The sequence below is a fragment of the Canis lupus genome, chromosome 3 (assembly GCF_048164855.1).
Source record: "Canis lupus baileyi chromosome 3, mCanLup2.hap1, whole genome shotgun sequence".
In the NCBI taxonomy this organism is placed as follows: domain Eukaryota; kingdom Metazoa; phylum Chordata; class Mammalia; order Carnivora; family Canidae; genus Canis; species Canis lupus.
Genome location: NC_132840.1, coordinates 5556203 through 5627768, shown reverse-complemented (window position 1 = coordinate 5627768; position 71566 = coordinate 5556203). Strand labels below are relative to the sequence as shown.

The 71566-nt window shown below is 49.2% G+C and overlaps 1 long non-coding RNA gene across 4 annotated transcripts; it reads right to left on the bottom strand.

Moving 5' to 3' along the window:
- Nucleotides 1–45168: 45168 nt before the first annotated feature.
- LOC140626309 (uncharacterized) lies at nt 45169–58510 on the bottom strand. Of its 4 annotated transcripts, none has more exons than XR_012025509.1 (4): nt 58440–58510; nt 54760–55000; nt 46811–47029; nt 45169–45401 (listed from the first exon to the last, which is right to left on the bottom strand). It is a non-coding gene; the product is annotated as an uncharacterized lncRNA (long non-coding RNA). The 4 variants fall into 4 exon arrangements; XR_012025505.1 differs by having other exon boundaries at nt 54786–55000; XR_012025507.1 differs by having other exon boundaries at nt 54786–55000; nt 58319–58492.
- Nucleotides 58511–71566: the final 13056 nt, after the last annotated feature.

Here is a 71566-nt window from a genome sequence, read left to right as displayed (position 1 = left end):
GCCACCCCCAAGCTTGTTGCTGGGGAACCAGCCACGTGATGAGACAGTTGGACGTTCAGTCCCAAGCCCCTGGAGATTGAGTTCAAGTACCTATAGCCAATGATTTAGTCAATCATGTCTGTGAAACGAAGCCTCTGTAAAAATCCCCGGAGGACAGGATTCAGAGAGCTTCTGGGTTGGTGAACAAGTGGAGATTTGGGGGAGAAGGCCTGCTAGCGTGGGTGAGGAAGCTCTGTGTCCCTTCCCACACAGCTGCTCACGTACCTATGTTTCTCTTCTATCTAGCTGTCCCTAGGTTATATATCTTTTTATAATAAACCAGTAATCTGGTAAGTAAAATATTTCTCTGAGTTCTGTTGACCACTGTAGCACGTTACTCAAACCCTAGGAGGGCATCATCGGAACATCTCATCTACAGCTGCTAGGTCAGGAGCAGGTGACAAACTGGACTTGTGGCTGGCATCTCCAGGGGGCAAGGAGGAGTCCTCTAGGACTGGGCCCTTAGCCTGGGGGATCTGAAACTATCTCTAGGTGGATAGTGACAGCATTTAGTTAAATTGCAGGACACCCAGCTGGTGTCAGAGAATTGCTCGGTGTGGGGAAACCACACACATTGAAATTGCTCTCAGAGTCCTACTCGGTCTATCCTGCTATGTATTTTGGTTCTTGGAGGTTTCCCTTGAGATGTACAGCCTTTCTAGATTAAAATTAGGGTCAGGTAATTTAACCACCCAACAGCCCCACAGGACTGGATTAAATGTGCTGCCAATTTGTTTAATCCTATGGAAACCCTGAGAGATGAGGTTGGTGGCCCCATTTTTTAAGCGAAGCAATTAAAGCTTGGGAAGGCAAATCACTGTAGGGAAGTTCCCGTAACTGGGGAGGTGGAAATGTTGAGACCAAACATCAGAGTCATGGGTTCTTTACATTAGATTTTAGCTGCTTCCTCATCCTACCGTGGAGCTTAAAACCCCATCATTTCAAATCACAGATGACAAGTGAGTAACACTAATGATGGCAGTAATATCACATTATCATCTCATGTGCTACCTCTAAGATGCTTTCACATCTTTTGTATTTCAGAAAATCCTCTTATTGAAATAGCAACCTCAGGTGGCTATTATAAGGCCGTCCTCCACTTAAAGGTGGTTGCAGTTTCAAAAATTTCAAAATCTCCCAGAGAAGCAATGCTACACACTCATCCTAGCTAGGTTCTCAGGCTGTCCCATTATGATCCTGCGTAATGCTGAGGAGGAGGCTGGGTCGGTGGCTGCTCAAGACCCCATCAGGGGGAAACAGAAGCTTACAAAGTGACCTAGCAGTTCCATCCTGGATACCTGCCCCCCAAGAAATGGAAACATGCATCCATCCAAAGACTTGTACGCAAAACTTCATATCTGTACTATTCTTTTTTTCTTTTTAAGATTTTATTTATTTATTCATGAAAGACACGGGGGTAGGGGGTGGTCAAAGACACACAGGCAGAGAGAGAAGCAGGCTCCATGCAGGGAGCCCGATTCAGGATTTGATCCCAGGACTCCAGGATCACGCCCTGAGCCAAAGGCAGATGCTAAACCGCTGAGCCCCCCAGAGATCCCATATCCGCATTATTCTATAGCTATAATGTGGAAACAACACAAGTGTCCTTCAGCGGATGAATAGCTAAACAAACTGTGGACTGTCCACACAGTAAAAACACTATTTAGCCTGAACAGAGAATGAAGCACTCGCTGCAGCATGCACAATCTCAAGGAACACTGTGCTAAGTGAAAACAGCCAGGTGCAGAGAACTGCCTATCATTCTATTTATACGAGATGCCCACGAAAGGCCAACTCTGGAGGCTGCACATGGACCAGGGGGCGCTTGGGCTAGGAGGTGGGAATGGGTTAATTACAAATGAGTACAAGGAGGATCTCTGGGAGCTGTTAGTAATGTTCTGAAATGGAATCGTGGTCATGGTCGCAGCTCTACGAACATTTATTAGAAAAGAAATCATTTAATTGTTCACTTAAAATGGGTAAATGTTACGGTATATAAATTTTACCTCACTGACGTGTGTGTGTGTGTGTGTGTGTGTGTGTGTGTGTGTGTTAGGAGCCTGTCGGAAGTAACACAGCAAGGTCATTGGAGTTGAGACTATGACTTCTCCATCACTCACCAAAACTTTCTGGCAGAGCGTCAGACGTCTAGCCCATGGAGAATCCTACCAAAACTAGATTCAAGAGACATACGTAAACCGAATTCCACTCTATAACTTTATATGAAGACACTGGCCTTCCGAGGAACAAGAAGGTTTACGTTGCCCTACCAGGGCTCGCAGCTTCTGCATGGAATATCTGGCAGGTTGTAGGTCATCAGGAGCCCACTCTCTGGGGATGAAATCAGAACATGGAGATGGACGGTGTCAAGAATGTTTCATACCAGCCGCCCAAGAGGCCCACGGACCAAACCAGCCACTTCCTGGAGATGCCCACTAATGGACCAGTTTGCTAGTGTTTCCCAGGTTCAGCGACTCTCAGCCGGGACATTGCAAGTGAATAGTTAGTTGTCAAGTCTCTTTCTTTTTTCTCCCCTTTACCCTGTTCCATTCAGAAAACTCACTTCTGTTCAAGCTGTCTTTCTCCAGCCGGGACACCATGCAATATTTTAGGTTCCTTTATCCATACGTATGATGACATTACAGATTTATCTTCTTGAAACTGTGGTGTGATTATGCTGACCCACATTCTTGACAGAAAGATGTGACTGCAGGTGGCCAGCGCTCCCATTATCTCTCAAAGGCCCTGTTCTCCTACCTTCTGGAGATGCCTGGCCCTCCTGTAGATTGAATGCGGGGTGTAGACATTGGCCTGAACCTCATACACTTCTTATTCTCTTAAATACGCATTGAACCATTGTCTTTTCTCAAAGTGGATTTAATGTTGAAATGGTCCTAGCGTCTCCTCTTCACATGAAACCCCAATCCCTTCAGCTATGTCTGTTCCTTCCTTGTGCAATCGGATACAAAGACTGATAGAATTGGGTCATCCACATGCTCCAGATCATCTCAGTCCCATTGCCTGAGAAAGTGGGCAATTATGGAGTAGACCACCCTGACACATATAGGTCGCATCAGGTCTGCCCCTTCCCCTGGAACTGTCGGGATTCAGGATGCTTGGTGCTGGAGGGACTGTGGGCATATTAGCAGAATAATTGGTGAGCTTTGGCTGCTCCTTGACAAAGGTCCACCAGCTCTGACCCTGGTCTTCCTGGGACCCACAGGTCTAACACTAGTCCTAGCCCTAGACTTAAATGAATCCCACTCTTGAGTGTGATAAAAATACAAGGTACTCAGCATGATGGCTGGCATGTTTTCATTATTAACATCATTTCACCCTCAGAATCATCGGACCCTTCGTCACAACCACAATGTTGTTAATCCCATCTTTGGATTTAGTGAAAACTTCTGTTTGTTGGATGCCTAGAGTGTTCCGTGTCAGAATATTTCTCATCATTCTATTAATTAATCTAATTATAGATTTATAGATGATCTAGAAATCCCTCAAATCAATTTCTCCACTAATTTTTATCTATCTATATCTTATCCAGGGATTTTTAGTATCAGCACTTTTGGCATTTTGGGACGGATAATTCTTGGGGGTCTATCCTGTGCTTGTAGGGTGTATAGCAGAATACTGAGCTTCTGTCCACTAGATTTTAGTGACACTCATTACCAAAGCCATGACAATCAAAAATCTCCCCAGACAATGCCACATGTCCCCTTGGAGGAGGGGGAAACAAAATGGATCTATTTTCTATTTACTTATTTCTACTGCTTCTTTCAAGAAGGTACAGAGTAGACATTATCATTCCCATTTTACAGATGAAAGAATTGAGGCTGAGAGTTTAGATGACTTTTACAAAAGTGCATAAGCAGGAAGGGGTGGAGCTGGGTTACAAAGTAAATTTACCTTATTAGAAAAAGCTATTTTTTTCTACAATAAGAAGCCTTTTATTTTATTTTTTTAAAGATTTTATTTATTTATTCATGAGAGACAGAGAGAAAGAGAGAGAGGCAGAGACACAGGCAGAGTGAGAAGCAGACTCCATACAGGGAGCCTGACGTGGGACTCGATCCCGGACTCCAAGATCACAACCTGGGCCGAAGGCGGCCCTAAACCTCTGAGCCACCCAGGGATCCCCAATGCGAGGCTATTTTAAGTGAAATGTAATGCTACACATCTTGTCCTCAATGCTGTTATTCTTCTTTGTCTCAACCAAAAATCATTTTCAGAGTTAATTCTGACTCTCAAGCCAACATATAGGTCTTCCAGCCAAAACCTATGTGAGTCTATTTATGCCCCAAATCTTCATTCTAATCCTGTCTACAACTCAAGATGTAAACTTATTTCCAACCCCAGTTCTCCATCCGAGTGCTTTCTAAATTCTATTTCCTAGCATCCTACACAGTGAGGGCTGGGTCCCAGACAGGAAGAGAGCCCTCCAGTGCCAGCTGACCCAGCAATGGAAGTGGATAGGCCCATTTACAGTCCGGGACATGCATATTGTCCCATCCCACAGAAGAATGGTTAAAATTCCTTCTCTGGTGACCCACTGAGGAAGTGGGCATATGGCTCTAGGGCTGCCACAAACTCCTGAAGTTGGGATATTTGGAAATTCCAATAATAGAAAGCTGCTCTCTGTGCTTTGTGATGACAGGCTAGAGCTTCTAAACGTGGCTTCTGCAAAACTGAGCAAATGAACGGAAAGGGTTTTTAACTCCTCATTTGACTTCTCAGGACCCGATGTTTTGGCTCAGCTTTTAAACGGTGGTTTTGATTTCTGCCACGATCCTCTGATGCCCATTAGATGGCCGACAGCTTCTGGCCCCCATGTCCGGAATTCAACAGGGAGAGACATTGTTTTATAGCAATTAACAGTGATGCTTGGAAAAGATGGCAACAAGCTGAAAAAAAATTAATTGAAAATTTAACCTTCAAATAAAAATACTTAGACCTCAGGCTTCCATTTGTAAGCAGCTTATGCTGTCTGTGCACATTCTGTTCTATTATTGAAGTATTTTCTACACCATTTCTGATTAATACAGCAGTGCTATTTTTTCCAGTCCAGTCTCCCTAATAAATATATGTGTCAAATATCTATTTCCTCCCCTGAATGCAAAGACTTTTAATTTCCCTTGTTTGCATGTGCTAACTGGTTGTGTAACGAGATTAACAGCTCTGTCTTTTTTTTTTTTTTTTCCTTCTTCTGCAGATTTTATAAGAAAAGCCAGTGGGCTCCCAGACAAAGTAAAAAAGGTACCTTCTTTAATTTTGCATATTGTTAGCTACAATCCGGTTGCTAATGTTTGTTTTATTTCCATCTGTCAAAAGCAATGCCAAAATACGTTGTGTTTGTCTTGAGTTGGCTCAATTAATCCTCTGCTGGAAACGGTTCTGTCATTTTGTGTTTGGTGAAGGCCCTGATTCACTAGCGCTCAAACCAGGGCCCATCTCTGCCAAAGGCAGCCACTGCATGTTTAATACATCTTTCTGGGAAATGTCAGCTTGACAGAGACAAAAGAGAAAGGTGGGGTAAGACCCTAGCAGAAATGTTGATTTGCAGCCAGCCCCAGCTCTGCGGCGGGTATAAAGAGGGGTGTCTTGGCCTTGATCCCGTAGACCTGTTCCCGGGGGGGCTAGCAGAGCCCATTTAATAGGTCACACTGGGAGAACGGCTTTGCTGGTCTCGGCGTGGGGCAGCCCCCCAGATGTGCAGCCTCCATGTGAGCCCGATGGCGCGTCCCTCTCCTAGGGGGTCATAACACCATACCACGGGCCAGGTGCCTCCAAGAACAGAAACTTCTTTTCTCACGGTTCTGGAGGCTAGGAGTCCAGGATCATGGTGTCGTCTAGCTCAGTTTCTTCTGAGGTCTGTCTCTGTGGCTCGCAGATGCCTGGTGATCATCTTCTCCTTGTGTCTTCCCGAGGTCTTCCCTCTGTGCCTGTATCTTACCTGTCTCAGAATTTCTTCTTTTTTACAAGATTCCTGGTCATATTGGATTGAGGCCCACCATAATGACCTCATCTTAACTTCGTGATCTCTTTAAGACCCCATGTCCAAATACAGTCATGTCCTGGGGTACTTGGGGGAGGGCTTCAGCATATGAATTTTGGTTAAAAGAACATTTTAAAAATAAATATGCTGAGATGGGATGCCTGGGTAGCTCAGCAGTTGAGCATCTGCTTTCAGCTCAGGCTGTGATCCCGGGTCCAGGGATCGAGTCCTGCATCGGACTCCCTGCGAAGAGCCTGCTTCTCCCTCTGCTTATGTCTCTGCCTCTCTTTGTGTCTCTCATGAATAAATAACTAAAATCTTAAAAAATATTATGAGGTAAGAAGATAAGGTGTTAGGCCCCAAACTATAAAAGTGGCCACTCTCTAGCTTTCTATGTCTGTCTTTCTCCTTCCCCTCTTACTCTTCTTGCTTTTCTTCTTTCTCTCTCTGTGAATAAAAGCTCCATCCAGGGAGGCCTGGATGGCTCAGAGGTTTAGCGTCTGCCTTTGGCCCATGGTGCGATCCTGGAGTCCCAGGATCGAGTCCCACATCGGGCTCCCTGCATGGAGCCTGTTTCTCTCTCTGCCTCTCTCTCTCTCTCTCTGACTCATAAATAAATAAATAAAATCTTAAAAAAAAAAAAGCTCCATCTGCCATCTCTATGCAGTCAGCATGTTTTGCAGATTATAAGCTTTTGCATCTGTATGCACAGAGTTCAAATCCTGAGCTGGCCTCTTATTCACCATACAGCTAAGGGCAGGTTGCTTAAGTTCTCTGTGTCTTAGGTTCCTGGTCTTTAAAGTGGAATTAATAATCCCTACCCCACTGATTTTGTTTTATAAAGGAGAGAAGGCATATAAGGAAGAGTCAGTGGCATCCCGGGGCTGACAAATGGGAATGTTCTGTCCTGAGTGCAGGCAATAGAGAGAAAACTAAAAATAAATGAAGTATTTATTTATAAAAAGAAGTAATAACACAACTGACTTTTTAAACAATGTCACTGGCAAAATACTCCTCATTGGGGCAGATGGCTTCCACTGCCAACCCATCCGCCCTTGTATGGAACAGAGGAGCATTATCTTTATTTCTACCTATTGCATATTAAATTTAGTCTCTCTCTCTCTCTCTCTCTCACTCACACACACACACACTCACATTTGTATCTTGAATTCAATCATTCTCAGGAGAGGTTAACCAAAGGTATTTCACATGACTTCACATCTTATTTTGTGTTCATTTTACTCAGAAATTACCAAACCTTACTGCTAAATTATATATGATGGAGAAGAGTCATCATTTGTCATTACTTTAAAAAGAGAAGACCTAGTGGGCTCTGGGTTCAGCCTTCCTCCTCCTTCCCAAATAACCTCAAATCCTTCAGCCAGCTTTCAGGCCTGGGCCCTGCCAAAATACCTCCTGCTGGGAATTAGGAATCGAAATATGCAACAACTGACCCCAGAAGAGGTGTGTGTGGCTTGGCTCATAGTTATTACTATTCCATGCCCCTTTCTGAAGTGGTACCCAATGCCCTAGCATCTTTACATAAAGGAGCTACTTATATAATAGCTGTATTACATAAATAGCTGTTTTCTATAAACAGAGAGTTGGTTAGTTGTGCTGAAAAGAAAACAGAAGCCACAACAAAACACAGAACTCTGAATGGTGCATTTCCTTTTTCAGTGGGAGACATCTGTCTTCATACAATATCAAAAAGTCTAAGCCCATGATGTAAATCATTAAACTTTTCTAGTGAATATTCCACATTGGGAATTTACAAAGCAACTTCTTCGGTCTAGATCTCCAACAATGGAGGACGGAGATGGTGGTGTGGACAGGGTGTGTACTGCCTGGGGTATCATGTAGTTACTAAAATGGTTATGAACGGCCATTTAATAAAATAAAGAGATTCGATTATACCATGTTAGAGCAAAAAAAAAAAAAAAAGAAGCATATATTAAAATGCTTAATGGCAAAAAAGGAAACAATACATCTTTTTTAAAAAAGATTTTATTTATTTGGGAGGGAGAGAAAGAGAGAGCATGTAAGAGCACATGAGCAGGGGGGAGGGCCATAGAGAGAGGGAGAAGCAGACTCCCCACTGAGCAGGAAGTGGATGCAGGGCTCATCCCAGGACCCTGGGATCATGACCTGAGCCCTAGGCAAATGCTTAACTAACTGAGCCACCCAGGTGCCCCAGAAACACACCTGATAATGTCTAATAATGCCTGAAACTTAGCACATCATGCAGGAATGCATTTGGAAAGAGCCCTTTTCTGTGAGGTGGGGGGCAGGTCTTTCATCTGCTCTGTCCACATTGAGTATCAGAATCTGTATCCCATTAGTCTGGGCCTGATTTGTATCTCTGTGATGGACAGAACAGGTCACATGAACTTGGAGGGCGAAGGCTGTCACAAAGGTGGTCAGAGGATGGGTTGGCATAGTTGAAACCAATCTGAAATGGAAACTTCATATGTTTAGACAGTTGGCATGCCCATAATTCATGTAACCTTTGACTATCCAAAGCAGGGCCTTAACAAAAAGCTCTGATTTCCTCTTACTAAGACATGGTAAAATATCTAGCTTGTATTTACTATGAGAACTGTCTGTTCTTGCTCAGATTGTTCGTTTTCACCATCCAAGCTCTCTTTTCCCACGCCATTCTGGACACAGGGAGACTTACCCCAAGATGACATTTCCATTCATCAGGCCCATGGTTATGGGTTGCAGGATTTTTTAGGTTTCTGTAACGAAATAGTTAAATTCATAGAATGTGAATAACAAAAGTTGTTCTAAGTCACTTTTTAAGGGAATTCTGCTTTCCTGAAACAAGCCTCACGGCATCCAGCCACTTCCCTGGTCTATCTATGCAGCTCCCCAATTTCCACACCCTGAGATGGTTCAATTCCTTTGACTGCCGTGGGGTGTCGTGCTGTAGAGGGTTTTTGGTGGCAGCAATTACTGTTCAAAAAGGGAAAATACAAACAATAAAAGGAATGGCTCAGCTGCATGAATATAGATTCTGTGCCTCTTTCTAAATACCACAAATTCCACCCTCCCACTAGCATTTGGCTGGTCATCCCTTCCCACCCACGGCCTCGAGGCTCAACACTGAGAAAGGAGCCTGGGAGGAAACATGTGGAGATGTCATACAGTGATTGCATTTCAATCTTGGGATTTGGGGGCTGTTTTGTTCGCTCATTTTCCAAATATCCTTTAATGACTTTGACCCCCTCCCCCCAAAACAAAGAGTTTTTAAAAAAACTCTATAACAATCATGGTACTTTTTAATGTGCATACCAAACCTCTTGACATTGCATGAGCTAATTCTGTTCATTTCAACACTTCTTACACATGAGAAACTGAAATATTGAAATTTATAAAAAGGACCAACAAGAAATTCCCATAACAATCATTACCAGATGAGGATGCTGGCAGGAATAATTTTCTAACTTAATAACTCGAAAAACATATTTGCAAACCAATATAAATAGAATAAATAGAAAGATATGGAGAAGATCGTCCATAATAAAAAAAAAAATGTGGGTCCATTTCAGTCCATCCCAACCTTCATTTAATCCCCGACTTATTCATTCTATCATATATATGGGCTAGGCCATGGGATTAGCTGGGGAGCTAAGTACATAGTCCCTGTCCCCAGGGAGTTTGTAGTCTAGCTTAATTTCCTATTGGAATAAATATATTCTAAGATTTAACAAATATGAAAGTAAAAGTGAGTGGAGAAGAAGAAAAACAGTAGATTGCAGCACTGTATTTTGCATGCATAAAGTATGGAGGATGAATTCTTCTCCAGTTCACCCAAAACACACGCATACACCCCCCCCACACACACACAATACCCCCCCCCACACACACACTTTCACACTCTCTCTATTGGGCTCAAAGACTCAGGATTTATACGAATCATAAAAATAGTCATTTATTTAAAGCACTTTTCTTGAAAGGTGCAGTGGGCACCCCCACATCTTGCTCTGTTCCAACAATGCGTACTCATAGGAAATTAAGATGAGCAATGAGGGCGAACAGGCCCCCTTACATGTTAGGGGCCATAACTCCTACAGGGAAAGAGCTATGTTGGGGTAGAGACAGGAGAGTCCCTGGCAGCAGCGCTAACGACAAAGATGACTTGTGTGTTTCGTTTAGTCATTGGTGTCAAGTGTCAGAGAACCAACCAGATGCCCTAGGAGAGAGGATCGCACGTTGGTCCCTCAGCACCCGGATGGAAGAACACTGAACAGGCTAGCAAATCCATGTGGTACCTTTCAAGAATGTTCATCACAAAACAAGTCAGTGGTGTGACCGGGAAATACTGTGGTGCAAGGAAGAAATAATATCACCCTGAAAATTATTTGTTGTATAAGTTGGGTGTGGAGGGAGCATAGAGAATTTCAGTAAAATACAGGAAGATGGGATTTTGAAAATAACTACACAAACTGAAAAAAATACGTGAGGTCAGTGACACAAGGAAAGGTTGCAAGGAAGCTACTAGGAGGTAAACAGCTACTTACCCACACTTAGGACAGACATGATCAGAAAGTCAAATCCGAGTTGGTAAGGATAAATTCAAAACATGTCCCCTAAGTCGGTCCCTCCTTCTTTCTTCTTCCTTGCTTTCTTTCTTTCTTACAAATTTGCTGAGCACTCAGTATGTCTCAGAGGAATACAAAGAAAAAGATGAGAAAAGGATAGAGAATGGAAATAATACACATAAATTTTAGATATTTCTGAAGATTAAAAGAGCAATGGAAAGAAAACAATCATCAAGGGTATAATTAGATACAATTTTCTGAAGCTGAAAAGATCTAAATACGGAGATCAAACATCCCCACTGTATTATAAGAAGGGATAATGAAAAGAAGATTTACACCTAGAAGAGCATAGCAAATGCCAGGAAATGGGGCAACATGTATAGTGTTTTCAGAGAAAAGTGTGTGACCCAACAATGTGATCACCTGCCAAATGGCCATTCGTGGGTAAAGGTTAAAAGCAAAACACAAAACAAAAATCTCCAAGAAACCTACACAAATGCAAAACAAGCCAAAAAGTATATTGAAAACCTTGTCAAATAAATTTCTCCTAAAATCTTATTTGAGGGAAAAAGAACGTGAGTGTGAGTTACACACAGTGATGCTGACTTGAAATTAGAGCCTTAAGAAGGAGAAACCATGGCATAAGAAGGATGATTACAAGCAAAGAAAGTAATTAATACAAAATCAAAACCTGTAAATATCCTTCTCATTTGAATGCAAATACGATTCTCCAAAGAGATGGCTCTCAATCTTTCAGTACTAATCTAAAGAAAATGGGTTTATAAAAGGGAGATGAAAAACATGAACTCACTGCATTGCTCATCCTACGAGGGGCGTGAGAGTTGATGTTAAATCTTGTGAATCAGAGAAAAAAAAAGATTCAAATATATCAAAGCAAAGCAAAATTTAAAAAACAGTGTGTTCCTTTCAAACTGCTGAGAAAAAAAATATAGGCACAAACAAAATGTAGACCAAAAAAATAAAAATATGGTCAAGAGAGGAAACGGGCAAGCAGTCTGAAAAGCTGATTTAGAACAAGATGGTCAAGTCAGTAAGACTAGCTAAGTCTTGGCTGTCGCTTACTGTCTGCCAAGAATCTGCTCTCAGGGCTTTACGCGCACGTCATTGCCTCGTTACACCCTCTTGAACAGTAAACTGAGGCACGGGGGTCTGCAGTACCTCCACAGTGCTTTGAGCAGATCTCCCAGCAGATGGTATTGACCCTGACGTCTCCTGGCGTTGCGGGCAGGCGCCGTCCTTAGCTAAGCCTGCAGGACAGGGAGGATGCCATCTGGAAGCTATAAAGTGCTTTTCTCCCTGCAATCTGATGTGGGTGCCAGCAGCACAGTGTGGCCCCGGCTCCCTTGTCCTGTGAGGGTGGAGGGTGGCAGGGGGAGAAGAGTCACACACGAGGGCCCGATGAGGTTGCTGCCTTCAACGCTGAGATTTTACCTTGGAGGCCCGTCTTACCTGGCTCATTGCACCTGTTCTGAGCTCCTGTAGCCTTGAGGCAGCCTTGCCTAACCGGCAGGTTACAGCCGCAGTCAGGGGTGCAGTGATGCCACCGGCTGGCAGGTCACAGCTCGGCCTCCCCGAGGACACCGCACAGGGCTGTCCGGGAGGGGCTGCTGTCGACGTTTCTGAGGTCCTTTTAAAAGAGTCTCTATAACTAATGACATTGCCCCCAAATTGAGAAGACCAAACTTCTCTCATTGTGTTCAACGGCAGATTACATTCCCACTTTTTTAGGTGTTACATACACCTAAATGGCAGAGGAAGTTGAAAAAATTGGATAAAATCCATTATTGAGGAAATGCAAAAACAGTGAGCGGGACTGACAGCATTTGTTTCTAGCAAACTTTATTCCAGGCCGAATAATATTAAAGGAGACAAAGAATGTCACTTTACAATCCACAGGAAAGATAAAATAGTCATGAAAATTTATTTGCTGAATTACAGAGCATCAAAATATATAAAGCTAAAAATGTTAGAAATAAAATGGGAAATTTACAGAAACACGTTTGTTTGGAGAGACTGCGACATACCTCTCTTACTACCCTTGGCAGGTAAGAGATTAAAAATACGTAAGTACATAGACAAACTAAAATAAAAGAATAACATTCATATATTAAAATATAAATGTTTTTTAGTCTTCCGTGGAAGATTGATAACATTTTATCTTCTGCTAAGTCACAAGAATAAGCATGATAAATTCTGGAAAGTGGGTATTTCATAAGATCAGCTCTCCACATCTAATGTCAGATAAATACAAATTAAAAATGAAAGTCATAACAAATGATAACAACTAAATTTCCTCTCTAAATAATTTTTGGTTAAAGAATAATATGATCTAAGTTACTAATTATTTAGAAATAAAAGTAAGAATATTTTGTTGTAAACACATGTTGTATTTATTTCCAAAGCTCTACTCCAAGGCAAATTCATAACAGAAGTCAATTCCTTATTCAATAAGAAGTAATAAAAGTAAACTAATCAGTCTCTTTCAGATATTAGACTGAGAACCCAAAACCCACGTGAGGAAACCAGGCAAATACAAATGATGAAGATAAGAATAATAATTAGAAAATAATTAGAAAATAAAAGAGCTAAATTATTCCAATGTCTGTCTACCTTTCTCTTTCTCTCCCCTCTATCAAAAATAAACAAATTGATCAACTGGATCAATTTCATAGAATCTTGTTAAAAAATGGATTCACCATTATTCTTAAGGAAAATTAAAGAGAGACTAGAACATTCCAAATATAGAGAAGATTCAAAAATAAGAGGATACAAGGAAAATGTACAACTCCAGGTCAATACATCGATGAAATTATTAATAAAATGTATTATTTAGGGAAGAAATAGAAATAACCGAAATTGGCTAAAAAACCCACAACCCACTAATTAATTGAGTTGACCAATTGCCGTGGAAGAAAATGAAAGCACACTGTCTAACGTGGCAGGCAATTCCGTTGATGGGTTCTGTTCTACTATTGAAGATTGGATCATTTCTGTGAGTCATAAATTACTCTAGAGCATTAGGCAAATATGAATATGTGCTTCCAAGTTAGTAATGTCACAGACTGTGTATATTTAATATACCTTTCTATCAAAATACAAAAAGACAAACTAGCAAAACAGCATAAAATTAAGAGTATAGGACCATATGTTGCTGGTTTTATGGAATAGATTGAAAAGCACATTCTTTTTTTTTTTTTTTTTTTTGAAAAGCACATTCTTAAAACCAGACAGGCTCTATTGCTCAAAGAATCTATGGGAAAAACATCTCCGAATCTATTATCTATCAATTCAATCTATCAATCTCTCTCTCTTGCTCTTTTCCACATATACATCCCTATGCACACACCGTATATACATGTACTTGCTCTCACATAAACACACACACAACTTTGAGACTGACCCTCAATGTCTAAGTCCCGGGAGTTTCATGATGAGAATGACAGGGGGCCATCCACAAACATGAGAAAGCCGTGATTAATCTGATCATTCTAGAACTTTGCTCCTTGCTTGGGCTTCAAGTAACTATTACTGCTTGCTTTAAAAAAATGTGCAAATAATAACCCAAAGAGATGCAGAAAAAATAGGGGTGGCAAGTGAAGTGTCTCATTCTAGATTACTTATTTGCAAGAGAAAAAGTTGCATAAATAATGGCAAAGAACTCAGTCATTGGAGCAAGAGAAAATTAAATCTAAGCCCAATGAGTGAATGCATGAATGTGGCCAGTATTCCAGGGAAGCTGGATGGTGACTTTGGACCTGTTTATCCTAGCTCTTAGAAAACACAGGGCTTGGTTTTGCCCAAATTGGGATGAGCAAAATAAACAATTCAAAAAATATACCAAAGTGAAAACCATGCCTAAGAGAAAAGAAGCATTGCCCTAGGGACTCAAAGAAAAAGTACATATCTGAAAATAATATTCTCCAAGATAAGTTAAAAATCTAAGAAGTCTAAGGCATGTCCTGGAAACAATGAGCCTCTCTGAAACAGAATCAGAGTGGTGCAAGCGCTTCACTTGAAGGCAGAGACACAGAGCTAGTAGGAATAAGACGAGGAGATAAATCTCAAAACATCGTGGTGGAATTCAAAAATCTGCATTGGAGGCAACCAAGAACAGAACTGACATCACAGAAAGTGGACTCAGTCATGTGGAGAGCAAGCGTGAGAGAGACATTATAATCTCCCATGCCTTCTTACGGGAGGATTTGAAGCATGCTTCTATTTTATTGGTTAATAATCTAGAATTTTCCTTTTAACATCCCAGGTGTTCAGTCGGCTCTAATATAATGATTATTCCAGAAATTCCTGGGTATATGTGGCTTTCTGCTTCTGTGCAAAGCTGCCCCAGACTGCCGCACGGTGCTTGAGTCCTTAGAGCGTGCCTTCTTCAGCATCCCCTGAGCAGGTGCTCCAGCCCCTGTCATTTATTTCTGAGCTACGTATTCATTTCTTTCTTCCATTCCCTCCAAACATTACTTTGTAAGTGGACGTCTTCTAGGCCGCTATGCACCAGAAGAGCAACCGATTTTATTACAAGCATGTGAAAAATAATCACCCGTAGACATCAACATTTTTAAATGGTGCTGCATTAGACCGTGAAGAATTTTTTGCGAGTCTGTTAAGAGATGTTAATGATCATTATTTTAAGCCATCATATTTCTTTCCTGGTCCCTCTATCATTATTTACTCTCATTATGCATAGTAGATCGATTTAGTTACTTAAGTGTGTAGTTATCCTGACGAGTGTTGACTGAAGTGCACATTTACACAACAGGCTTGGAGGTATCTGCAGAATGCAGGTGTGCTAAGGTCACTGGTTTTCTCCTGGATTAGTTCACAAAGATGGGGTCACTGTTTTCGTAACAGGCCTAGTGACTCTTGTCTCAGTTGTAGGAATAGATGGAAGGACTAGAGATGAGGATCAACATGGAACATTTCTTCTGAGATTCCTAGGACCTGGGATGACCCCTCCACCCCCACCCGTAGTTGTTCTTGAATTCAGTGAACACCTGGGCTTGTACTTTCTTTGAAGCTTCCTTCCTGGAGCCAAACATAGCTTCAGGGATGCTGATGGCATGAAGTCTCTCTTCAGTTGTTTCCATGTCTTGAAATTTAATTCGTACAGTCATGGCGCAAGGAGAGACAGACTGTTTCTGCATAGGTGGTGTGGGTTAGTGCAGGGGCACCCCCTCCTCCAGCCAGGTGCTGGACTCTGTTGGCTTGAGGGGCGGGGGCGGTTCCTAATTGTACATTCCAACCATCCCATGCTCTAAAACTCCGCAGACGGGCTGGGAATCTGCTTGTAGGACAATCAGTTATTTGTTCTCTGAGCACCCAAAAGACAAGAAGATACCCTTATGGATGGTTTTTATAGTTTTTTTAAAAGATTTTATTTATTTATTCATGAGAGACACACAGAGAGAGAGGCTGAGACACAGCCAGAGGGAGAAGGCTCCCCGTGGGGAGACTGATGCAGGACTCGATCTCAGGATCCCAGGATCATGACCTGAGCTGAAGGCAGACACTCAACCACTGAGCCACCCAGGTGCCCCAATGGGGTTTTTTTGTTTTTTGAGATATATAAACATCATAGTACTAGAAGTCCTAGCCTCAGCAATCAGACAACAAAAGAAATAAAAGCCATTCAAATTGGCAAAGAAGAAGTCATACTCTTCCTCTTCGCCGATGACATGATACTCTACATAGAAAATCCAAAAGACTCCACCCCAAGATTGCTAGAACTCATACAGCAATTTGGCAGTGCAGCGGGATACAAAAGCAATGCCCAGAAGTCAGTGGCATTTCTATACATTAACAATGAGACTGAAGAAAGAGAAATTAAGGAGTCAATCCCATTTACAATTACACCCAAAAGCATAAGATACCTAGGAATAAACCTAACCAAAGAGGTAAAGGATCTATACCCTCAAAACTATAGAACACTTCTGAAAGGAATTGAGGAAGACACAAAGAGATGGAAAAATATTCCATGCTCATGGATTGGCAGAATTAATATTGTGAAAATGTCAATGTTACCCAGGGCAATGTACACGTTTAATGCAATCCCTATCAAAATGCCATGGACTTTCTTCAGAGAATTGGAACAAATTATTTTAAGATTTGTGTGGAATCAGAAAAGACCCCGAATAGCCAGGGGAATTTTAAAAAAGAAAACCATATCTGGGGGCATCACAATGCCAGATTTCAGGTTGTACTACAAAGCTGTGGTCATCAAGACAGTGTGGTACTGGCACAAAAACAGACACATAGATCAATGGAACAGAATAGAGAATCCAGAAGTGGACCCTGAACTTTATGGGCAACTAATATTTGACAAAGCAGGAAAGACTATCCACTGGAAGAAAGACAGTCTCTTCAATAAAGGTGCTGGGAAATTGGACAACCACGTTCAGAAGAATGAAACTAGACCACTCTCTTGCACCAGACACAAAGATAAACTCAAAATGGATGAAAGATCTAAATGTGAGACAAGATTCCATCAAACTCCTAGAGGAGAACACAGGCAACACCCTTTTTGAACTCGGCTACAGCAACTTCTTGCAAGATACATCTAGAAAGGCAAAGGAAACAAACAAAAGCAAAAATGAACTATTGAGACTTCATCAAGATAAGAAGCTTTTGCACAGCAAAGGATACAGTCAACAAAACTCAAAGACAACCTACAGAATGGGAGAAGATATTTGCAAATGACGTATCAAATAAAGGGCTAGTTTCCAAGATCTATAAAGAACTTATTAAACTCAGCAGCAAAGAAACAAACAATTCAATCAGGAAATGGGCAAAAGACATGAAGAGAAATCTCACAGAGGAAGACATAGACATGGCCAACATGCACATGAGAAAATGCTCTGCATCACTTGCCATCAGGGAAATACAAATCAAAACCACGATGAGATCCCACCTCACACCAGTGAGAATGGGGAAAATTAACAAGGCAGGAAACCACAAATGTTGGAGAGGATGTGGAGAAGGGGGAACCCTCCTGCACTGTTGGTGGGAATGTGAACTGGTGCAGCCACTCTGGAAAACTGTGTGGAGGTTCCTCAAAGAGTTAAAAATAGACCTGCCCTACGACCCAGCAATAGCACTGCTGGGGATTTACCCCAAAGATACAGATGCAGTGAAACGCCGGGACACCTGCACCCCGATGTTTCTAGCAGCAATGGCCACAATAGCCAAACTAGAAGGAGCCTCGGTGTCCATCGACAAATGATGGATAAAGAAGATGTGGTTTATGTATCAGTGGAATGTTCCTCAGCCATTAGAGATGACAAATACCCACCATTTGCTTCAACGTGGTTGGAACTGGAGGGTATTATGCTGAGTGAAGTAAGTCATTCGGAGAAGGACAAACATTGTATGGTCTCATTCATTTGAGGAATATAAATAATAGTAAAAGAGAATAGAAGGGAAGGGAGAAGAAATGGGTAGAAAATATCAGAAAGGGAGACAGAACATAAAGACTCCTAACTCTGGGAAACGAACTAGGGGTGGTGGAAGGGGAGGAGGGCGGGGGGTGGGGGTGAATGGGTGACAGGCACTGAGGGGGGCACTTGACGGGATGAGCACTGGGTGTTATGCTGTATGTTGGCAAATTGAACTCCAATAAAAAATAAATTTATAAAAAAATGAACATCCTAAGTTTTGAATAAAATAGCCTGACCTGATGGATGTCAGAAGGGCTCAATCTGTTCTAGGAGCCATGTGTCTTAGCTCTTCCGTTTAGGGGTGTACTGGGTGTCATCATTGGGGTGGTATTATTGACTTTCTTTGCCAAATGAAGAAAAAAAGAAAAGGAAGAAGAAGTAAGGGTGGGGGATCAGGAGAAGGACCAGGACCAAAATATGTGCATTTCTTTTCCCTTGAGGGAAGTTTGGATAAAAGAATCCACCTCAATTCTGCATCCAGCCTGAGTAAGAGCGAAGGAACTTTTGTTTTCATGCTCCAGCCAAAGACTGAAGAGAAAATAGAACAGAAGAGCCAGGCAAACCAATTGAACTAGTTCATCTCTCTCCCTCAGGACTGTGAGGGGTGGAAAGTCAACCGAAGCCCCCGCTGCGCATCCTGGCTCAAGGGATATGATGCATGAAGAGAGGGTTTTGGAAAACTTCGAGTTCAACTCTCCACTTGAGAGAAAGACACATCGGAACCGTCCATCGGCAGCTCTGGCTCCCCCGCCCCGAGTCGGCACCCACTGCCTTCCTGTGACCCTGGGGGCTTCTCTACCCTCCACCCCGAGATGAGCAGAGCGGTTGTGTTCTAGCTTCGGGTTCTCCGGCCTCCTGGCCCGGGGGCCTGTGACGGACTTCACGAGAGCAGCTGGGGTGGGAAGGCCCATGAAGGGAAGTTGCCTGCAAGGCACTAGAAGATTATGGCGAAGCAAATGCCCCAGGTCAGGATAAGCGACCCGAGATCAGCCCAGCGGAGCAGGAGCGGAGGACAAACCCGGATCGCACCCCTGGAGGAGAGTGGAACGGGGTGCAGGGAAACCCCGACGGGTAGTGGTTGTCCGGGGCCTAGTAGGACAGTGGTTGTCCTGGGGTGGACCCTGAGCCTATGGGGGTGAGCGAGGGAAGGTGGGCAGCACCTGCAAGGACAGGCCGGCAAGGCCTGGGGCCCCGCCAGGAGCCCAGGGCCAGCCTCAGGGAGCGCTGGGGGGGTTGGGGGGAGCAGCAGAAGCCCTGACCTCGCTGGCCTCCCTCTGCCCGGCCTCCCCAGCAGGCTCCCCGCTGGCCACATCCGAAAGAGATTGCCAGAAGGGAGTGAGCCCCGCAGGCGGTCCCAAGGGGCCCTCCCGGAGGGCGGTGGTGCCCGGCTCAGGAGCAGGCGCGTGCGATGACCTGCACAAGGCGTGGACGGCGCCCCCGCTGCCCTGCGACCCCCAGTGCGACAGGGAAGGGGTTCCTGGTTCTGCTGCGCACGGTAGACAGATGAGGACAGACAGCCGCGGCCCCGGCACCTGCTGCCGCCCGGGGACCAGACCCAGTTTCCACGAGCGAGTCCCCTGGGACACAGCAGTCCAGGGGCTGACAGGTCCATCGCTGGGCCCGAAGCATCACAGAGCTCGCGGGAGGCCCTGTGCTGAGGTGCACGTTCCCGAAACCGTGGCGATCTCTTCCATCATTTGGTTTTAGTGGAGACTCTTCTCAAAGGGACGCGATCCGTCTTCCTCATGTCTGGGCAGCGCGGTCACTAACTAGCAGGAAACCGTCTCCAACAGCAGGTCAATTAGTGACTGCATTTTAAAGCTGCTTTGTGAAAAACAGCAATTAATTTCCCTGCGTTTCTGGGTTGTTCTTCTGCAAACCCGATCCATTTGAAACCACTGTTATCAGGGGTGGATGCGGAGACCTGATTATTTCTGAGAGCTTTACAGGGGATCATATTCTGGGTTGTACTTTTGTTTTTCTAAGGAACGCGGGGATGGAATTAGGTTTTAATTATCACTGGCACCTTTTTCACAATTGGAAACAGACTTAAAAAGAAAATGGGAAGGATTTTCACCCAACGGAGAGTTGATGAAAACTCTGAAGGACTATTTATCCGAACACATCTTCAAGTCGAAATGCTATCTGATAAGAAGAAAAGAATCTAAACACAAAATGGGACATTTCTGTTTACTTATTAATATTCTTTGCACTTTTGCGGTCCACTGGGTCAGGACTTCCATAAGCTTTTTTTTTTTTTTTTTTTTTTTTTTTTTCTGGGTGAGAAATATCAAAGGGACTATTTTCACCTGTTCCTTGACCTTTTACCTCAACTTCAGCTGCATTATCTTTAACTGGGCCGGACCCTGCTGCCCTCCCATTTGGTCTCGCAAGAAGCTACGGAGAACTTGGCCGGCTTTTGTCCAAAGGGCAGTGAGCAATAGTTTTTCATTGCCGTGTATTATCTGGCTGTGGAAACTGGCCAAATCTGGGTTTAGGGACTAAATAGACCTTGCCAGACCTTTCTGAGGGTTTCTGATTTCAAGCAGTTCTTATAGGTAGAGACCGGGGTTTGCACATCTGGGGCTGGGTGATTCTTTATGGTGAGGCCTGTCTTGCACGTTGTACGATGTCTAACGGCGTCCCGGGCCTCTACCCACTAGATGCCAGTAGCAGCCCTCTCCCCTCAGTTGGTGATGATCAAAGATGTCTCCAGATATTGCTAAATGTCCCCTGAGGGGCAAAAAGCCTCCTTGATTGAGAACTACTGGTACAGATACAACTATTTACGGTCATAGAGATGCAGTGATAGACTATAGGTGAGGGTACACGGACAGACCTATACACGGCTCTGCAGTAAGGTCATGGCTTTTGGGAAGACTGCGTATTACTGTTCTCCTGGGGAACAGAACCAGCAGGAGCCACACACACACACACACACACACACACACGCAGTTGCCCTCTGAACAACACAGGAGTTAGGAGCCCTGTCCCCCCTGCCCAGTTGAAAATCCTCATATACTTTTGCCCCCCCCCCAAAAAAAAAAAAAACTGAGCCGGCAATGCCTACTGTCGAGTAGAAGCCTTACTGTTGACATGAACAGTCGAGTAACACATAGTTTGCATGTTGTATGTCTTGATGATAAAGTGAGAATAAAGTGAGTCTGGAGGCCTGAGAACCATGGGCGCCAGAGTCGAGGGCAGGAGAAGAGGGACGTCCCAGCTCCAGCCCAGAGAGCACATTCACCCTTCCTCCACTTTTTTCGGTTTATTCAAACCCTTAGCAGGTGAAATGAAATCCGCCTGCCTCTGCGAGGAGGTCTTCCTAGCTCAGTCTGCGGATGCAAGTGCTAATCCCTTTTGGAAACCTCGGGAATAACGTCTTGCCGACTGGCCGGGCATCCCCGAGCCCAGTGAAGGACATGGAAGGTGAAGCATCACGCCCCGGGATGTGTCTTCAAACACACCCAGCTTTCAGGCCAGGCTTTGTGAGCTCCCGATGTTGGCCTCCTGAGGTCTGGGGGAAGAACAGGTGAGTGAGTGCTCGCCGAGTGCTCCCCCAGCCCGACATCCAGTCGTGCTCCGGGAAGGGCGGTGTCCTGCCCCCGTGCAGAAAGGACCCCTAGCTGGGCCGGGAGCAGAAGAGTCTCTCTGTCTATTTGAAAATGTTTCAACCCTCTTCATTCTCTGTTCCCTGCAAGAGATGTCTGTCCTGCTTGCGTGTCACATACTAGTTTGTCATTTCACATAAAATGGCTTTTCTTTACCAAGTAGGTAGGTAAGCACCACACAGACACATGGTCACTGCAAAACCTCAAACAGCGTAGATAAAGCTTCAGGCCTCGCTGGCCGCCTCCTGCGAGGCTACCGTCACCCCAGAGACCGCCGCTGGCATCAGACTGAGCTGTGTCCTTCCAGGCTGGTTCTTGGGTTTTTCTATCACCATTATCTTGTGCGTCTGTGAACTTAGGGATTTTATCTCACACACACCGATGTGTTACCTTTTCCGACCACGTTAGTGAGTTCAGACCTGGCTCATTCATTGCAATCGCTGCTTTTTGCACTGCATGGCGTGAGGCCTTGGGTTAGTGCAAGTTTGCCCTCTCGCTAACGACGCTGCAGCGAGCGCGCTCACATCTCCTTGTACCTTTATCTACAGTAGATGCTAAGAAGGGAAACTGTTGAGACAGAGTGTGCACGCTCTAAATTTTAATAGAAAACGCTGGGTTGTGCCCTCCCACATGGCCAGACCATTTCGCGTTACCAGCATTCACAGGAGCAGCAAATCTGATGGAAAAAAACAAAAAACAAAACAAAAAAACAAAAAAAAAACAAAAAAAACAAACAGATGTCTTATTTTAATTTGCATTTCACTGATTACTGTCAAGATGAATTTTCTTAAGTTCGTTGGCCTTTTTTTTTCCCGTTGATAACTTGTGTCTTCCTTTCTTGCGCCTCCTTCTGTATCGGTTTGTCTTTTTCTTATTGATTTGTATGATTGTTTCTTTATATGCCCCGCATGGTAATTCTTTGTCTGTTATACACATGGCACAAGAAGAGACGAAGATGCTGCACCGCAAGTGTTCCGAAGGGCGTCGGGCTAAACGGCTGCTACCTGAGATAATGAGTGAGTTTTTCTCGCAGCGAAGTCTCCCCAGCTCCCGTGCCTGCTTTCCCAGCGGAGGACCTGGGCGTCCACCGTCAATCACACTTCTCATGTTGTCTCTCCTCGGCTGGAAGTGTCCCCCATGAACTTCTGGGTCTCCGGCATCCCTCACCTCGGTGCCTCTGAGGTCAGAGGCCACTGCCTGTACCTGTTCCAGCAAGTAGGACTTCCCCTTGCAGGCCTCCCTTCCTCAGAGCAGCGTTCCCAGGCACACGCGGCCAGACACTGTCCCTGGGACATTAATTAATGTTGTGGGCAAACAAGATTCACAGTAGAAGCTTGCAAAACACTTGGCTGAACTTTCTTACTGCAGGCTTTTTGTTCCCCGCTCAGAGTCTTTGCTCTGTCACCGTGCATGGTGACCCTACAAGAGAGGTTGAGTTAAGCAGCATTTCCCAAATGTACCTGGCAAGACAGGCCCTTTATCCTAGAGCCTCTATTAAGATCTTCTCACCTAGGAAGATGCTTGTGGGTGTTTGGTTGCGGTGCATACAACAAGGAGGAGGTTTGACAGCTGTCACATGCTCTTCTAGGAAATTAGGGTTTTCAGACCGTTCCGTGTCTCATTTCCCTCTGCTCTGCATGTATCCATCACATGCGGGGCATCGCATGCAGTCGAAGTTCCATGGCCACTGCTATCAGGACACGGGTGTGAGACTGAGGTGGGGTCTCCCAGGAGAGTGTTTGCGAGTTTTCAGGCCTAGGTTCGATGAGCCGTGTGACTCTGGAGAATCTACTCAGCTTCCCTGGGTGGCAGCTGGCCTCCGCTGCAGCGGGCATGGTGATACCGGATTTCCAGGAGCGTGGAGGACAATTGCACGGGAGAGCAGATGCACCAGCCTAGAGCAGCTGCCAGGTGTGCTAGAACAATAGTTGGTACATTTTGAATCTTGGCAGAGTGGGAGAAGTCTGGGAAACCCCAAATCCCAAGTGTTCTCTGATGCCCCAAATCCATTCATCTTTCTGAGAGCCAGACAGCAGGGAATATGGAAGTGCTTTTGGGGGCAGGGATACGGTGGCTCCCGTCTTCCCTCCTGCTTGTTCCCACGGACGGCACCTCGGCTTGCTGACCCTGTGGTGGCACCTCAGCCTTGCTTCTGCACCTGGGCAGGAGCAGAGCCTTCCTGGACCACACCTTGCAGGTTTTGCAAGAGTTGCAGAACCAGTCCCGCTGCGCCCCTTGGCGATCCCTGCCTCAGCCTGCGTGCATCACCCTGCAGGGGTCACTCCCCATCCCTGCTCCCTTGGGCTTCCTAATGCTCATTCACTTTGTTTTCCCAGCCCGAGAGGTGGTGGCTCTCTCCTGCAGTTGGCTGAACTGTGATGCCCTAGAGTTTTCTTCTTACCCTTCAGTTACCTAGTTATCAGCTTTATTCCCAGTGAGCAGTTCTTCGGATGGAAGGGTCTCCATTCACATAACTCGGCTGACTTCTGTCTCCTGACTGGCCCCTGGCTGAGCGTGGACAGAAGGAAGAATGGCAGGAAGGGAGGGAGGGAGGGAGGGAGGGAGGGGCGAGAAGGAAGGACAGGAGCTGTCTGTCTTCTAAATCCATGTCTTTCGTTCATCCCCAGAACCCTCAGCTGCTGGTCAAGCCCTGGACTGGCTGGCTCGCACCCTGCCCCTGGTAGAAATCTGAATCCTCAGTGTGTGGGGCTGCCCCCCAAGCCCAAGATCCCATTTGCGATAGATTAGCTGATTAATCATGATGTGTCTCTTGTCTTCTTGTGGAAATGGCTGCTCAAATGTATTTTTCTTTAAGGTGATGGGAACTCATCAGTGATTCATTAAAGTGTTTGGCGATGTTGATTGCTGTTCTAATGATTATTACATTGTTGTATTAGGTTATAGCTATTAATGCTGTCTCTTTTATGGGGAACTGTTAATGAACCAGTCACAAGAACAGAAGATACTAAGCCCTTGAACTTGGTGTTTGGGGCCTGCTTGTTTCATGAGCTCGAATGGAGACTGGAGACTTTTCTAGTGTTGGGCTCGAGAGTGTGTTCTTTGGAATCAGACAGCTTGGCTCTGCCTTTTATTCACTGTGGATTCACTCAACTTGTCTGTTCTCAGAGTTCCCAGTTCTGATCTAGGGAGAATAATAATTAATAACGATACCTCCTCCTAGACTGTTGGCAGATGAGATGAGACCACAGAGCTTGCACATTATCTCAGGGCGCCCAATATCCATCTCTCTTTCTATAAACAGCGACAGACCCAACAATTTTAAATTTTTTAAAAAAATATTTATTTATTTATTCATGAGAGACACAGAGAAAGAGAGGCAGAGACACAGGCAGAGGGAGAAGCAGGCTCCATGAAGGGAGCCCGATGCGGAACTCGATCCCGGGACCCTGGGATCATGGCCTGAGCTGAAGGCAGCCCCCCAACCGCTGAGCCACCCAGGTGTCCCCAACAATTTTTTTAGTCCTGAAACCCTTTTTCTGCCCCAACCCAAGCTTTTTTTTTTTTTTTTTTAATTTTATTTCTTTATTCATGAGAGACACAGAGAGAGAGGCAGAGGGAGAAGCAGGCTCCATGCAGGGAGCCCGACGTGGGACTCGATCCCGGGTCTCCAGGATCACGCCCTGGGCTGAAGGCGGCACTAAACGTCTGAGCCACCCGGGCTGCCCCCCAGCCCAAGCTTTTAAACTTATTCCTGCCATCAAGTACCCAGTAAAACAAAGAAGTGGATAGATGTCATCTTTGTGTGTCAGTGTGATCTGCAAGTGGCCAGCCTTCCGTCCGAGCCTCGTATGTGCTCACCGAATGGTCTATTCACAGGCCCCAGGCTTTAAGGCTCATAAGGTGTAGGGCCTGGAGCCACCATCTAACACTACATAAACCTGACAAGATCCTGATTCTCTGATCCTCCTCTTCCTCCTCTGGAACTGATCTTACTATACCGGTTCCCCAGTGGTCTCCCTGTACCGGTTCCCCAGTAAGAATCCCTGGGAAGCTCATTAAATAAGACACATATCCTTAGCCCCGTCCGCAGAGATGCTGGTAGGTCTGAGATGGGATCTAAGGCTTATACTGTGACAAGCTCCTAGGACACTGGGGTGCCGTGTGGGTGCCCCGAGGACTACACTCTGAGCGATGTTGCCTTGTGAGGGCACCTGGAGGCCTAGATGCGGCTAGGAATGAATCGCACCTGGCGGGTGTTCAGTCCACTCCAACATCCTCTCCCTTGGTTGATGGGGAGATCTTGGTGGTGGGGTGTCTGCTGGATTTCATGTTAAGACGTTTGGGCTTAAACTTCAGACCTGCCAAAAAAAATAAGCCGTGAGAGATAAGACCAGCTGCCAACTTTGGGGGCAGGAGGGCGTCACTTTTTTCCTCACCTGCACGTACAGATTGGAAGGGAGCTTTTCAAGAGTATCGCATGCGATACTGTATGAGGAAAGTGTAAACCAGAAAGTATCTTTCAAATGTTATTTTTTAAGTTGATGGGTTCATTTTCTTTTACGATGAGCCTCCAAATCCACGTTCTAAATACCACACACGAAACTAGTTTTTTTTTTTTTTTTTGAATAAAGAATCGTTTATTAGGTGAATTGGAATTAAGTCACCTCAGAGGACGACCTGCAATCCACAGAGGCAGTGCTGAAAGGGGACACGGCTATCAGGGCCCTGCCCAATCCCTCAGGTGCAGGCACCGAGGACAGAGCCGTGTGACCTGCCATGTCCCCGGAGCAAGCTTGGCCAAACTGAGGTCCGGCTTGGGACAGTCCCAGGGCTCCTTCTCCCACCCCTGCTGAAGATCCCAGTCTGGTCCCCTCGCCTGCTCCCCACATTCCACTCTCCATCCACACATCCCTCCTGTCCCGTCCTGTGCTCCATGGGGTGGTGTTGAGGGCACGTCGCCTGTTGCCAGCTGCACGTATCTCATTGCAATGAGAAAAATCCACATTTCAGGAACCGTGACCCTGGCTCCTGTGTGTGACTTGCAGAGAGCCGGAGAGGGGAAAGGCAACAGGTTGCGAGTCAGGCCCACCGAAGCTTGCCATGGGCCCCGGAGCTTCTGTCCTGGATGCGTCTTACAGCTCTGGGCCTCACTTTCACCTTCGTCTGGGAGATGGTGCTGAGGATAAGGTCCTGTCTTTAGCGACGTGATCAATAAATGGGAATAAGGAGTGGAGGAAACGGGCATCAATTAAGCACCTACTGTGTGCCTGGTCCTTGGGCCTTGTGCTTCCATATAGTCTTCTCCAGGCCAGTGCTGTTGGGTTATGACTGTCCTCCCCGACTTGAGCCAAGAGTCATGAATGCCGGAGTGTCTGACCCTTGTGTCCGCTAGTACCTAGGACGTGGCCGAGCTGCGGTCGTGCTTTCTCCCTCCAGAAGGGAGTACATTCTACCAGAAGCGAGAATATCAGCCATCGGCCAGAGGCCACGTGGCCTGGAAACGGCACAGCAAGAGCAGGACCCAGCCTGGCTGCTTCGGAGGCCCAGGCTCTTCCGTGCTCATCCACGTGGGTGACCAAGCTTGGATGCCAGGGACAGGCTGGGTGTCGCCTCCATACTCTGGACCTGTGGCGACCCGTGGGGACCTGTGTGCTCGGGGCCGGCTCCTGCCTCTCCCCCTTGGTTCTTGTCTTCTCCTCCCCTTCTCTCAGACTTTGCAGTCGCCTCATTAAAATGCAATTGTGCGATTCATCAACATTATAGGAGAAAGCAGTTAGATAAAATACAGGGGAAAAATGAGTATTTGCAAAGACAAGTCGTATTGAGCTTTCCACCTCATCAAGGGGCTAAATGCACACATGTTAGCCCTGTCACCCTGATGGCCAGAAATCCCCTGAGTACGGAGGATTTTCTTCTTCTTCTTTTTTTTTTTCTCTTCAGTCTCTTATATGATCCACGATCTTTACATTTTGCCCACAGTCGTGAAAGCTAATGGCATCATTTTCATGCACGGACACGGGCCTGCCAGCTGACAGTGGTTAGCAATTCTTATTACAAATATATCTTCTAATTCCCGAGCTAGAATTGTAAAGCTTTTCTATAGTGACACTGAACCAAAATATCGAAATTGCTCAAGCCTTTAAAGAAAGCAGCAGCAAAAGGTTGCGGAACGCCTTTTAAGTAATGCTGCAGCGAGGCGCTCTGGAATACAGATAGATGCCGGCCGAGCTTTGCTGTCACCTCAGATCACCCTGGAACTCAGACTCCAGACTTCCAGTGCCTCTGGCAGGGATCGAGGAGAGGGAGACGGAGGGAGGGAGATGGAGGGAGGCAGGGGGGAGGCGGAGAGAGAGGGGTTTATTTGAAAAGTAACTTCTGCACAGCGTTGATCACCGCCGAGAAGCCTCTTTGCAGGCTGCAACAGGAACGATGAAACAGGACGTGTGCGTCAGCTCCAACCTGTAGGCCTATGGTTCGAAGGCGGTCCTCTCCTGTTCCGGGGCCTCATCCACTTTGGCTGTTTCTTTTTCATTTTTTAAAAATATTTAATTTATTTATTCATGAGACACAGAGAGAGAGAGAGAGAGGTAGAGAGGTAGAGACCAGGCAGAGGGAGAAGCAGGCTCCATGCGGGGAGCCCGACGCGGGACTCGATCCCAGGACCCTGGGGTCACACCCTGGGCCGAAGGCAGATGCTCCACCGCCGAGCCCCCCAGGTGACCCTGGATGTTTCTTTAAGACGTAATTCGCCGTCCATAGTCCGGAGGAGGGCGCCCCTTGGCTTCTTCCCTCCAGCCCAGGCTGGTGAATGTGCCCCCTACCCTGGGCTCCCGCCACCCTCTCTACTTCTCACCGCCACAGAGGAGCAGTGGGGCCAAGGGAGGCACCTGTGAGGGTAGTCTGGACTCCCGCTTGGATTAGGATTTAGGCCAAGCAAGGCAGCTAACTCCTCAAAGCCTCACGTATTTCAGCGAACGTGCTTGAAGGTATTTGCTTCGTGGAATTGCTTTGTTGAAGGATATGACATTAGCCTCGGCGTGAAAGACGCGTGCTATTTCTATGGCTTTTGCACGTGTGGCTTTGGGTGGCTCTCCTTCCTCTGGGGCTCCTGGGGAGCCAGGGGCCCGAGGCTCCCGCCCCACAGTGCGGCTCAGCCGGCCTCTGTGTGTCCGCTTGTCTCCGCAGGCCGGCCGCCTCCCTCTGGGGTGAAGACCATGGAAGGCGAAAGCCCCGAAGCAGAATCACACCCTCACAGCTTCGCGTCCCGAGGAGGCCTGGCCGCAGCTCGGGTCACACTTGCACCCACGGATCACGTGCGGGGGATGGGCCCCCCGGACTCCTGCCCTCGCAGCCGGCCCGGGGCTGGGCAGTACAGGCGCAGCCCCCTCGGGACCGTGCGACAAGGGGCAAGGACAGCTATCCAGCAGAAATGACTCCTGGCACCAGGGAAAGGGAGGATCCTGGGAGAGGCAAAACCAACAGGTGTGCATTGCAAGGCCAAAGACTGCTTAATGAATGAGTCGATCGACAAACGAATGACGGTGGGTTTTGTACAGAGAGCCCCCAGCTTGGGAATAGGGCAAGCGGCGTGCAGGTCCCCACGCCTCAGTGAATTTGAGTGGCTGGGAGCGTGTAGACGTGCTTCCCTGGGCCTGGTGTCCTGGGCTATAGAATGTTCTGGTTGGATTGGGAGATCTCCAAGGCTCCTTCCAACTGTGCGTCTATTATTTCATGCTGCTCATTAAGAAAGAATTTTAAGTTAATTGAAACAGGGCTCTCTTGGCAGGCTCTGGAGAAAACCATATAGACATCTATAGGTTAAGTAGAAGAGAGGGTAATGACTCACTCTCCCTGGCTTAGGGGGAAGAGTAATTCAGAAGATGAAAAATAAGTAAGACTAGCCACCGTATTTGGGACGGGGCCGTGCTCCTTCGGGGAGGAGCGTGGGGAGAAGTGACTGTCCTGCACGTTGACCCCAGGAGGGTCAGCCTGTCGCAGGGGGAGGGGCTGAACCCCGGGACACGGAAAGCGCACGGTTGTTACGGTTCGTGGGTCTAGACGCAGTCTGTGGGCGATCACTTAGGGTTCCACTGATAGGTGGGGAAACGGGCTCAGGAGAGTGAAGGAACTTGACCCTGTCACCCAGCGGGGGCTGGCGTCACAGAGCCCCTGGCCTCCACTCCTTGGGCCCCGGGGCATGGTCCGAGCAGTACGCGTCAGGTGGCGGCCTGAGGTCACGGATGGGGTGACCCCGACCTGGAGGCCTGGTATCAGCCCGTCCTGTTCAAGGCCAGGCAGCCTGTCCCCACGGGCCCGTGCTGCTCAGAGCGCTGGAGTCCCACCTCCCTTTCCTGCACCCCTCTTCCCCCCCCACCTCCCAGCGCACCTGACAGCACCCAGGCTGCTACAGGGGAGCCAGGCCGTGGACGGGGGAGCTGAGCCCCAGAGACAGCTGGCTGTGGCCCAGGCTGGAGCAGGCGGCCGGGGCCTGCAGGCCTGGAGCCACCGCTAGGCTTCCTGGCCTTCGGGACCCCTGTCGTGGTCTTCTTGGGTCTTTGGCTCTGCCGCCAGCATCTTCCCCTTTGTTCACTTGTCCTCTGGGATTGCGTTCCATTTCACTTTGCTTGCCGCCTCTCTGCTCCCTCTTCCCACCTGCCCCACCCCGTTCCCCGTTTCTTCTCTCTGTTCCTCCCCACCTCCCCGGTTCTCTCCCTCTCTCTGCTGCCAGCCCTGGCTCCTGCCCCCCAGTGTCCTCCCTTGCATAGCTTGGCCACTCCCTGCAGAGCCGCACACCCTTCTTCGTTCATGCACACCCCCATGTCGAGGCACCAGGGGGCTTCTGCTGAGGCCCAGGCCTGGCTCCGATGGAGAACCACCGCCTCAGGCCCTCTCAGCCTGGAGATGCCCCCAGACAGGGGCCTGGCTCTCTGGAGATCGACGGGGCCGGAGGTCAGCCCCACGCTGCTGTCCACCTGCGCCAGCAGCCCCCCTCCAGAGCGCTGCACCCGTCCTCCTCACCTGTCCTCACCTCCCACAGTGTGTGTGAGGGGCCTCGGGAGGCCAGGGATCTGCATGGTGAGTCCTCAGGGGGGCTGCCCCCCACCCCCGTGCCTCCAGCTAGCTCTGGAGACCAGCCGCCCACTCCGCATGCGATAAGCATTTCTTGAACACCTACTATGTGCCTGGTATTGGGCAGGTACTATTCTAGCACCTGTAAAATGGGGGAACAAACTCGGCACGACCCCCTCCATCACATGGGCATGTCAGACAGGCAAACAAAAACTGCCGGTGCCTGGGGTGAGCGCTCTGATGGGGGACGTGCGTGGCCTGAGGGCCCTGGGGTGCGGGTGTGGCACCCACCCAGATCAGTAGGGTTAGGGAAGCCTGCCCTGAGCCGATGGTCCCTCAAGCTGAGACTGAAGCAGGCGTTAGATTTCCCTGGTGGCAGGGGTTGGGGGCCAGCAGTTATTCAGGTGGAAGGAACAGCGGCTGTGAGGGCTCAGATGTCAAGGAGAACTTTGCTCGCCTGGCTTTGTTCCCCAGGAGAATTCACCTTATCCTTGAGAATTCAGCCCAAACTAGAACCTCCTTCCTCTCAGTTCCTGTAGCTCCTTCCCTGGCCCTTCGGGACACCCCACGTCACGGCCCAGCAGTGAGCCTGGTGCCCTCAAGGGACAGATGTCTCCTCTGACGTCCCAGACCCTGGTACCAAACCTGAAAGAGAGTGAATCCTCAGCGTTGTCGCCGTCTGCTATATGAATGGATACGTGCGTAGATGAATTTAAAAAAAAAAAAAAAGAATGGAAGAGCCTGATCTGAACTCTGGGACTGCCAAGCTTCCTCCATCTGCCCAGGCTCTCTCAAGAAACACCATTTCCTTCCAGTGTCCTGGGAATTTTGAAAAGGCTGATCCGTCATTATCTCTGGCTGCCAAGAACTCCTTTTTTTTCCTCCAAGAAATCAAACTAACCCCCAAATGTTGGGTGTGTTTGTGTGTGTTTCCTGCAAGCTGAGACCTGGCTTTCGAGAAGTAATCAATTCCAATTGATTGGCAAAATCTGACTTGTGTTCTCTCGGCCAGTTTTGGATGCTAAAGTTCATTAAAAGCAGGCCTCTGGCAAGCCTGCACCCCTCAGTGCTACGGTAATAAGCGCTTATGATGCCAAGCAGCAGGATCTGCCCTAAAGAGTCCCTGGCATGGTTTCGTGGGGACTTGCCCATCTGCAGCAGGGTGTTTTGTAAATGAGTAATTTGACCATGATAAAGATCCACGAGGAGTTTTTCCAAGCTCGGCCGGGGAGGGACTCGGAGAGAACCCTCTGGAGAAGAGCGGGAGCTTGCCCGGGCGGGGGTGGAGACCCGGTCAGCCCTCCTCCTCCTCCCTGCTCTGACCTCGCCCCTCCCGGGCAGACGGCTCTTGGCACAACTGTCAGGAGGCAAAGGCACTGCTTTCCAGCCCTGTGCCCCTTGGAGAGGTGGGGCGCACGGCTCTCCTGCAGTTGTTTGCTTTCCGAGGCTCCGGGGCCTGGAGCTGGGAAGGTCTACATTTCTTCCTGAATATGCACAGGGCAGCAGCTTCTGGAAGTCATCAAGTCTGACGGCACCTGGCACGGGGTCCCCTGAGCGAGTCTTCCAATCCACAAGTCGGAGTCTGCCTTCAGCTAATATTTACGGCGTGCCCGTCGCGTGCCAAGCTCTGTGCTGGGCTCATGCCTATGCAGAGCCACCTTCGCGTGTGTCATAGCGACGACCGGAGCTGGAGGTCATGGACACTCCGGGTTGAAAGTAAAGCATACTGTTTCCTTTTCCATTTTAAAATGTTCACGTGGAGGTTCTAAAAGGTCGTGCGAAACAAGCGTTAATTTTTTTTTTTTTTGGTTACGGGGGATGGACGAGGGGGCTGGGGGAAGGCCTTGAATTTTCACCTTGCATCCTAATCAGATTATTCATAAGTTTAAGAAGTAGTTACTAAAATGCTTACTATGAAAAATATAGAAATGTAGGAAAGAAAAATACGCCACCTGTTAGATACGGTTCACATTTCCATTTTCATGCAAGAACATTAAGCATTACATCTACCCAAGCTCACACGAATAAATGAAGAGCCAGGCTTCGGCTCCAACTTGGTAGTGGTTCCCACCTGACTGGGGTTTCTGAAAGTGCTTCCTATCTGACCCTTGGTCCTGGGAGAGAATCTGCCAGAGGAAAGAAAAGGCTCCATGCTCAGGTGAGACTGGGCTATGTTGGGTTCCGCGTCTTAGAACTGGTGGCTCACAGTCAATTTGCTTATTAAAGGTTCTGAGAAGTCCTGCAAACGTATGGACAAGGGACCCTCACCCCTTCCAAGCCCTGTGAACCTCCCATAGAATCTACAGGTCAGCAGACCGGTTTTGGACAAATGCATGCTCCTGCTTGCCAGTGGCCATCCAGTCTCCTCCTCCCACGCAAGTGTTTGGAGTTCGTGTGGGCAGATGGGGACCCACTGCGGCCTCAAGGGAGAAGTGACCCCCTCCAGTCGCTGCTGGGAGGAGCAGTGAGTATCTTAGTGTCTGACCCGCTTATCTTTTAACAAAAGAGGAAGCCCACGAAGAGAAAGGGGAGCACCTCACCCAGTGTAAAGGGGGGGTCTGGGACGGGGCCGGCGTTTGAACCTGGGCCCCTCGAGCAGGACCTGGCTGCGCGTGGATGCAGCTGCTGCCGAGGCTGGGCCTGGCCCGTCGGGCTGTGGTGCGGCGAGCGTCTCTGGCAGAGTGTGGCCGTGACTCTAACTTCAGCCCCAGAGGCGCACCTCGTTGCCGACGGGATCGGTGGGTGCTGCCCCGGCTCCACGTTCTCAGTGGCGCCCACTTCCTCCACGGCACAGCCAGTTGGGCCCCAGCAGAGACTGGGCTTGTTCTGGGGCTTCCTGGGGGCCTGGCTCTGTGCCCAATACTTTATTGCACCCCCTCCCAGTCTGCCTGATGATCCCGGGGGTGGGGGCACCCTCCAGGGAGACCAGGCTTGTATTTTCACTACACGAGAGAAAGCCGGGGCCCCAAAACCCACTGCCCATCTTCCGTGAAACCAGCCCTAAGCCCTGACTTTGGATTCCCAACCCTTACTGCTGCCCACAGGGATTAGAAATCCCCAAGCCACACTGAGCTTGACCCTGAGGCCAGGAGCCATCCAGACAGCAATCCAAACACCGGAGCACACCGAGCCGGGCCGGCGTAGAAGCGGCTCAGGGCACTGATAATGCTGAGTTCCAGGTGCCAGGCGGCTGGGATGGGTATTGAAGGACGAGACGGGCTTCCTGCCACGGGAGGAAGGAGTCGACACAGCCTGAGTGGTGGGCAGGGGTCCTCAGAGGTCAGACCAGTGGGAGGACAGTAGTGATGCACATTCAGAGGAGGCCACTTGTGCGGTGCGGGCGGATGTGGAGGGGGCCCCCGGGGATGAGTGAGAGCCACATAGAAGGTCAGCGCCCAGCCCCAGTGCAGGTGACGCCCGGACCACGGAGTGGTCCAGAGCCTGCCACTGTAGGGAGGGGGGGCTGCTCCCATGGGCGGCTGAGGAAGGAGGGCCCGGGCCGACCTCCGTGTGTCACCAGCCTGGCTGCAGAATGCAGACCACGGTCCCACGCCCTCGTGGTTTTACCCTTTCCCCTAGGATCGAGAGGTCGATTACATAACTAACTATGGGTTGATGGCCTGACCTGCCAAGTCTTTCCCACGTAATAAGCCCCGGATCAGTATTTGCTTTAGGGCAGGTCTCAGGCAGTAGCACACCAAGGGCAGGTCTCTGGGCCAGTCCACACTGGGTGGACGCGACGAGGGAGGGCCTCTCACCACCTTGCCCGGGAATTCGGAACCACGTCAGGGAGAAGATACACCTGTCTGCCCAGCGGACTTCTCCCGGCACTGACCGGCCTTAGTTTGGGGGTTCGAACATTCAGCCGCCAAACTTAGTGGCTAAGCTAATGCCATTTCAAAGGCCTCATGCTTTACTAGTGGAAGCCCTGGAAACGGTTCCATTTGGCAGGCTACTGAGTCTGGATTTGAGGACTTTTGAGCTCCTTCCTCAATATATTTTTTAAGATTTTATTTATTTATTCCTGAGAGACACAGAGAGAGAGGCAGAGACACAGGCAGAGGGAGAAGCAGGCTCCACGCAGGGAATGCGGTGTGGGACTCGATCCTGGGACCCTGGGATCACAACCTGAGCCAAAGGCAGATGCTCAACCACTGAGCCACCCAGGTGTCCCAATATTTTTGAAGTCTTGCCTGGCTCCTCGTAACACTCCCCCTCTCCAATCATGAGACTCCAGAACAAATTGCCTGGCAGCGTGAGGAGAGCTTCACAGCTTCTTGCCAGCAAATCTTCGGGCGTATTACTGACCAGGGCCTCCAGCCAGGAGCAGGCCCAGCCCCGCTCTTCCTCTGGGAAGGCACTCCCAAGGCCCCAAATAAACCTCGTAAGTCATGCAAATGCTCCCCAAAGGAGCCTGAAATGGTTGGCCTTTCTCTGGGGGCAGCAACAATGGTTCACGGGGAACATACAAAATATTACTCACGGGGGGTGCTGCATCAGGGCCCCTTGGTATTAAGGCTCTAAATAAAGCTTTGTAGTGAGTGGAGTGGGACCAGGGGAGGAACTGTAGGTGGTCCCTGTTGAAGGGACCTTCGGAGGCACCTCCTGGGAGGGCAGAGCTGGCAGCTGGCCCAGAGGGGTGCAGGGATCCAGGCCCTTCTCAGGCAGGGCTCTAAGGCCCGGCTGCAAGTCGTCCAAGCTCAGGACAGTCCGCGGGAGCCGCCAGCAGCGTTCCCAGGGGTTCTTGCCACTGTAGGTCCCTGGTCGTTCTGCCTTCAGTCTCATGAGCCGATTTTGGGGATCTGAGTTTGGGGGAGGATGGGCCAGGGACACCTGGATATAGCACCCAACACAGGGCCACAGCCCCCACCTGGACCAACATTATTGTCCCAAGGCCAAGTTCCTACTTTGACACTAGGCCCTGGTGCACGGCCTGGAGCCCACAGTCCTGGTTCCCACGCAGCTCCCAGGTGTAGGGCTCTGGTCTCAGCCGCCCAGGCCCGGGTTGGATGTTGGAAGCGGTGACCTCAAGGCTTGTTACCGCGGGGGTGGGCGCTGCACTAAGTGGTTCACGACAGTGGGTAAGGCTGCCCGCAGCCGTACGGCTCCAGCAGTTCGGCTCATGCAAGGCTGGCTGTCCTGCCCTCACCCAGACTCCCGTGGTGACACACATACCCCGTGGGAACCTTTGGGTGACAGTGACATCCTGCTGCTCCCATGTTTGCTTCCTGATCCCTGGGGAGGGCAGACCTTTGATGCGCTTTGAGGGTTTGTAATTTCATTTCTGTGCCTTGCCAATCCGCAGAACGTAGGTCGCTTTCTGTCGCTGTGTTTAATCTTTTACCTATTGATTTGTAGACATTTGTATATCTTCCCATCTTAAATTTCCTTCTCCTCGTTAATATTTTGTTATATATTTTGTCATATATTTAATGCAGCATTTCGTTTTTGGCCTTCGTGGTGTTTGTATTCAGAAGGCCTGACTCACCCCAATAGGATAAATATATTTCTCTGTTTTCTTCTAGTTATTTGATATTTTTCCTTGTTCGACATTTGACCCTCTAATAATTCTGGAACTTAATTTTGCGAATGATATTTGGTAAGGAGTAGGTAGGAATCTACTTACACATCTATCTACTTACGAACAGCCAAAATTAAATGAATAGCAAATGGCTCCTACACCATTTCTCAATGGATTTGAAATATGCCTTGTGTGGAGCACGTTCTCATGCATATGTGTTTCTCTACAGGTACGTGTGGGTGTGCATAGCATATGTACAGACATAGATCTGTAGATCTGAATTCTTTACATTCCTATTTTTCATGGTAATAAGGGGGGGGGGGCGTGAAGGAGGCACTGTGGTCCTAGGGCCATTTCTGAGGTCTTGGCATCGATCAACAGCCAGTATAACAAATCTTTCTTAAGTCCACATTGCTTAGTACACATTTAAAAATGCATGTCTTGCGGCTGCACACGAAGAGGTACATATCCTGGGGCCTCTGCCTTCTGGAACTCCATGGCCTAGTGGGTGGGCAGATATTGGACATGTTTTCAAGGCTGAGAGACTTATAAATAATTAAATTGGCATTTAAAATCCTGGATTGGCTCCTGGAGCTGAAAAAGACATTAGTAAAAAAAAAAAAAAAAAAAAAACCCTGTTGATATCCAAAGGAAGACTGTAGTTTAGTTATAATATGTGCAAATGTTAAGCTCCTCGTGTTGACAAATGGACCACGATTACGGAGGAGGATAACATTAGGGGAAGATGGATAAAGGGGATATGGGAACTCCCCGAATCACCTTTGTAACTTTCCAGTAAGCCTAAAATTATTGAAGGCTAAAAAGTTTATTCAAACTTTAAAAAAAAAAAAAAGTCAGTCATGCAGAGTTAATGCAACAAAGGATATGCAATTCTGAGCTCCTCTCTGGCAGTCGGTGAACGTGGCCCCAAACGGGGAGGCTTTGATGTGTGTGGCTCCACTGGTTTCAGAGTTGGGTCTCATTGTCACCGGCTATGAAACAGGAGAGAGGTGCGAGGTGATCTCTGAAGCCTCTTCCACATTCTGGAGGTAGGGTTATTTGCCCCATATGGAGGTCTCCTCGCTCACAAGCCTTCACACATCCACAGATTTCACACTCCGTAGATGCCTAATGGGATTTGCCTCCAAGTGGGCCGAAGTCATGCTCAAAGAAGCAAGAAGCTTGGGTGAGAAGAAAATCATTTGAATTGCTGGTCAACAAACTGGCCGGCTCTTGTCCTTTGGCATGGCAGTTAAAACCTTGGGGTCTTGGTTTGCTCATCTGTAAAATGGGAATTAAAACAACACTCCCTGCCAGGCCTCCCCAAGGACTGCTTGTGGTAATGCCTGTGGGAAACATACCTTGCGGTACCCCGTGTGCCCTGGGCGCTCCTTGAATGCAGCTCCCTTGCCTCCTTCTCTCGCCCTTAGAGCATTTCCTTCTCCCTTCGGGTGACACAGCTGCGGAGGGCCCCTGCTTCACAGCCGAAGTCCCATTAAGAGATCCTCACCTTCCTCTTCTAAATTGTCGTATCTCTCAGTGGTGGCATTTCTTTCCGGGTGCTGGGGATAGTCAAGCAGGAGAGACGCTTTCTCTGTAACGCAAAATGTGATTTTTCCGGGATGATATTGCATGGGGAGGACATCTGAGTTGAAAAGGATTTTTAGTAGGCTCACTGTCACAGATCGGATAACGGGAAATAAAACCACTAAGACTCGAGGCAGTAGTACACCTCCAGTGTCCGGTATCCTGAAAAGCAGGCACGTTGTCTTGGCAAAGGGTTGAATGTCAGCCCCATTCTGGGCAGGGCAGAAAGCAAAGAGATAAAAGCAGGAACTTTGGCGCGGCCCCATGACACCCCTCCCCGGGGGGTGACGGAGGGGACCATTCCCAGACCCCGCCAGCAAGCGGTGCCTCCCGGAGTTGTGCAGCGTGCCGCCTCCACGGAGCGCTAGGCAGCCCCAGGGCCACATCCTGGCTCCCCAGGCACCTGCTGAGATGACATGACCAAATCCCTCTGGGCTGCACATCTGTCTATGAAACGGGGTCAGGATTAAATGAATCACTAGGGGGCACCTGGGTGGCTCAGTAGGTTAAGCTCATTCAGGTCATAATCTCAGGGTCTCGGGCTCGAGCCCCAGGTGAGGCTTTCAGCTCAGCTGGGGAATCTGCTTGTCTCTCCCCCTCACCCCTGCTGGAGTTCTCTCTTTTTCTCTCTCGGCTAAATAAAAAATAAATGAATCACTAGGATCTATAACACCCGCTGCAACACCATCTTTTTTTTTTTTTTTCCCCATGAATTCTCATTAAAGTTCTGCATAGAATTTCCTGCTAGGTCAAATTCCCCCTTTACTGAGACTATCTGAAAAACGGGACATAAAGTGAGAAAAGAGGAATGCAGGTGTCCACGCCCTGCGATGCTATTTTTGTAAAGCTCCCAAACGAAAAGACCTGAGCAACATACCACGAAGGGACACGTGTGTACGTGATGTGCAGGCGTACGAAACACGCCTGTGAGCCTACACCAGCCATCTGACTGTGATGACCACACGGTTCAGACTAAAGCTTGCCTCTGGCCGGCAGACGGTGGAAACAGAATGAGAGAAGGACCCTCGGAAAGTCTCAGTGCTTTAGTGACTTTATTTCTCAGGCTGGGCGTGGTCAGTCCGTGGGAATGGGTTTTGTGATTTCGCTCTATATCTTGCTCGTACCTGATGCGTATTTCATTATGCATCAAATAGTACGTGACTTAAAGAAACCCGGGGCCACCATTCTGAAAGGGAGTTTATGTGAAGAGGTTTATCAGGTGGAAGAAGGAAATCCAAAACCTATTCTCGGTCGCCAGAGGTAGAGACAGCAGCACAAGGACACAAACTCCGTGGGACCTCGAGCTTCCATCCCCACCTGCTTACCCTCAGCAGGCGCGGCTTTCTTTTATCCTCAGGCCCGGCAGGCCCCGGGCTGGAACTTCCGTGTCCCCCGCTCCCTGCTTTGCACAGGCTACCATTCTGCTTTCTGCCCTGTTCCCTGTGGTTCCCCCGAAACTCTTGCCCCGGGGCCGGAGGTGCAAGTGCCCTGCTTGCTTTTTTGGTCTCACTTTTCCATCCTGTCCTTGAGGGTCGTTCTGCACTTGGGACTCCCATGCCATCCCTCTATCACCCGGTCCTGTTTCCTATGGCCTTGTAACACCCCCAGCATGAGGCACGCAACAGATGCACATTTCCTTCTCTCATTCCCGGATATGCCCATTCTCCGTTTCTCCATCCCTAAAATGGGGACGGCGATGCCTGCTTTGGGTGGACATTGTGCCAGCGCTAGGAGAAAGCCCATGTGCTTGACCGCCCAGCACGGGAACCCGAACAGAGGACACAGTTCGGAAACAGGTTCTTTCCCAAGCTACGTGGCTCTCTTGCCGCAGCGGACCACTTGGCCCTTTGATGCCTCAATATTCCTATCTGTCAAATGGGGCTGTCGGTCTCTGGTCGTTCGTGGGGCTCAGAGGCAGGGAGGGAAGGGAAAGCACTTGGCTAGAGCCTCCAGAAGTTCCAGTAGAGCAGTGTCAGTGTCCCCAGAGAGCTGGTGCATCTGTCCACGCAGCTTTCTGATGGCCCAGTGGAGACACTTACTGAACTGGCAGCAGTTCCCGCAGCTCCCTCACAGCCCAGCCACGTTCACTCGCCTTCCCTCCTGCTCAGCTGCTTGGCTCCAAGGTGAAGGCCACGCTCACAGGCATGCGCTCTGACAAGGTGAAGTCACCGCAGGAATCTGTCATCTGTGGGCCATGGGTCCCGGGGAGGTCATGGCTCTTTCTCCCGTGTCCCCTGAGAGCCAAGGCAGCTCCTCGGCCTCCCACTGCCTCACACCACGGCTGTGACACCGGACACGATCGGCAACATGCGGCAATCAGCCTCCCTCGGCCTGCGCAGTGGGTTTTAGTTTCCAGGCTCCGGCCAGGAGGTGTTGGGATGCAGGGCGGTCTCTCTCCTGCCCCAGGGAGCAGATGGTGTTCACAAAACAGGTTTTGAATAACTTGTCAAATTAGAAAAAGGAAGATAGCAAGGAGCCACACAGGGGCCTGTGCTCTCGGAACTCAGGGATCCGCAGTGTGCATTAACCTCCGGGGTGAGAGAGTCGGGCACCCCCCGCCACTACTGGGCATAGGACACCTCGCTAATTAGGCCGCCGTCCCTATGGCCTGTCATAGTCCTTTTCCCTTTTCATCCCACCTTGGCTACATTTTAGCTGCATGATCTTGGACAAGTGACCTGAACACCCCGAACCACAGTGTCATCATCTGTGAAAAAGGAGAAATGATACTCTTCTGGGTTACCACGAAGGTTAAAGCTAACGCAGGTGGAATTCCCATCAGCCCGCCGAAGGCCCAGAACGTTCTAGTTGCTCCTGATGTTCTTGTCCGTCTGTCCGTCAGTCCGTCCGTAGCATCTGTTGTCACCAGCACGTAAAGCCTGCCTTTGGGGGCTCAGTGTGGGTATTCGATGACTGTTTGCTTATTCTTTGTATTCTAATTCTAAAATCTTAAGAAGGGAAGCTGGAAGGAGTAGAAATTTTGAGCTAAAATCTTGTTCTTCTCTCAATTTGAGAGACATTTTCTCATTTTAAGATTTGTGGCATAAGTTACTTCTTACCTCTCTTCTCATTGCAGTAATACCACATCTGTTTGCTAAGTGGGCTCTTCTCGAAGGCCCCTTCCTAGTCCTCCTCCTTGGGGGGGGGGGGAGGGTTGTTGCAAACTCACCCGCTGGCTCCACAGGCCCCAGTTCTTTGGACAAGCTGGAGCAGAAAGCCTAATAACCAGTCCACGCCGTGTTCTTGCCTCTGATAGATGAGGTCGGGCCCCACTTGGCATATTTAAAATGCATTTTTCTTTACTTGCTACCTCATAAGAAAGAAAGAGCCAAATCACACCCTCATTAGCTTCAAAGAGAAATACTGATGTTTGTTTTTTTTCTTTTTTTTGCCTTTTTCTTACATTGGCAAGAGATTTAGTTTTGCTTAAAGGAAACACAGATGACGCTAATGAGACCGCAGTGTCTTAATTTGCATATTAGATGAGATAAATATTGAGCTAATTAACACCTAGGATAAATTTTCATTGCCTGGGACAATGGTTGTAGGGTGATAGTTCTCTGCTGCTTACCCAGGAGCAAAACAATTTGAAGGGAGACACACTTCCCCACAAATACTTCAGGCCCACCAAAAATCCTCCCAGGAAATGCCATCCGGGATTCTTATTTTAATTTGTAATACATCGTGGATCCTCTTTCAAATCAACCCTGATCCTATTGGCAAGGGACTCCAATGGGTCTGGCGACAAACCTGCGAAGAGCAGGGGGCTGGGAGGGCCCGGGGCCTGTCCCAGCTGGGGTTCTGGAAAAGGGTTTGGAAAGAACAATTGTGGTGGGACTGGTCATTTATTCTAGCAGCAGAACTGGCTGCATAATTTGGGGGGAGCCCAGTGCAAAATGAAGACGCAGGATCCCTTGTTTGGAAATAATGTCCATTTAAGATGATGACAGTACGACATTAAACCAAGTGTGGCCCCTCGAAGCAAGGGGGGGGGGGGCTGTTCTGCTGTGCAGCCGCCATGCTCACGAAGCCTGCTGCCCCTGTCTGCTGCAAGTGACCTTCGTAGAGAAAAAGGAAGGGGACATTTTTTTTTTATTTGCCTTTTTTTTTATTTGCCCTTTTTTTTAAAAAAAGAAAATAGCTGGGTGTTACACTACATGTTGGCAAATTGAAGTTAAATTAAAAAAAAAAAGAAATAATATTTCATGCCCAGCTCATTTCAGTGAATTAAATGAATTTAAATGGATATAAATTAAATGGAAGAAGAGGAAAGGCATGCTCGGCACCAGGCCTGCCCCCGTCCACTCTCCGCTTTGCCTCTGTCCGCCTGGCGGATTCTCGGCCTCGGCCCTCCAGCCTCTCTCCGGCTCCCACCCCCCGAATCGGCCTCCCCTCCTTCCCACAAGGCTTTGCTCAACTTGCAACTTCCAAGGGCTAAGCTCTGCTCGGCTTTTTGTATTTTAATTGCTTTCTCTCTCTAGCTTTTAATGAGCAATCCGGCCTGTTCCTTCTTGGAGGACGCGTGGAGGCCACTGCACAGGTGACAGGACCAGGTGAAGCCTGCTTGGGGCTGGGGCCTGGGGCTCAGGGCTGGGGCTCGGGGCTGGGGCTGGGGTTCGGGGCCTGCTCGGGGCTGGGCTGGGGCCTGGGGCTGGAACTTGGGGCTGGAGCCTGGGGCTTACTTGGGGCTGGGGCTTGGGGCCTGCCCGGGCCTGGGGTTTAGGGCTGGGGCTGGGACTCGGTGCTGGGACTCGGGGCTGGGGCTGGGGCTTGGGGCCTGCTTGGGGCTGGGGCTTGGGCTTGGGGCTGGGGCCCGGGTCTGGGGCTCAGGGCTTGGGGCTTGCTCTGGCAGGGCGCTCGGGGCTGGGGCTCGGGGCCTGCTTGGGGCTGGGGCTCAGGGCTGGGGCTCGGGACCCACTTGGGGCTGGGGGTCAGGGCTGGGGCTTGGGGCCTGCTTGGGGCTGGAGCTCGGGGCTGCCACAGACCAGGGTGGTCCCGCAGCAGACGTACACTTTCTCCCGGTTCTGGAGGCTGGAAGGCTGGGGTCAGAGTGCCAGCAGGGTCAATCTCTGAGGCCTCTCCCCTTGGTTTGCAGACGGCTGCCTTCTCGCTGTGTCCTCGCATGGTCATTTCTCCATGCGTGTGCATCCCTGGTGTCTCTCCCGTGTCCTCATCCCCTCTTCTTGTGAGAACACCAGTCATATGGGATCAGGGCCCACCCAAGTGGCCTTCTTTTGACCTAATGGCCTCTTTGAAAGCCCTATGTAGAGATGAGAGCTTCGACGTCTACGTTTTGGGGACATAATTCAGCTCATAACAGTTGTCCTGTCCCCTACCCCCACATTACCAAGAGCCAAGTGTTTGAGGCTGAAGGTTAAGTGAAGACCTGTGAAGAGTCTGGGGCAGAGATGCTCTTGGGGAGACTCATGGAGACAGAGACAGGATCCTTCCTTCACGCGGGCTTCAGGCCCCCTCCACGTGGCTCCAGCCCTGCACCCCTTCTTCTGTCCAGGAGGTGACAAGGCTTTTCCTGCCCCCCTCCTGCCAGGACACGTCCTCACATACCACAGAGGGGGCCCGTCTCTCTTGCTGAATTTTACTGTTCGGTTGATATTGTGAACAAGGTTTTACTAGTGATGATAGATATTTGGGGATGGAGGTGAAAAAATACAGAGACCCTGGGGGGAGGTTAGAGCTCAGCCCTTTGTTTTGCAGTTTCGGTCCTTGATCCATCACAGCCCTCCGCCTTCTCCTGTCCCCTCCCCTAACGGTGCAGCTGTTGGAGGCTGCACGGTCTCTGACCAGCAGATGCAAGTAAGAGGGCAGGAGGGCAGCAGGGCTGTGGCCTGGCCCCAGGTGCCTCGCTCCGGGCAGCTCGGCTTGGCACAGCACCTGGCTGCTGGAAGGCAGCTTAGGATTCACGGCCTCCGGGCAGGAAGGAAGGGCCGGGACCACCAGGACCACCGGCCACATCCCCTGCCCACTCCGGGCCCCTGCCTGAGCCTGTCCTGGCTCCTGTCTGCTGGGGAGGCCTGGGGACGGCTACCTCACGGGGAGCCCGCTTCCCCAGCACCCCAAGACCCGTCTGCCTGCAGCTGTGCTCTGCCCAGGATTAAGCAAGCAATGCCCTGCAGCTGAAGGCCACTCAGCTCGTTGCTCCTTGCCCTTGGAAGCCCAAAATAGCTGTTCTTGAGGGGTCATTGCCCTCTCTGGTTCTATTCTTTTTCTTTTCTTTCTTTTCTTTTTTTTTTTTTTTTTAGATTTTATTTATTGATTCATGAGAGACACAGAATGAGAGAGAGGCAGAGACGCAGGCAGAGGGAGAAGCAGGCTCCCTGCGGGGAGCCCGATGCAGGTGCATCCCAGGACCTCGGGATCTCGCCCTGAGCCAAAGGCAGACACTCAACCGCTGAGCCCCCCAGGGGCCCCTTTTGTTCTATTCTTCCCCAGAGGTGATAGCTCATTTTTGAAGTCATGTCTAAGAGAAAAACTCTAGGCCAAGAGAAGTAGAAAATGCAACCAACCTGCCCGTGTGTCTCAATGTTCTCCCCTGGCTTCAATGTTGCTCTCCCCTCCAGATCCACATTCCCTCTTCCAAGGCCTCCCTGACTACGGTAGGCACACGGCTTTCCGAGTGCTCTGGGACAGCCCTGCTTATGCTGTGGAGAAACTTTTGGGGACAGAGCCTCTGACTCTGAGCCTGGCCTTCAGAACCTAGTGCGGAGCTGGGCACACACAGCCCCTCAACGAGCACTGGAGTGATGTGGACACCCAGTAACAAAGCTCCTCCCTCACTCCCTCAGCCATACCTGCTCAGGTGTGACTGCCTTGGCGAGGCCATCTCTAACTTGAGAGTTCACCCCTTCCTTTGTCGAGTCTTGCACGTTTGTCAACTTTACGTGCGTATCATGTGGTAATTATACTGAGCTGTCTACATCTCCTAGGTATTCCCCGAACCTTGAGCTAAGTGTGGCCCCGTGAAGGCACCATGACGTGACATGATGGTTGAACTGAACTGCACTTCACTAGGCAGAGAAATGATCGTATTACTTAAAGTAAGCTGGATTTGGCTCTGGCTAATTTAGAAGCAATTACTTACTTTATTCTCTCATTATTTATGGAACCAGTGTTATATGTCAAGGCCTGGTCCTGGGCATTATAAATGAAACAACTGTATATTTGTTGGGTTGAGTAACTTCCACGGACTAGCTGCCTCTAAAGAGGCTATCTCTCGATGCCTCCTTGAATAGGACCAGGACTCAGGTCTATTTTGTTCACTGCTCAATCCCCAGTGCCTAGATCCGTGACTGGCAAATAAGGTACTCCATAGTATTTGGAGAAAAAAAAAATGAATGAATAGACTATGAGGTAGATAGTATTGTACCATTTTATGGAGAAGTTGAATCATTTGTCAAAGTCCATTGAGCTACATTATGTGGCAGAGCCATGATTCTCGTCTGGTCTGTTCGACTCCAGTGGACATGGCGTCTCCATGTCCGCATCCTCTCCCAGTCTTGCGCGATGACTCATTGTCCTCAAGTAAGGGCACAGATGCTGTCATCTGAACCGGGCCATGGGTGTGAACCAGGAGTTCTAGGTGGGCTGGAGGAAGTGTGCGTCATTATTGTAATTACTGTTATGTTTTTCTGCAAAATACCAGAGGAGAGCTCAAAGAGAAGGTGGCAAGTAGGTGGGCCCAGTGGAATTAGAGCTTTGCAACCTTTATGTGATGGTCAGTGACAGACCTTGAGCAGCAGGTGGGTGCCAGGCCTGCGGGAGAGGCAAAGTTTGGCTTGACCACCACTGGCTCGCCTGAGGAAATTAAACAAACGTGGTTGGGTCTCAATCCTGCCGTAGACGGAGCGTGTCCTGTACCTTCCAATAACCCGTGATCTACTCAGGGAAACGGAAGCGGCTTCACACCTTGGCCACATGGTGGCAAGATGGTCACTATCCAGCCCTGTTCTGAGGGGGTCATTTTGCAGGTCTGTGGTATGGTCTATTTTCTGGATCTTTCTCTGGGAGAGAGCCCCAAGTTCAGGGGTGTTTCTTGGCCAAGGTCTGATGAAAGGAGCCTTTGTTTTTCACCAAAGTAATCATCTCTAAGTGAGTGGGAACTCAGCTCCTGCTGCCAACCCAGTGCTAAGGAGAAATTAAAGCTCTTGATCTGCAATTGATCAGCTATTAAAGTCCCAGCATGGGGTGTTTCTGCGCTTTGTCTGTTTTTTGTTTTGTTTACTATTTGCTTTATTGGTTGGAATGGCACTCCTTCATTTAAGGCACATGGGAAGTGCTTCTTGATGATTTATGCCATGGAAGGCCCAATTTGTGGGATAGATAACAGGTGCTCTTTTGGGAGCATTAAAATGACATTGTTGTGGAATATTTATGCTAATGAATAGCTCAAGTGATCACTCCTGCGCTGATGGCTCAGGAGTAGCTGTCACTGCCCGAGGAGCAGGTTATGATGTCAGCCTCCTCCGTGTCCATGTTCCCTGACCTTTTATGAAAAGGCAAGAGAGACGACAGGCTCTCACTTGTTTATCCCCAATTACGAATCTGCTGTTTTCGATGTTTAAACACATTTATTTAATCCCACTGCAACCTCTACAAGGAGCCGTGGCTACCTCCACTCTCCAGATGAGGAAATGGAAGCTCAGAGAGCTCAAGTGATTTGCCTGAGGTCACACAGCTTGTCTGGCTTGGGTTTGTCTGGTTGGAAAATCGGTGTCTCTTTCCTCTATAATACATTTCCCCTCCTCGGCCTTAGAATCCCACTTACTGATTTTCAAGACGGCTCTGACTCTTGTGTGTTTTCTGTGGCACTTGGGAAAGATACAGGATTAAGAAAGAGTCGCATCTGATCTCACAGATGAGGGGAGGTGGGCTCCCATAAGCCTCTTCTCCTCCGCTCTAGGCCTGATTTATAGAGATGCCTCGGGACCCCAGGCGGCAGGGCCTGGTGGATAGTATGGGAGCAGATACGGTGCCCTGACCTTTATCCTACGTACCTGATACGGGCTCAGTTTTTACTTTGCAGAACATGTGGTATATACTATTCTTTCCATCGTTCAGAGGACGAAGTAGAGAGACATAGAGGTGATGAGCGAGTTACCCAGTATCATTTGACAAGCAGGAGACAGGAAGAGACTTTAAGCCACTGGCATCTAACTTCAAAATCCATGGGTCACCATGTCTCCCTTTGGGGGAGGGGGGAGGGTGATGAGTGTCTGTGAATAAGCGAAGGTGATAGTAAGTTAGCAGCTGTGTTTGGGGAGGGAGTGGCACACGGAGGAGGCCAGCTTCTGGGAGAGGAGTTGGCACAGGAGGTGGCCTTCAGGGAGGGCAGGGCTGCGGCTGAGCCCATCTGTGCTCAAGCAAACTCTTGTCCTGGCTCAGTGTGCGGCAGGCCAACTCCAGACTCGGAGAGAAAGTAGGGAGGGCCTCTCACCCTCCATATGTGACATTAGAAAAGATGGAATTAAAGGTAATGAGCATCTCCTTGGAGATTCTCATGCACCCCCTATGTGAAAACTAAAAAAAAAAAGAAACAATCTTCATATTTGCCCTAAACATTCTCCTTATTTCACATTCCCTGCCTCCCTTTCAATATCTTGAGAAAGGTGATGATGGTGGGACAGACACCGGGTCTGGGTCTCTGGATCATGAGATCGAGCCCTGCACTGGGCTCTGTGCTTAGCATGGAGTCAGCTTGAGATGATGTCTCCCTCTGCCTCTCCTGCTCATGCTCTCTCTGTTTCTCTGAAATAAATAAGTGAATTTAAAAAAAAAAAATCACAGAGCTGAAGTAAAAATAGAAGTTTTGCCCCAGGGGTCACATTGGAGCTCTGGTTGCTGCACAATGCTGTTTGCTCATCCTGAGGTTAGCCTGCAAACACCAGGACCCCACAGGTTGGGCTGAGAATAAGCCAGCAACTAGTAAGCAAACTTCAAAAGTTAGGAGCGTGGTTCCTGAAGCCAGAAGTGGGCAGTCCAGTGCATACAGAGCACAGAGGAGAAGAGTCATTCATTCAAAGCCTATTTGTTGAGGGCCTCCTAGAGAACGGGAGATGAACCCACTGCCCTTGGAGCCCACATTTTTTTTTAAGAATTTATTTATTTACTCATGAGAGACACATACAGAGAGAGAGAGAGGCAGAGGGAGACGCAGGCTCCGTGCAGGGAGCCAGATGTGGGACTCGATCCCGGGACCCGGGGATCACAACCTGAACCAAAGGCAGGCGCTCAACCGCTGAGCCACCCAGGTGCCCCTAGAGCGCACTTTCTAAATGCTGGTGATGCGGACTGGAAATAACTGCAGCCTCCTCTACACGGGTTGCAGATGATCAGAGACTTCTTAGGGCAGCACATTCCAAATGGGGGTCTTGTTGGAATGCAGATTCTGATTCAGAATGTCTGGGCTGGGGCCCAGGAATCTGCATTTCCCCCAAGTCCCGGCCGCCACCGCCACTGCTGGTGTTTTCCCATCCTCGATGTTAATGGTGAAGCTTGGGCTCAAAGCCCACCGTATTTTCTATGTGGTCTATTTACTTCAGTGTGTGGACTCCCATGAATCAAGTTCTCCTTCCGGAGCCTGGACTTCAGCATACTCAATAAACCCATTTATCATCTCGAGGAAGAGGCCGGAGATAAAGATCCCCTCTGGGCGCAGATAGAGACCTCGAGGAGGTACAGTCATCTGAGTCTTGGAGTCACGACTCTTGCCTGCAGTGGAGCAGATTGCAGGAACAGGCCTCACTGCTGCTGGATATCCTGCCGGTGCTAGATTTTGAGGGCCGCCCCGCATGGTGTAGAACTTGAACTCGGTCCAAATTTATGACGCTTTTATCACTTTGTGCTTTTAGGAGAAGCCGTCAATCCACAATCCACTTTTCGTCTCAATTAAAAAAAAAAAACAAAAACAAAAACAAACAAACCCTCCACCCCCCAGGTCGGGAGTGACTGTGTTATCACAGACAGGCACCTGCATTCTTCATCTTTTCTGGTCAAAATTTTCAGATCGGTTCACATCTCGGCAACACTTGGGCCTCCCTTAGTTCCCAGCCCCCCTCCCCGACTCCCATGTAGATGCTGCGGCCGTGAGCAATGTCCAGACGCCCGGCTCAGGTTAGCTCTGGCAGCCGCGTGCTCCGCGGTCACCTCGTTGTAATCCACTCGCAGAAGCTTCGAGAATGCGGGCGTCAGAGCGGGGAGCCGAATGGCAAAGCGCCTCTGGAAGTCAGAAACCCCTTGAAAAGGGGAGGCTGGCTGGTGGGCACGTTGGTACATATTAGGGAGAGGAGGTGAACCCCTGAATGAGCGGGCGGAGAGCAGCGAGGGGCGCCCCGCGCTTGGGAGTCAGAGCTGATGTGCGAGGGACCAGGAGCGGGAGGGCGGCCTTTTCCGTCGGCCCCGATCAGCAGCCTCTGGCCACCGAGCTGTCCCGGGCGGGATCTCATTTCGTTGGGGACAAACGGGACGCACGCACAGCCCGCAGAGGCAGAGTTTCCGAGACAGAAAAAATAAATGCAGTCGAGGGTAAATGCTGTTTACTCTAAAATATGAACTACAAAGAGAGTAATTGTTTAATCATCTGGGGCCTTTACACAATTTACTTTTTGCTCTTCTCATCATTCTAACACCATTACCTCTGTGCTGCGCACCTGTTCCCCTGCCAAATGGGCACGTAACCGAGTTAATAATGCCATTATCCAGAGCTCACTGCAAAAAGAGGGCAAATCCAGCCTGGGACAAGGGAGCAAATAAATATATAAACAAATAAAGATTAATTTTTAAAAAAGTACCGTTCCTTGGATTTTTTTTTTTTTTTTTTTTGCTCAAAATTTTGGGGAAAATGGAGTCGACCCAAACACGGGGCCACAGGGCGCGAAGCACAGGGTCCTGCTTTTCCCTAACGGGTGCAGTCGCGGTGGTGAGCGCCTGTCGGAAACCACTGGACGCTTCATTGCAGGGTCGTACGTCTTTAGCTCTCTGCATAATGAAGGATTAATAATTGCCACGCGTTGTGCCGCCAGCACAAAGCAGTACCTCGCTTACTGTCTGCGTGGTTTCTTTTTAAAACGCACCCAACACTTCTCCTTTCTGCCTTTTGCTCTTTGTGGTTGCTGGAAACCTTAAATGCAAAACCAGTTTTTTGTTTCTTTTCTTTCTTTTTTTTTTTTTTAAAGAGCAAACCTGATAAAATCAGTCGCCGTTTCAGGACGCCTGCACCATCTATTTCAGTGGTTTATAGATTAAGGGAAGGTTCCATGGCCCCGTCCCCCAAATGGGGTAAATAGTGGCGGCCGTCATCAACCTGCTAAACTTCAGGAAGAGGGAATGGTCTCCGGGAGAGGCATCTGGTCGGTCATCGAGCCTGGGATCACTTTTCTCCGAATGATAGCGGCATGATGGGGAGGGAGGGGTGCCCAGCACCACGGAGCTCGTGCCCATTCATTTGTCCAGGCATTTGGCCTATGTCAAGACCTATGCTGAGAGGCCATGATGAGGACAAAAAGTGGCGGACACAGAAGCCCGCTTGGGGTTCACATCCTCGCGTGTGAGCCAATACTATCTAGAGAGTCAAATGGAGAAATGTGAGACGACAACATGGTAAGTGTTTTGAGGGAGGGGGATGGGGTACCATGAGAGCTAATGCTGAAAATTGATTGGGTCGGGGAGGACCTGAGAAGCTTCCAGAAGAAACGATACTAGAACTGTCCTCTGCTGAGGGTGATTCCAAGTCCTTCAGTACGTAAGGGTTAATCTTTTCTGGATCCTCCTCTACGCTGGTCCTCACGATAGAGAAGCCCGGCAGAGTTACGGTCCCCATGTGGCAGATGGGGCCCGTGAGGCACGGAGGGGGCCGGAGCAGATCTCCCCCTCCCTAGAGCCTGGTGTGCCCCAGGGGCGCGCGCCGTCCCCCGTGTCCGCCAGCCTGGCGAGGAGAGTGTTTCTATCTGCCAGTTTCTGGGTTATGCTTTACGGATTAAGTCTGATCAGACTTAGCTGTGACTGGTCTCTCAGAAGTGGTAAGACTCTGAGTCACTGAAATGAAATATTTTGCAGCTGCTCCCATCGGCTGGCCTCTTCAAATGTGGCCGTTCCCAGGTCTGTGGCCAAGTGTCTGTTCCAGCTCCTGCCGTCTCCTCCCAAATCCTTATCCCCTCCTGCCTGAGGCCTCCTGTGCTGGTTCCCCGTCTTTGCACAGACAGCTGCACACCGACCGTAGCACGATCTTCAGAGGAAGCCGCCCCGGTTCTCGGTGTGTCTTCTGCTTGGTCCTTTGTCTTCCGGAGCAAGACGTAACGGAGACGAGGTGGAGGAGCGTGGACGTGCAAAGGCCCAGCTCTCCTCGGGCCCTCGGTGGGGGCGGGGGCGGCCCCGGGGCCCTCCTGAGAGCCCACACGGTAATAGCACCGACACGGGAGGTCCGCTCCCACCCGGGCCTCGTTAGTTGGCTCATTCAGGGCTACAGTAGCATTGCCCCCTGGCCTCCACCGGGACTAGAATCATGAACAAAGCGATGGGTGCCATCCTGGGTGGCCTCCCAACAAATGAAACAGGTGTGCCCCCGGACGGTGTCGGCACATTCCTACCCTTGATGTTTCTGCATGAACCTCACAGAAAGTGGGCTGTGAATGAGGTGAAGGAGGCCCACAGGCTGGCTCTATGGCCCTGATGCCGTCGGACTCGCCTCAGTGGCAGGAGGTGACTGACGTCCTGCCCACGCTCTGAGCCACCAGCCCCCTCTGACGTGCTCCTGCTGGAATCGCTGTGTGTCTTGGAAATTACGTTCACGAGTCCGAAGAGCCGTGAGTCTCTTTGTTTTTTAAGGATGTTGTTCTTGTAAACCCTGCCGGCCCTCAGAACACACTGGATCAAGCAGCTAGAGTTGGGGCGCACACCTGGCAGGTAGCCTAGCGTTGGTCACGGGTGGCAGGCTCATCCTCGGGAGGGCGGTTGGATCAGGAGGGCGGGGAATCCATGCTCCCAGACCTTGCTGAGGGAAGGAGAACCCCTTTGGCCTTGTGTGGGAGAGCAATGAAATGGAAAGAGATCTTAGAAGAAAATGGGCTCCTCCAAATATACACCTTGAAGCCTGTTGACTTTCTCCCCTACCTGGCAGTATGCTTGGCTCTCGAGGATTAGGAAACAAGAACCATTCCATTCAGGAGAGGTTGATTTAGCAGTCGACTTACTGGGCTTTTACTAAGCTCTGCAGGAGAGGAGAAAAAAATGGAATTTTATTGCCGACACGCAACGTGTCACATCCAGTGTCTCAGATGCTCAAGGGGAGCCTGATACTTGGGTTTGGTTGGGCCCATTTTGCAAGTGAGCAAAGCCAGACAGGAAGAAGCCCTCTAATTAGGACTCTGGATCTGCCTGCCTGGGAAGCCCTCTCCTCGTCTACAGATCAAGTCTGTCCTTAGGAGGCAATGCTTCGGGCTCCGACCCAGGGTCGGCTGGAAGAGGCGGCTGTGCCCAACGAGAAAGCCTCACGCTGCTGTGGACGCGCAGGACAGGAGGGCAGACAGGTGGGGGCTCCTGGATGCGCAGATCTGAGCTTAGACGTGAACGAAGGCCCTTGCTTCGTGGAAGCAGGTGGAAGACGGACGCTAGAGACTGACTGCCCCGCCCCACCCACTTCAGATGTTGAGACCGAATTTCCAAGCTGATGGTGTCGGAGGCGAGGCCTTTGGGAGGTGGTTGCTTCATGAAGCCGGAGCCCTCGTGATGGGGCTCGTGCCCTTATGACAGAGACCCCAGAGAGCTCCCCCACCCCTTCCACCTTGGGAGGACGCCCCGAAAAGGCGGCCATCCGCCTACCAGACACGGATCTGTCCATGCATTGCTCTTGGACTTACCATCTTCCAGAACTTTGAGAAATAGTGTTTGGGCCTGAGCCTCCAGCCCCGGGGCCCCCGTCCCCCCTCTTGGGCACTCTCCCACAGCGGCCCAGACAGACGAAGACAACAGGTATTCCAGGAGGAGGAGCTCTCAGGGAGCACTCGGACAAAGCTGAGCAGACCCCTCGCGGGTGTCCTCAGGGGGCCCCAGTCACGGAGAAGGGGGGCGATGAGTACCTGTTGTACGGCTGCCACCTCGCGGACTCGGTACTGACCCTTGGTACTGCTGACACGTGAGCTGAGTTGATCCTTTGCGTGGGGGCTGTCTTGTGCTCTGTGGGGTGTTTAACAGTCCCGCTCAGCGCTCTCCCTATTATGACAGCCAGAAACATCTTCGGACATTTGACCAATGTCCCCTGAGGGGCAAAGTCACCCTTGGCTGAAACACTGCTCTAACTCGCTGTTCACAGCCACGTGAGCCCAGGCTACTCCCTTTAACCCTGACGTAGAAAAACGGAGGCTAGTGGTTACAAAACTTGTGCCTGGGAGTGTGGGGTTGTGAAAGCACGTTTGTTCCGATGTGTTTCAAGCCTGTGCCTGACTGCCGAGGGGAAGGAGGGTCAGGGCCAACTCTTGGACCTGGTCGCCGTGAGCTTTGATCTGCTTTTTCATGCTTTGGTACTTGCCCCCGGCCTAGTTTTGCTTCTCCAGTTGGGTAGAAGCGCCCTGTGCTGCATGAGAGCAAATTGTCGGATTTTAATCCCCTTAGATACGCCTTATTAATGCTCTTGCACAACACGCCGTGAGCTGGTTCGTTCATTCCCGAACTTTTAGCGAGGTCTGGCCACGTCCTAGGCATGATGTTGGGTGCCGAGGGGAGAAGGGTGAGCAGGTCCGGCCCGGTGCTGCTATCACAGGCTCTCATGACAGCTGGAGACGGACCCCCGGGTGCTAAGCACGCCGGCAACAGCAGAACGGGACGGCCTGCTCGGATGGGAAATACGGGGATGGGAGCGCCAACCGGGTACCCTGAGGTCTGAAGGGTGGGCAGGCAGCAGCCTTGACGACGCGGGGCGGACGGTGCTGGAGGCAGAGAACGGCCAATGCCAAGACTCGCCAGGGAGAAAGAGCGTCATCTGCGGAGTGGATGGGGGGGCTGCGTCTGCAGCGAGACCCACCCTCCTTGACGAGCTCTTGGCCACCGGAGCTTCCAGTGAATCGCCCCACGGACAAGAGTTCCAGAACAATGAAGGCTTGGGTGTGGGAAAGAAAGTGGACCTGGGGGTGGCCCGAGCGCCTCAGGAACTCCTGCCTGACGGATGCTCTGGAGACACATCCATGTCTCCTTGTGTCTGTTTCTTCCCAGAACTTTCTAACTCATTTGGGTCGTGTCCATGAGCTGGGGTGGTGGGTCCTCCTTGAGCTGAAAGCCCTGCCTTTTCTCCCTGCAGCCTGGACTTGGAGTCTCGGCCTCTGCCCGGCCTGTGGCAGGGACACACCTGTGCCTGTGGCCTCCTTCACACCCCCTCCTGCTCTCGGGCCTCTGCCATTGGCCTGCTCAGTGCCCTGAGTGTGTGTTGGTCTTAGGGGAACCCCTGTGCTGTGCCCACCTACCCCGATCACCGGGGGCCAGGCCCTGGGTACCCCCACCACCCTTCTGTGCGAACTCTGACCATCCTGGGATGAATTCTCCTCTTGCCTCTTGCCGCCCAGTTTGCCTGGAGCCGGGCCTCTCTGCATGCTGGATACATTTAAAGTGTGTGTGGGAGCCCGCCCTCGGAGCTTGCCTGGAGCCACGCCAGCCCCGGGGATCCGGGGAAAATTAAGCCACAATTCCCGCCTCCAGGAATCCATTCCCTCCTGGCTCAGGGGCTCGATCAAAGGGGCCAGCATTTCCCAGACTGGGAGGCAGCCAGTGGCGTGTGACACAGAGCTGGGATCTGTGGTGCTGGAGATCTGAGCTGGTGCAATGTTGGTTCCAGAGGGCAGGAGCTGTAGGGTGTCGGCAAGTTCCCCAACCTCCCAAGATGTGTGCCTGTCTCAATGTGGCACCCAGATGCCTGACCCGCTTCCCAGCCCTTCTTTTTCAGGATTTCCTGTGTCTTCTTCACCCAGTGGCCGCTTATGTGCCACTCACCCCATGTCCCATGTCCCTCGATGGCCTGCAGAAGGAGAGTCCTCCTTGGCTTCACTTCTTTGTAGCCTGGTGCTGGAGAAGAGTAGAAGCTTGACCATGTCACGGTGGATTCAAACCCCATTTCACAACTCAGAGGCAACATGATTTGAGAGCAGTGGCTCCGCCTTACTGGGCCTCCATTTCCTCATACGTCAGATGGAGATGACAGCTCCTTTCTAGGAGTAAGGGAGGAACGACGGGAGAAGCCCTCGCCTATGCTGGCACTCAGGAGGCCTCTCCCAACATCAGTTTCTGCCCCCTTCTTTCCCTCCTTCCCTGTTCCTTCCTCCTTCACTCCTTCTCATCCTTCCCTCCTCGCCCCCACCCTCCTGAATGAATTCAGGACAAGATCACTCGAGGACATATATCCTTTGTCTCCTGTGAGAACCCCCCCCCCCCATGTAATTGTCAGCAGCAAAGTTGGAAAATTAGGATGTCTGAAGCAGCTCTCAGCCCGGCAACATCTGCACCAGACAAACTCGAAAAGCCCTCAATCCCCAGTCATGAATGCACTATAAAAACAATGTGGCAGAAATGAAAATTGTTCCATCATAATATTTCACAGTTCTTTTTGACAAAAGCCAAGCCGCCCTCATGAATACACATTTCCCAGCATCTTATGCATTATGCATCAGCCTATAGCAGGGGACCTGGGAATTGCCAGTCCCTAGTAAAGGGCCTTTGAAAGTGCCTATTTTGTAAACAAATGGAGCCTAGGCCCAGCACTCGGGCTCTTTAGGTAATTTAGGGCTGACTCCAGCTGCCCAAGTGGGGACCAGCCCTTCTTGGGGCCTTAAATGGCAGAAGCATCTCCGACGCTCAGTGGATGGAGTGGGCTGCTGCAGTGTTCGGTATCTAATCTTTAATTTCGTAGTATCCAAGGTGGCCATTTGGAGGGACAAGGCCGATTCCTGCTGGAGCCAGCGCCAAATGTCACTGGGATGCCAAATGAGCCCGCCAAGGCCGGCTTGCTGGCCGAGCAGACAAATTAGTCAGGGCTGGGGCCTCCCAAGAACCTCAAATGGGATTAAGCCTCGTGACAGAGGAAGCTGCGGAAGGGTGCAGGGGACGAGGACACCCAGGCACAGATGACCCGGGTGGCCCGCCTCGCCGGGCTCAAGGCGGGTATTTTTGTCGGTCCCAAGCAGGCAAATTGGAAATGTGTGTGAAGTGTGTGTCATTGTCAGTGAGAAGGACTTTGAGCATTAACTAACCCCTGGGTTTCAGAGACGGGGAGACTGAGGCCAGACATTTTCAGCGACTCGCTCAAGGTCACGCTGATTGGCGAGCAGCAGGCCTGGGACTGCTGGAAGCCTGTCGTCTGCCCCCCACACTTCCCACTGCCTCAATCATGAGTTGGCAGCGGCTGAAAGCACCAGGGGCAGAATGGCTCCTGATTGCTCTGATTTGAGCAAAGGGCAGACTGGGATCCAGCACGAGAGGCCTAGGCAAGAGGGCGATTCAGGGCCGTTTTGTATAATTTGCAATCTGTCCTCCACGGTGGCCGTGTTTTAAATGGTGACCGGTGTGTGAGACATAACTACTCGTGTACATTATATCTGTTGCAATAACAAGGGGATGATTGATTCATTGCTACGTGTATTTATTTTGTAAAAATCCCGTCTCCCGTTAGGATGCGCACGGATTTCAGCCAAGGGACACAATTTGAAAGCCCTTGTTGGGTATATCCTGTCCTTTCTCCTCTGCACCTCGAATTCTCACCTGTACAGTGAGGGACTCGGGAGGGACGATCTCAGAGTCGTGTCCCAGCTGAAAGATCCCACCTGCTGCGGGGGGGGGGGGGGCGGGGACACCGTGCTGAAGTCCGGGAGGAGAGAGCCCCCCTCGCCCCCCGCACAGCATCTGCAAGGCCGGGCTCCCTGACTGGGGGGCAGGCGGAGGCCTCGACCCGGTGAGGGGAAGTCCCTCCTTCCTGCCTCCGTGCCTGGTGTTCTCCAGCTGCAGGACCCGCTCGCCGATGGGTGAGGCCTGATGCGTGAAAGCGGCTGCAGCCGAAGGCTGACCAAGACGATGAGGCCGTTTGTTCCTCCTCACAGACACCTGAAGGATCTGCTTAGGCCTTGGCCTCTTCCCCGTCCCCCGCTGACCCAAGGAGCAGGCACGCTGCTGGGGTGGTGAGGTGGTTGGAAGGAGGTTGTCGGGGTCAAGTCACCTTCAATGCTGACAGCCCGCCCATGACTCCCTGAACCTCGAATAAGTGCTGCTCAAACTACTGTTTGCTTTTGGTAAAACACTCCCTGTTCTCGGAGCTTCCGGTTCGATGGAGATGTATGTGTGAGTGGTGGTGGGAGTTTCGCATTTCTAAATTCCCAGGTGATGCTGCTGGTTAGGAACCACACTTTGAGAACCAGTGACACAGGGAGGAGGAGGAGGAAGAAGAGGAAGAAGAAGGAGAAGGAGGAGGGAGGAGGGAGGAGGGGGACGGGGGAGGAGGAAGAAGAAGGAGGAAGGAGGAGAATATCTACTGGTCCTCTGATTCCTTAGCCCAGCATCTTCAATCGCCTCAAAAATGCCCCCAAATAGTTGTAAAAATAAACAATTTCAAGTTGTACAACTGGCAGAGCAGTAAGTAAAAAGTGTCCCTGGGTACCATAAATAGTTATTTACTTGATTTCAAGCCAAGAAATAATTTCCCCTGCATTTTGAAAGTAAGATATTCAGTTTGGAAGCCTTTGAAACTCAAAAAGTATAAAAATAAAAACACAATTAGATGGAAGTGCATCACATAGCCATAACAGCTGTGAACAGGCTAGCCTCCCGTCATTTTTGCCCAGTGACTGTGTTTCCTTAGGTCTTTGCCCTGGTCAGACGCAGGTTTCCTAAATTGGCATCCTTGGGATGTTAAGTAGCATTATGAGCAATACAACAAAAACAAACCCAATGAAACCCAAAGTGACAACAACAACGCAAAAGGTGTAGTGGAGGTGGATCCAAGGTCACCATCTTTGGAAAATGCTAATAGTGACCAAAATAAAAACTTGAACAGTTTTCAACTGGAGGATTCACACTCGTGGACACTCAATGTACTCAAGGCTCCTGGGGGAAGGGCTGTCTGCCAAGTAGGCTGCCTTATGGAATCCCTCCTCTTCTCCAAATGTCCCCCACCCACCAACCAAACTTTTTAAGGGATCAAAGTTCTTACTTAGCCTTCCTAAAAGAAATGCCTGGAAGATTGTGAGAAATTCACTCTGGGTATAAAACACCTAGTTTTAATCTCCTATCACATCCTTTTCTATCATTGGTCATCTTGGGTTTTCTGAAAAGAGCTGCCTTATTTTGTTGAAGATTCAATAAACAAGAAATGGTCATTCCACCTCTTTTATCCCTCTCTAGCTCGTCAAGAGTTAGGATTCACCACAGGTACTTGCTACGGCCCGTGACCTGAACTTACAAACAGCTCTCTTCTTCTCAAATGGAGGACACTAATTCCATCACAAGGGTCCCGCCTCATGACCTCATCAAAACCTAATTACCTCCCACAGCCTGCACCGAAAATACCGTTGCGTTGAGGTTTATTGCTTCAACGTCTGAATCTGGAAGGGCACAAATATTCAGCCCAGAACAGCTTCTTCACTTGTTAGCAAAGCAACTAACCTTGTGGAGATTGTTCACATTTCTAAAAGAAGCATGGGGGTTCCTGTGTGATCCACAGTCTCTATTCTGGCCATTGTGACATAGGTATGGCCTGTGAGACACGGATTGCTGCTTGCCTCCGTGCTCCGGCACATTCCATTCCCTCTGCCTACAGAGCCTTTACCTACTCTCTATTCTCCCATCTAATTCCGAGCGACCTTTCGAGACTCAGTGTTGTTTCTTTCTGGCAACCTGCCTCCACCAGAGCTCTTTCTATGATGTGTTCACCTGTCTCCCCCTCTCCCATGTTGCCCTGAGAGGCTCTCTGAGGATGGAGGCCACATGTCCCATCTCACTTTTATTCTTTAGAGCCTAGCAGTTTGCCTGGCACACTATAGGCGCTCAATAAGTGTTTGGATCAATGAACATAATGATGTACACTGCACAGAAGGAAAGAGAGACAGTGGATGTATTCCTACAACCACAGGTGAAAAAGAAACATACCAGTAGAGAATATCAGGAAGCAATTAAAACAGCAATAAGATCCCCCACAGATGTCTCGACAAAAATTCCCACTGGAACGGCCTAATGGACCAAACGAAGGGAGGAGCACCCTGCCAGATGACCAACACCAAGACCGATCCTCAGAAACCAGCCAGGCTTTCTGCAAGGGTCGTGTGTTGGCTTGAACGTTCCACATACACAGCTTAATCCCAGGGGGGCAACGTGTCTGATAGAAGCAAACTCTTCTACCTACAAATCATGAAGCGAAGAGTGAGCTCGAGCAACTAATGATCGTCTTAATTAACCCACGAAACTTTATGCATGGCCAGTATTCAACCAACCTTTTGATCCTAGACAGAAATCCATTAAAGCCTGTTGAAAGAACGAAAAGACAAAATCTGATGAACGTTTTTTACCTTGGTGGTTATAAAAGTTGGCAGTTCGATGACTCTAAGAGTGATCTATTTGCCAATAGCAATATTACATTAAGTTGAGGAAACATCATTCCCTTAAATGCAAGCTGAACGAGCGCCCTGAATAATGGCTTAAAATCACACACGTCCAGGGCCTGTTGAGGCTGGAAAGGATTGAATTAACATTTCTGCTGGAGGAGCAACCCATTTTCTCCAAAGGAGTGCATTCTAAGCTTTTTTGAGTCAGGAACTAGTTTGAGAATCTGGTAAAAATGACCGAGGCTATCCTAGAATAATGCATGTGGTACCTGCACACACCACTTTATGTTTCTCAGGGGCTCATAGATTTCTGAGATTACCTTCTGTGAATTCTAGTCATGAATCCCTGCTCCTAAGGGGCCCTATGGTCTAGCGCACAGGTTTCCAACTGCAAATATGAGGCATCTTAGCAGAATTGCCTATGAAACTTCATGATACACATTTCCCCTGTGTCATATGAGAGTGGATTTTCACAACCTTCCAGGAAGAGAAACCTGAAGGTGTCAAGGGATGAGACGTGGACATTTTGAAAAGTACCCCAGTGGTTCTCTTGTCCCCCACCCCCCACTCCATCATGAGCAGGGGTGAAGAGGCCAAGAGGAAAGAGAACAGCGGGTTTAGATCTAACGTTTGGGCTTAAATCATGGCTTCTTTCCTTATTAGCCTTGTGGCCTTGTTTAAAGAACTGCCCCTCTCTCGGAAGACAACCCGTAAGAGACTCCTAACTCTGGGAAACAGAGGGTTGCAGAAGGGGAGGAGGTGGGGCGATGGGGTAACTGGGTGACGGGCACTAAGGAGGGCACTTGATGAGATAAGCACTGGGTGTTATACTAGATGTTGGCAAATTGAATTTAAATAAAATATTTTAAAAAAATGAGCTGCTCCTCTCCCAAATGCCATTTCATCATCTGTAAACGGTTGTTGGAAAGGCTGAGCTGAAGGGCATGCGGTTTGTGACACAGCTTTAGGTTCCCTTTCTTTCTTTATAGGAAAACTAAAGGTACAAACAAAGAGATTCATTGCAGGAGCTGCTCGAGAAGGAAGTCCCAGACACTAGATGCTCTGTGTTGCATTTAATGCCTGGTACAGAGCAGAGTTGATGATGGGAATTCTCTGTGTTCCTAAGGGTCTGAGGTGTTGGAAAAGTGTTACATTGCTCAAAGTCTGCTGTAACGGAATATATCACTTACAAAGGCCTCAAGGAGATTTTTCACATTGAAGGTTATAAGCCAGCAAATATTGCCGGTATAGATGGGACTATTTCACCCTATGGTGGTTTTCCCTGGTTTAGCTTCCAAGGGCATTCTGAACCGTCACAGAAACATACAAATGTGGGTGCTGTGAAATGCCCCCCACCTTTTTTTAAAATTGGAGTGGGAGGATGATCTAGCTGGGCAGGTGCTACAGGACTCCAAAGTCTGCCATTACGGGGAGCATCCTACTTGCGAGCAGATCTGGAGGTGAGTCTCTTGGACTCACCAATGTCCAATGTCCCTGAGTCTCAATTTCCGATCTCTACCACGGGAAGAATTCTTATGTCACAGATATGAAGATTCATTCCATACATTGTGCAAAGTACCTACCCACCGGGTATAAGGTGTCCAATGAATGGCAGTTATCTTAATGCCAGTGGCAGTCGTGCCAGCAGTGTTCAAATAAGACTCAGAGACTTCAGTTGGGTAAACCAGTTCACAGCACATGGCGAAGCCTCGAGAAGTAAAATGGGACAGAGCTGAGGTGGAGCATGGTGAAACAGGACAAGCAGGAAGGGCATCCAAGTAGGAGTGAACAGAGTCCAGGCTGGCTTCAGGCTTGCGATTTCCTCTGCTCCAGCCCCCCTCAGCTGCAAAAGACAGCATCTCCTCTCTAGGGACTTTACCTCTCATCCAGTTTACCAAGGACTTTCCCAAACAAAGGGAAAATCCATTGTGCCTAGAAACCCTTCAATTCCTGGAGAACTAGGATGGTTGGTTCTCCTGCCTGAATTCTCCAGCCCAGGGACACAAGGCCAGTCCTGCCTGGGTGGCCATGGATTGATTCTTACTGCCCCCTTAACTGTTACCATGACATCAGCCTCGCTCTCACTCCTCTCCTTGCTCCCACCACTATCTATGGGCACGTCCAAAGCGGCCACAGCTTTAGCTTTGGCTTAATACGTGGGTTCCTGCTGAGCATGTAAGAGAAATGGTCTAGTTCACTGTTTATCTACATCATGGAGAAAATCCCTGTACACAGCAAGATGCTGTTCATATTGAATGGAGATCTTGCCTGGAGTTCGAGAAGCTCGGTTAGGGCCCTGTGGTTCTGCTTAAATCTAACTAGCTTCCTCTTCACAAAACCAAGTCACACTGCCCAGGTCGTACCCTGATATGAGTGGGGCCATTCACAACTGCATCGTCTTCAAGCTCATTTCTTCTGCTTCTTTGAAACTCTTTCAGGATGCTCAGTCCGTGTTGTTGGGGAGTAGCGCACAACGCTAGAAATGCCATTTTCCCCTCTGAATAATTAGAGATTCCACTGCAAGTTCAGCAACCTCGAGCTAGAGCCCATTTCCTATCATGAACAGTGGTCGATGAACCAATATCATGTTTTAAGTATTCTCCACTGTGGTCCCCATGCATCTTTATTAACTGAGGTGTTCCAATATGTCCAATATGCAGGCATCCACACTCCATCTTCTACCTTGAACCTCATACTTGTACGGGACACACACATTCTTTGCTGTGCCGGGGGCAGCAAACCATGATTTATTCTTTGGAATATAGGGTCACTGCAGCCTTATTTCATTTCAGAACTGCTGAAAGAGGACAAGACGACACCCCCTTTGCTTCTATGTCCCATTTTTAGAGAGATCTCTTACCTTAATGGCTCATCCATTAAGGCACCCCCATGTTGCAGATTGCAGGAAAAAGAGGAAATAAGTTGGCCATGGTTGCTGTCCCTCTAGCCAGGACAGATGGGCAGACATGTATTCTACCAAGATCTACCAGAGGCTGTCATCGTGGTGGCAAGGGACAGGGTTTTGACGCAGACACGCCTGGATTTAGCTCTCAGTCATATACAATTGATTCGATCTGTGATTTTATTATTGTCTTTTTATTATTGTCATCATCATCGCAGCTGGTGCAACTCAAAGGGGAAACGATTGCTAAGTTAGTCGAGACAGCTCTTCACCGAACAACGGAGGGCATTTTGCATCCTTGTCTTCCACCCTAGAGACCGATCACATCTCCCAATCAGAGCAGTGATCCAAGTGCTCTGCATACATTTCCAGCTGCTCTGTTGCTGGGTACTGTCCTCAATTCAAAACTCCTTAAGGTAATTCTGAGAGGAGAGATACGGAAGGTAGAGGTGTGACAGAAACTTGAGGATTCTGTGCCCTGGGAGTTCTGAGCCGGTTAAGAGGAGGTCTAGCTCATCCCCTTTCACGTAAATACACTCACACTGGTGTTTCGAACAACCTCACAGTCCACTGGGTCGTGTCTAAGCTCTTAAAGACTCAATCTGTTTTACTCCCTCTCCCCTGGGACCAAAGTTGAATATCTCTTTTTGTAAACTTCCTCTTTTTGCTCAAAATATTCTTCTCTACTTGGAATGTGTTTTCTGCCCTTCCCAACTCAACTGCTCTTTCAAGGTTTAGCGCACAAGTCCTCTCTCCGGGGATCCTTTCATTGTGCGCTCATCACATGGTCTTTCTTTTCAGTATATTTGTCATCTCTCTTTCCAGACTGTAAGGTATCTGTGGACTGTGACTGTAGTTAGTACCTGCTCGGGCCCCTTTCCGGCACTGAGCCTGGAGTGACGTTTGCTTCTGATCTGCAGGCACTTTTGCTGGTTCGCTAGATGGAAAGACCCACTCCCTGGTGTGGGCGTGTCTTGCCTTTCTACATAGCTTGGTTGAAATTTCTGACACATATCAGATCCCGAGAACAGGTACTTGTTTTAACACAGCTGCTGGGCAGAGGTCGTTGCTTCAGATGAGGTTTCTTTTCTTTCATTTTTTAATGAACTTAATCATTTTTAATATCTTTTCCAGAGCAGAATACATTAAATGACCCTGACTTGGCTGAAAGCCTTCTCTTGAGTGCTTTGGGAGGATTAGAAGAAGTTCTTTTACAGCCTCTTAGCATGAGTGGCTGCCTTTTCCTTTCTCTGGGTTATCGGAGAGTGAGATTTGATAATAATTAACAAAGGGGGAGCCATGAGCCTTGCAGTTTCTGTCCACTGGGATTTAGGCAAGGAGTGGACTCTTTGGAGGAGTGAAGTTGGTATTTTCAGTGATTTCAGCTGTTGTCCGAACGTGGAGGCTGATACAGATATGGCTAAGGCTGCTCTGGGAAAGCAGAGCAGACCCCAGAGAAAGGGAGGAAGCATAAAGGGCAGGAGTGAGAGCGGCTGTCTTCAGAAGAGAGTCAACCCTGGCTCTGAGTGGAGACCATCTCAGGAATCATGCCAGACGGTACAAATGAAAGCCCAGTGCCAGTATTTTTTTATTGCACAAAAATCATAAAGGAACAAGAAGTATGACAAACGAATCAGCAGTGTGATGAGAATGGAAAATAGAATAGAATAAGTTGTTCTCTACTTGGTGTTCAGATTCCTGGCTTGTTATTTTCTGGGGCCGGGAGGAATTGGTTTCCACTTGGAGAAGGTCATGCAGTAAGAAGGAACCATTTTAGATGGTCTCCACTGGGTTGGACAGAGATACCCTTTGGCTTCTAGTTGTTTCCTTGTTAGTTTCGTGCGTGGCCTGTGATTTAATCTCCCCCCGAAGTACAAGGAACAAGTAGGGGACATATTCTTGCTCTCCCTCTCTCTCTCTTTCCCCCCCCTCTCCATTGCATCTAAATACATGCCAGCCATGCAATAGTTTGAGAACTTGAGAGGAGGAAGCACCCATCAGAGACACACCTATTAATATCAGAATTAACTGACTGAGAGGCTGAGGATGGTTGAGATTACCTCGATGTTGGGTGTTTGGTACATTCTTTTAACCAGACTATGCAGACTCAGAAACAGGCAAGCCCCTATGACCCTACGCGTGGTGTCAGGCAGGGGTGGTGCACCCTTCAGAGACCTCGGGGAAGTAAGAAGAGGGAGCGTTTGTGCAAATATCATAGGCAACTGTATTCTCTCGTTTGCCAATTGCATCACGGGTACAAACCCGCATCTTTCTCGGAATGTGGCATTAAAATATTCTGCTCAGCTGCTCTGTGCTCCAGAAATACAATAAATAGCAGCACTATTTTTAAAGGATCATTGGGCTTCATTAAGTAAAGAGAGGCTTCTCTTTAACATGGTTTTGAGGCTTCACTGTCTAAACAGCGGGCTGGAGTGTTGACATTTTGGCACAAGTTTTTCAAGTGTGTATTAATAGGCTTGGCTATTTCTGGTGTTGCCATTCCCTTCCTGGGCCTTCTTCAGCCAGTTATTCCAATCTCTGGTCCTCGCTTTCTCCTGTGTACATACAACGGTGCTAAAAACTGTTCCAAAAAAAAAAAAAATAAAATAAAAACTGTTCCAGTGTTTATTGTGAGGATGAAACGCAATGAGAGAGCTGCGCAGCCACAGCAAGGTGCGTGTCGTCGTTCCTTGGGCTCATGGAGGCACGCCGCCAGCAGGCGTACGCTGCGTGGATGTGGTCATCCGAATCCCCCTCTGGGTTTCTCTACTTCATTCGGGTCTCACAAGAGGTTTAATAATTAAAAATCAATCGGGCTGATGTTAAAGCACTTTGGTTCACCTCCACCCGCACCCTATCGTGACCGTGCCACTCTTACCAAAGATGAGGAAGTAGGTGGAAATACCTTTCCACAGCGCAGAGGAACAGGGCCTGGGGCCGTGGACGGCTCTTGTGGTCAGACCTACTGACTCAGATTCCAGGTCTGCTGCTGGCTGGCTACAGGTAGGCAAGTAGCTTATTCGCTTAAAGACTTGTGTCTGCCATGTGTAAGGAGGGGCCCTAAAGCCCATCTTAGAAAGTTCCTGTGGGACCCAGTAAAGTGAGGCCTAGGCTCTGCTTGCGGCGACGGGCACACAATGGACAGGCACACAGGAGGGCCTCGCTCACTGGGAACGGACGTGATTGAGATAGGGGTCTCAGGTTGCCGGCCTATCTTTCCGTTCTTTTCTTCTCTTTCAGTCGCTCGCTTCCTGCAGTCCCAAACCCCAAGATTGTCTCCTTCCATGTGTGTCATCCAGAATGTCTCAGGAGGGCCGTGGATATGTCCCTTGTCTGTCTTAGTGGGTTGGACTAAGAGGGGGCTCCCTCTTCCCAGGTGGGTATGCCTTGTACCTCTTTTGGCTTTGTGGGATCAAGGACTTTGTTCTCTGTAAGAGGAGTTTTAAAGTGCTGGAGTACTTAAATTTTTGTAATTGGAATATATAGAAAACTGCATATAGTGTCAGTCAGTGTATATAGCCTGTTGCATTTTGGTAAAATTAACAAATCTATGTCACTAGCACCCAGATTACCAAACAGATCATCCTCTGTGCCCTAGAAACCTCCTTCCCCATTACCCCTTCTAGTCACTGCCCCTCCCACACACCCCAAGGCTAATCTCTGTAGGCTACTTTTGCCTGCCTATGTTCTCTACATAAATGGGATCCCACAACGGATGCTCTTTGGCTCCTTTCACTTGACTTTACGTTTGTGAGAACCATCATTCTATTGTGTGTAGTTGTAGATTGTGTATTCTCATTTGCTGTAGAATATTCCATTGACCTTGTGAATATGCTACAAATTGCCTGTCCTTTCTGCTGGGGATGGACATTTGGATTGTTTCCTTTACAATCCAGTAGTGTCAACTGTTTTGATAGTCAGGGAGCCTCTGCTCTAAAAGCCACCTGCTTCACCTCCCTGGAAGCTCAGGGCAGCCATTAGGTGGGGCTTCGGGGCAATTGCAAAAGTGAGACTTTTTGCATGAACTTTAATTCAGGACTGCAGATCTCCCCGCCCCGCCCTCCACAATGACAACCCTGTAAGGTAGGTAAGAGTCTCCCAATTGTACGCATGATCAAACCATGGCTGAGGCTTTGATATTTGCCCAAGGCAGCAGATCTAACAAATGCCAAAGCCGAGATCCTAATCCTGCTTTCTAGCTTCTCTAAAGATTCGGCTCCTTTCACAAAAATCACACCACCTCCTCGCAAGATTTGATGAAAAGCTCACATTGACTGGGGGTTAAGGGAAAATAATTTTATTCCAAAGCTGGGCCAGATCACTACCTTCCTGGGCTAGCCACCATCTCCTCCCCTTTACAAATAAAGCCATAGCATCCATTGGCCATGGGGAGAGCACACAGCAGGGGGTCAGCCTTAGCCAGACCCTAGGGTTAGAATCGCCAGGCCTCTACTGGCTAGCTGTGTGACCTTGGCCAAGTTACCTGCCCTTTCCGTGCATCAGCTTGCCCATCTGTCCAATGAGAGTAATAAAAGTTGCTAGCTCACAGAGCTGCTGTGGGGATTAACTAGAAAATGAATGTGAAGCACTTTGCATGGTCCCGGGCACCGAGCTGATATTTCTTGGGCACTTACTGTTATAATAAAATTCAAACCCTCTGGCAGGTCTGACATTCTAAGAGCTGGGTCCTGTCATTTCAGCCAGCACTTTGAATCAAAGATCTTCACCGGCTCCTAAATAAACATAACATGGCTGCTACCACCGCTTCCCTTTTTGGAGATGTCTATTAAAATTATGATTCAATTGTCAGAAACAAAATATTCTTAAGATGTCTTCGACCATACCCTCAAATTATATGACAGTGCCTGGCTTTAATACCCATCTAAATAGTTCTACTGTTGACAGGTTTCAGGAGCAGCATTTGCTCTTCCATTCCTCTCATTAACTTATGTAGCAACATCATAACTCTCTGGAAGGATTAGAAAAAAAAAAGGATGCTGGCATATTCCATCTGAATTCATTTCATAGAGCTTCTGTGTCAGAGCATTTGCATATGAATGAGATGCCTTGACGTTCGCTCATTAACATGGGAGCGCTGCAGTGACACGTTTTTAGAGCCCAGGTTCAAGAGTTTGAGGCGAGAGAGGGAAGAAAGGTTGGAGAATCAGACCATTGGAGATTTTCCTGTGGAGCCTGGCCTGTACTCTCCATCCCAGTCAGGCTGGGGGCTGAACCGCCTTTCCCTCTCTCACCTTTGGGACCATGAGCCCATCACCCCACGCATCCTCCCCATAAACCAATGTTCTGGCCACAGGGCCATGCTTCTTCATTAGCACCTTCAAGTCTTTGTATCAATAAGCTGCTCTCCCCGCCCTGCTGGGCAAGTCTCAGCGATTCCACTGAATGTCGGAGTTTTTCTGAACATTTCCCGGCACCTCCAGGCATTCCGAGCTGCTTCCTCTCTGGGCCCCCAGCATCACATCCTCGTGCCCGGAAGGGCCTGTCCCACATTGCATGTCTCTTTGATGCTGGACTCCGAGCTTTGAGAAGGCAGAGAGTGGACTAGCTCCTTCCTTCCTCCAGCCCCGGTGATCAGGAGAGAAGAGGACGGGCTCAAAAATATCCTCCATATGGATGACTGTAGAAAGCCAGAGTAAGACATGGTGGGGCATGTTCTGAGCCGCTCTCCCCAGGGACCTGAATGTTTAAACTGCTGCTAAATGTCAGCAACAGACAGCCAGTAACTTTTCACCAGAAAATGTCAGCTCCGGTTGACAATACTCAGGCTTGGGGCAGGCCCTGGGATGCCATCCCAACTGTGTCTTCCCAAGTCACAAGCTTTGGAAGGGGGCTGTGCATGCCCCCACACCAGCTGGCAGTCTGTGGCCCCTTAGGTGATCTCCTAGTGGAACATGGAGCCTGGGAAGCGATCAGCATCAGTCTTGAGCTGTGGCTCCTGTTAATGTCTCTTGAATCAGGAAGACATGGGTGTCACCAGGTGAAAGCACAGCAGACGGTCTGGCCATCAGCATCACTGTGCTCCCTGGGGCCTATGATGACCTTGTGGTCATCCTACACCTACATCACTGTGTTGGCCGGAGGTGGTTAAAGTCATAGACTCTCTGAAGCCAGACTTCATAGGTTTCCCCCCTTCCCTGACTTGCCTTCTCCACAGCTCTGTGACCCTGTGCAAGTTCCCTAACCTTTCTAAAACTCACTTTTCTCATCTGTGAAATGGGCGCAGTGAGAGTGGCGATGGCATTGGGCTGTTGTGTGCTCCCTCCGGGAGGGACCCTTACATGTGCCGTAGAGTCTGTGACACACGGAAAAGTTGACTCCAAGAGTCAATAACCCTTGCTAGTTATTAATACAAATAATTCACACGTAAAATTCCATTCGATTCTCCCGAAGTCCTGTAAAGTTATTGTCATCCTGTTGAGAAAATGGAAAAGTACCTGCAGTTTAAAATAGAAAGGTCAAGTAAATCTATTCAGATCTTGTAGTCTGCACCCAGAGTGATTAAACATCCGGCCAAGGCCATAGAGCTCTTGTCTGCCATGCTTTGGATACTTCTAGGCAGCTCAACACCACCTCCACATGGTCTACAAGGGTGGGCTGCAGGCAATGGCCCAAGACCCTGTCCCCTTTTTGCTGTCCCCACCCCCTCATTCTCATCTCTGGCTCTGTTGTACTAGGTTCCTTAACCCTGACCTTATTTCCAGACTTTTCGAACTATGGCTTCTCCTAGACTTAGTAAGTTCTGTCATCTCTGGCTCTGTTTTATGCCTTACGCATCTTCTTAAAGGAAGCTCGCTCTCTCCCTTTTGGGAAGGTGCAGGTCATGGGCTCTGAATTCCAGCAGGCCTGAATTTGCATCCTGTATCTCTCCTACTATGCCCACCAGTCCTGTGCATGGCAGCCAGTGCCTCTCTCTGTTCAGCTGAGAAACCTGCTCACTCTACAGGGGCTTGATCACCTACTGGGTACCAGGTCCTCTTGTCTGCCCTGGGTTAAAAACATGAACAAAAACAGACAAAAATCCCTGCTCTTATGGAGTTCACCTTCCAGTAATGGAGAGAGATGGATAATACACAAGATAAATAAGTGAATTAATAGTATGTCAGAAGTGATCGATGTTATAAGGAAAAATAAAGCCTGGTGAAGGGAGCGATGCTGTCCTCCTCGTAAGATCTTTATGGGTTTTGTGAGAATTGGTTACTGCCCATTGTAAGTGCTCAATAAGTGGGAGCCATGATGGTAGAGAGCAAGAGGAAGGGCGGAGAGGCTAATGGGAGCTTCTCCTTGACCTCTTCTAGAATGGCCAGCCCCAGCACTTTCTCTTTTCCTGCTGCATGTTGTGGAAGGATCCAGGCTGCTGGATGTGCTGTTTCCAATACTCTGTATTTAGACCTTCCCCATCCCACCCCATTCCAGCTACTCACCGTGACGCTGAAGGTCTAGAGTTCCTTGCCCATGGCCTGATCCGAACATCTACATTCACAGTAGACATTTGTCTTTTTTGGCTTCCCAGCATCTGAATATCCATCTACCTGAGTTAGGTAGGTGGCAGGCAGAGCTTTGCCGTCCTGTAGCTTCTTGCTTCGGTGACCACATGGGCCTTCCTCTTCTGTCTATGCCATTACATCTCCTCTGCCCTCCTCTTAGAAGGACACTTGTGACTGCTTTGAGGGCCCACCTGGAAAATCCAAGACAGTCTCCGTATATCAAGATCTTCCATTTAATCACAACTGTAGTGCCCTTTTGCCACTTAAGGTAATACTTGCAAGTTCCAGGGACAAGGACCTGGATATCTTTAGGGGCCACTGTTCAGCCTATGACACCAGCCAAGCAGCTGTAGCCAGAGTCTGAGGAGCTCTGACCCACTGGTGTGCTTGGGCCCCTGGGTTGACCCTCCTCTACCATGATCCTCAGCTTGGCCCCTGCTCTGATTTTTAGGTTCATCGGGGGACCTTTTAGACAATATAAGAGGATATGGACATAACAGAAAGGTCATGCAGAGGAGAACACTGGTGTGTGTGTGTCTGTGTGTGGTGATTGTGCCTCTGAAGGGAAATGGACAGATTGACACTTAGTCTATGAGTTTGGAGCCTGAAATGTGGGAGTCTGACCCAGAGAGATGGATCCCCCCCTCCGGATGCTGGCAAAACCTCTTTGTCCCAAATCCCAGAGCTGAGAAACTAAAACAGCACCGGCGTGGATTCACCAAGGAAAAGACCCCGACGCTGTCTGGAGACACCTTGACGCAACGACATACTTTCTTAGAAATACCATTGGAAAGGCCATTTATTTTACTGGTATTTGAAAGTGTGATTGGGGCCCGTAGTGGCTTTGCACTATTTTGCTCTACAGTTCTCACTCGGGGGCTGGGGTGCCTATCGACCTCTCCTACTTCAGCCCTGACACAGCACCCCCTCCTTCAATCCTCTGAGCCTTGAGGGGGCCAGGGTCTGCCTTTCTTGCCTTGCTCAGGATCACGGAGACTGTGAGCCCGGCTGGCAGCCTGTGGGAGGCGCCTTGTTCCTCACAGGTGCTTCAGCTGTGTGACATCAGAGGTATCTGGTCATCGCTTTCATTTTTTTGGAGGCCACACAGAAGTCTGCACTGGCTCACAGAGAGGTTCAGACACTGAGCCCGTGGACAGGAAGTGCTTGCAGCTAAACTCAAGCCAATGTTCTTCCTTTTTGATGCTTCCCCTGAGCAGAGTCCTCGGGGAGCCAGGCCTGATGCATCTACTATGAATGTTCACAAGATGAGGAAGGTCACCACGTTGCTTTACTTTTATTTTTTTCTGTTTCAAATAGAAAATGTTTGGGAATCTATTTGTTCTCCCAACGTGAGTTGGTTGTTCCTCTTGAGGTTTTCTTTAGAGAATCCCTCAGAAATCCCACCAGCCTCAGCTCCTTTCTGAAGTACGGTCTTGCCATGAAAGGAGAGTTCTTGGGCAGCGCGGGCTGAAATATAAATGTCAGCAGCCTCGGTGTGGCCAAGGTGACCAGTGCCACCTGGTGCCCTTGCCACGGGGGTTGGACGTGGCATGACGTGATCCATGATGTGGATCATGGGCATGCACATCTTGGCCTCCATGTTTCATTATTATTATTATTATTATTATCATTATTATTATTTAAACTCAATTTGCCAACGTGTAGTGTAACACCCAGTGCTCATCCCATCCAGTGCCCTCCTCAGTGCCCGTCACCCAGTCACCCCATCCCACCACCCACCTCCCCTTCTGCAACCCTTTCCCAGAGTCAGGAGTCTCTTACGGT